At 47.3% G+C, this 72,089-nt stretch overlaps 2 protein-coding genes and 1 pseudogene across 2 annotated transcripts; 2 read left to right on the top strand and 1 right to left on the bottom strand.

Moving 5' to 3' along the window:
• The first annotated feature begins 18,362 nt into the window (after positions 1–18,362).
• Positions 18,363–21,064, top strand: LOC125947383 (THAP domain-containing protein 8-like). Its single transcript, XM_049672041.1, has 3 exons — positions 18,363–18,683; positions 19,461–19,554; positions 20,385–21,064. Exons 1-3 carry the CDS (start codon positions 18,531–18,533, stop codon positions 21,062–21,064), a joined length of 927 nt encoding a protein of 308 aa, XP_049527998.1. The 5' UTR covers positions 18,363–18,530.
• A 913-nt stretch (positions 21,065–21,977) lies between these two features.
• On the top strand, positions 21,978–23,220 carry LOC125940551 (uncharacterized; annotated as a pseudogene).
• A 6,989-nt stretch (positions 23,221–30,209) lies between these two features.
• LOC119436301 (uncharacterized) lies at positions 30,210–48,764 on the bottom strand. Its single transcript, XM_037703115.2, has 3 exons — positions 48,667–48,764; positions 45,613–46,367; positions 30,210–31,574 (listed from the first exon to the last, which is right to left on the bottom strand). Exons 1-3 carry the CDS (start codon positions 48,678–48,680, stop codon positions 30,997–30,999), a joined length of 1,347 nt encoding a protein of 448 aa, XP_037559043.1. The 5' UTR covers positions 48,681–48,764; the 3' UTR covers positions 30,210–30,996.
• Between the last annotated feature and the right edge of the window lie 23,325 nt (positions 48,765–72,089).

The following is a 72,089-nucleotide window of genomic DNA, read 5'->3' as shown; positions in this document are numbered from 1 at the left end:
ATGAGGTTTTTAACGACCTCAGTATAATTGCCAATGTCTTAAACAATTACTTTCACTCTGTTTATACACACCACGACGACATATTCACTACCTTTACTAACACAAATTCCGCATTCAGTGACGTTGCGATTAGTCTTGAAGGTATGCACAATCTAGTGTTGAATGTTGACACGAAAAAAAAAAAAGCTATGGGCCAGACGGCATTCCGAATTATTTCATTGTTCGTTACTTTTCTAGAAGCAACGAACTCAGGGGCACGTTTGTAACCCTGCAACTATTTCTTTTATTTTACATTCTTTATTAGCGTGACCTGCAGGGACGGGGCCTACTGTATGTTGTACTTTATTCTTTGAGATTTGTCATCTCGCTCTTTCTTTCCTCTTTCCTCCCCTCCTTCCTATCTTTCATTTCTATGTTTGTATCCTCCTTTCTGAAGAGCAGGCAGGCGTAGTGCCCTTCCTGGTGGCAGTTGCCAGCCTTGCTCCTCGCTTTCTCTTTCCGGTGTATATGTTTACAAATCAAATAAATAAATAAATATTCCCTGTGTATTGCTAGACATCTTGTCCATATATTACATAATATTTAACTCCTACTGTTCTTTCGGCTTGCAAATTTGCCAAATTGATTCCGCTTTACAAATCCGGCAGTAAGGAAGGAAAGAGTGGAGAAGGAAAGGCAGGGAGGTTAACCAGTTCAGCACAACCGGTTTTCTACCCTACACGTGGGAGTGGGATGGGGAATGAAAGATGGGGAGGAGAGAGAGTGAGCACAGCACAACACACTCATCGTCAGTCACAGTCCGTCACTCTTGCGTGGTACGTGACATCACTGTCACAGCCGCTAGTCCAAGCCCGTTTCTTTCAAAAACTTAAGTAGTCCCTTGGTCGCCTTCAGCTGCGATGTCTTCTGTCGACGACACGTGAGAATCGTTTAATTGACATTGGTTTATTGTCAAGGTGCGCTAGAACGGACTCCAGGGACTGTCTCGGAACATTATATTCAGGACAGTCGCATAGAATGTGTTCTAGCGTCTCCTCGCAATGACAGGCATTGCAAAAAGCGTCGTCGGCCATTCTAATTAGAAATGAATAAGATTTCGTGAATGCCACCCCTAGCCATAAGCGATAAAGCATAGTGGCCTCTCTTCGGCGGAGTCCAGTTGGCATACAGAGATGTATCAAAGAGGGCAGGTGGTAGTGACGATTGCTCCGGTTGGTCTGGCTGCTTGGTGTGCACCATAGAGAGAGCGTGATCTCCTGTGCAAGCACTCGAAGTCTGCTGGCTGCGTCGGACCGTGAGAGTGGTATGGCCTCTTCCTGTGTGTCGTCAAGGGCTGCCCGAACGGCATTATCGGCGTCTTCTTTCCCTATGACGCCGCAGTGACTTGGAAGCCAGTGAAATGTCACGTGGTGTCCTTTCTCATGTGGTGTATGGAGTAGGTATCTAATATCGAATACGAGCTGTTCGTATGGCCCGCGACGCAGAGCTGATAGCACAGATTGTAGGGCTGCCTTTGAGTCACTGAAGATTGACCATTGTCGAGGTGGCTCCCGATTGACGAAACAAAGTGCAGCGCGAAGAGCAGCTAGTTCCGCAGATGCCGATGTCCACCCAACGACCTCCCAACGACCACCCAACGACATCAACATCTGCGGAATCCGGCAGTAAGCAACTTTTATCTAAATACACGCCAATATCAATCTATACAATCCCGTATTCATGCAAAGTGATAGAAAATATAATTTATAAACATATCATGGAATTCTTACAGTCTAATAACTTATCTCATGCGCAACATGAATTCGGGCGTTGTTTTAGCACTATTACATAATTAACCAAATTCGTACATGACGTTGCTTTCAACATGGACACTGGTGACCAGGTCGATGCCATCTTTATTGACTTTTCTAAAGCTTTTGACACGGTCATTCATCCTAAACTTTTGCAAAAACTAAATACTATTCTGAATAACCCTCGCTTGGTGTCCTGGATTTCTAGCTTTCTTTGCTTGCCGCTCCCAGTTCGTTACTTGACTCCTTCGATTCCGCTGCTGTTAACGTACCGTCAGGCGTTTCGCACGGCTCAGTGCTTGGCCCGTTACTCTTTTTGCTTATACGTTATACATTAAGGATCTAACTTGTAACATCTCACCTAGCTCATATCAGTTTATATGCCCATGACTGTGCAATTAATGACGTAATGAAATCACCTCAAAGCCATCAACGTCTGTCTGACCCACTTGCCTTTTTTTTGTATATGGTGCATGACTTAGAAGATGAAGAGTACCTTTCGCAAAACTAGTATAATGTCCTTCACTCCATTTTCACCTCCATTTCTCTTAGATTATAGCTTTTTTTAGGTTCACAGTTAGGCCGCGTTGAAAAATATATTTACCTTGGCGTCATCCACACCAATCATTTGCCTTAGCCTAAGTATATAATTGCTGTTGTTACTAACAACTAAAGCTTTGCAAGAAATCGGGTATCTGCGTTGCACACTAAAAGCAGCTCCTAAGAATACTACGTTACTGCTCTATAAGTCACTCATTCACCCCATTCTTGAATATGCTGCTATTGTTTGGCGCCCTATATAAGACGTGTAATATTGAGAAAAAAAAATGGAGTCATTTCAAAAGAAAGCAGTACGATTTATTGCCGCCGCTGTGACCATCACCTTCCTCAACTTTGTTCTTGTTATATAGGCCTTTATCCAGAATGTGATACTCGATGCTGATCGCGTGCTTGTATTTAAACGCCCCATTTATTTAATAAACCTTCAGTTGGAAGTCAGCGTCCTGTCCTGTGTCATAAAAAATTAAATTCTGTGGTTTTATGTGCCAAATCCTGTGTCCTCGTCTTGTCCTCGATCTTTTGCGCTGCTGTTTTATTCATCTTTGGTATGAACCAACTCGCCCGAAATAATGTTTGATTAATCCATATTCCGTTGTAAACGCTCTCCATGCGAAAAATGCGCATATGAGCGCTTGGACAAGTTGCTTATAGTCCGTGTACAAGTTACCCACTGATCTGATTGTTCCAGACATCGTAAGCATCTCTATACTGGTCGACTATGCTGCACTTTTGCCTTACGATGTGTCAGTCGAGAGACGCGACTGGCTACGGAAGATTTTCGGGGTTCAAGTAAAAATTATACGCCAGTATAGGACGCAAAAAAAAAAAAAAACGCTACAAAGCCGCGCAGAAGGTATTGTAGCACAAAAAACTGGATGTTATAAGATAAGTCTAGTATGCAGGGGCTTACGCACCTTCGATCAGGTGACTCAATGACTCATATCGCATTGCTCAGCCCTCCCTCCGCCATTCTGAAACCCTCTGCGAAGTCCGCGCGGCACTTGTTCGTGAAAAATGGCTTCCCTTTGCCAAATTTTAATTTTGCACCGTATACTGCACGCATCTCGATCTACATTTAACCATACGTTTTCGCTGCTCCATTTCCTTTGCAACTCATCCCCGTTCATTGTTTCGTCTTGACTTTTGTTTCGCCTCTGTGTACGCTTCACATTTCCTTTGACATGCCTGCCCACAATCGCGCTCGTCTTCGTTGCGGAGTCGTCTGTACATCGAGGGCGCGATATGTCCGCGACGCAGCCCGTCGGCGCCGCCCAATGAGGTTCGCGCCGGCGCACGGGCCCGCGCCAAAGGCCAAAGTCCAGCCCCTGCGGTGTGGAGAGGGAAACTTGAAGGGGGGCAGCGACAAAGCCGCACGTCCGGGGTGCGCCGCTGAGACTCGTGCCCACTAGGCCCGACGTCGCAGATCGGAGTTCGCACATGCTTCAACCTCCCCTCCCCCCCCCCCCTTGCACTCTCGCCCCTCCATTCCCGCAGAATCCTCCTCGCACGCGCACAAGGAAACCCGAGATCGACACTGGGGAGCTTCGAGTCAGCAGAGATGGAAGAATGCGTGGCTGCAAGCACGCTCTCGCAGTGGAAAAGGGGGGCCGAGGTTCGCTTGGAGAACACGCCACTTAGAAGCCTGCCCGATCACTACTGTAGTCGCCGAGTCAATGGAACGTCACTGGAGCATCTATATAGCTCAGCTCTTTTAGAGACGCACGGCACACTCAGTCAGCAAACTGCTTTTCGGTCGGCACTGCACCGCGAGTGTTGCACGAAAACAGCGAGACGTACTGGCCAAGCTGAGTGCGAAACGCGAAATGCATTTGCGACTGCCTTCGTAGAAAAATGCGCAGTACGATAGTAGTTGTTGTTGTTAATGAAGATGATGATATATTTGCTGCTTGTAGCATACTTCCATCGCAACCGTGCTGCCATGCAACACGGCGTCTGTGAGCAGACGCAGTAAGCACGGCCGGTGCGACGGCATACATTCTTGGAGAGAGAGTGCCCTGTTTCAGAAACATGATAGTGGTTGTCTAAATGTGGCCAGCCAGTCAGCCACATCGCGGAGGGCCACACACACACACACACACACACACACACACACACACACACACACACAGAGAGAGAGAGAGAGAAAGAGAGAGAGGAAAAAACCTACTTACAGTGTTCCGATGAAAGTTTTGTAGCTGCAAACATTAAAAACACGATCCAAGTCCTTTGTAAAGCGTTGGTCAAATCGGCTTGTTCAACTCTCGAAATTTGCACAGCAATTGATCTGTGTAGCAGACATACAGTTCGGGTTACTAAACGTTTTCTGGGCAACGCGTAAGTCACTCCCAGGGTGACGGGAACTACACAACGTCAACCGGCTGAGAACCGGACACGCTCGGCTACCAAGGCATGAGATGCACTCATACACTAACTGAGAGCAGAAAAAATCTAGCGGAATCGTATCTGTCATGACAATTTCGTTTAATTAGGAAGTGTTCTTAGCCCCGAATGCCGAGTTGAAGTAATAGTGGTGTCGACCACGTGAAGGAGAGTCGATCGAGAAATTGGTAATGCAAAACTTTGCCCTTGCCGCAGAACGACAGAAGTAAAAAGCATTGTTGATTCAGGTCGCATGATTTGTTACAGATGAGTTAGGGCGTCGCGAAAGAATATGTACGGGGGGAGGGGGTAAGGGGGGAGGTTGCAAGAACCACTGGTGTCAACTTGCATGGAACCTGCGGTAGTGCGACCAAACGATAAGCTATACTGAAAGCCGTTGATCACTCAAACGTGCGGAATAGGCGGCGTGACGCACTAAAGTATACCAGCACTTTCTCGGCTCTCTCTCTCTGCGCGGTAATTTATTGTGCGTGAAGCGCTCGAATGCAAGGGTAATCATCTACTGATTCCTACCCATGAATGTGTGAGCGATGACATCGTCACCAAAGGTGGGGGGCGATGACTCCGCGCGCCCTTTTGTCAGATCTAAATACCTACGGCAAAGGACCCACGATGGCAAGAACTTTTCACACTCTCTATATGACCTGCACGGATACGGTGCCAAGAATTCATCAAAGGGAGAACAGCCAACGCGCCTCGAACAGCCCAGTCGTGGAAAGCTCATAGAGGCCAGTGTCGTGACAGCGTTGAATTCGACAAAAACTCTCCTTTGACGGAGCCCTTGTAAATTACCGGTGCGCGTGTCACTTCTGGTATTCTATGAGAGCGGGCCTGCGGACAAATTCTGCACAAACGGGACGACAGAAATTATAGGCACCCATGCAGCGAGGAATCGCTAAGAGCGTGGCAATGGGAGAGAGAGAGAAGCGAGAGATCCATGATGGGAAAGAGTGCCAGATGCTTGCCTAAAGTCTAACAACTGCTAAACAGATTAGGCACAACCTACAGTTGTAACCTCATTTGGCTAGGAGAATGTCGAGACGGGCCAGCGGTTGCCACCTACCCTTTTATTTGTTTACTTAAATGCATTTAGAGGCTGCATGGAACCCATTCTTTTCAATCTAGGCTACAATCACTAAACTGATAGATCAGTAAGACTCCGTACGATGCAACGCTAATCTGGGCCGTAAACACTTGGTGGTCGAACAGTGAGACGTTGGTTATATCTAGTAGGGACAGTTGTCCTAGGCTCTAACTTAGGAAAATTAGAAGAGTAAGGCTCTGTTTACTTCTGTGCTTATCATTAGTGTTCTTCTGCAAACTCTGCATTTGACTGTGTAAGTATTTTCGCTACAATATATCTCCAAGTTTGTTAACTCCAACCTGTCTCCTGATTCATCAATGCCGATTATCACATTGAAGAGACTTGATCAACTGCAAGGGGAAAAAAACAAACTTTATTCAAACCTTTAAGAGAAATTTCGCTTTCTCTATCTCAACGAACATGAATCGAAGAGCCTTACTTTTTTATTACTACATGGAACAAAAAGTTACTTCGTTTCTTTTAAGACGTTAGAAACTCGTTTGCTATAGCATACAGGGAAGTTTATGCGGGATGTTGTACGTACCTCTTCATTTAAAGTAAGCCATTTAGAAGATGCGCAGAAGTTGCGTCACAAGTGGAAAACAAAGCCACGAATAGGTATTGGTGGACACTTTTAAGCTTTCCATGTAGAGATGGCCGACAGCGCTGTCATATCTTGTATTCAGGAAGGGCTATAGTCCTTCCTCAAACGGCAACAGCTCAGAACATATATATGTTCCAAGTTTTTTTTTTTTTTTTTACTTTTCTCATAAGGTTTTTCTTCAAAGCGCTGGAAATGTTTCAAATTGTTTTACTTGTTTACTGCCTGAAGAGGATAACCTTCGCCTGTATAGGTGGTATAGATACCAGACGGAGTGATAATCCTTCTGGAAGCACAGCTATGTGCATCTTGGACGCAGTGGCCATGACGCGTATCCTCTGCACAGTGCCTCTCCCGAGCTTGTCTGCCCGCACGTAGAACCAGTTGGACTTGGAGTACCGCAAGGCTTTTTCTCGGTCTCCCACGGAGTTCACAAGTTCCAGCCGCTTTTGCTGAAGCCGGTGCTTGGCTTCTCTCAACAACTGGCACTGTACCTGGAGCAACTGCAACAAGCGCCGGATGGACAGTCCCTCCTAAGTTGGTTCGATAACCGTCTTCGCTCACAAATGTGGAAGGCCATAACCATTATCAGGGGCTTAATTCTGGATCCTCCGGCGCCCCCATCAGTACCCCCATACGCCAGTATATTGACACGTGTGCGTGTTTATCTTTCACCGGCGGCCGCTTTTCACCGGCTAACAAATGTTAAAAGTTATCGCTCGGCGCAGGACGCGCCTGCATGTATCGGAAGTTTATCATCGACCGCAACCTCTCGTGGACCCCTCACTGCGTCTATCTGAAGAAGTTAATTGCTATTGCTCAGGTCTTCAAATTTCTCTGCGGGAAAAACTGAGGTACACCAGTCCATTCTATACTGCAACTGTACAGGGACTCCTCCGTTACAGTCTGCCAGTTTTGTCACATACATGCAAGACGAACATTCGCGCTCTGGAGAGCATACAAGGTCAAGCCATACGCACGTGTTTAGGGCTGCCTCGGTGCACCTCAACAACAGCAACAATAGCCATCGTGAGAGACCATACGAATTTCCGAGAAATTTCTCTTTTCTATCAAATTTCTCACGGCCGGTATCGTCCCCCGTGTAAAGGCCTCACGAAGGGTTGACCTCCCTGCCTTTCCTCTCCTTGTTCTCTCTTCTCTCGAACGTTATTGGACGTTGTCTGTTGTCACCGACGCTTATGTAATATGATTGTATGAGCGACGTGAGTTGTCTAGTACTTTCTGGAAGACACGCGGGCACCAGGGATTACTCTGGAACCTTCGATGACACATGTATAAAAGCCGACGCGTTTCGCCGGTGATCAGATTTCGACGATGGCCGACTGTGTTCGCTGCTATCGTTGTGCTTCGAGTGCAACTAGCATTTGTGGGCACAGGTTCGCCCAATATTCGTCATTTACAGTTTTGCGACTGTTTTCTTCACCGTCACTACTACGTGACAATATGGACCCGTATCAACACACGCCTATCGGGCAAATCGAACAGACGCGGCATTCCAGACTGTGGACTGCTGCAAGAGGCAGGCATCCAGCCTTCTAGAGGACGACTTCGGCGACAGGACGCACTTGCACACGAACGGCTCGGTGCTACAGGACTCCGAATCTCGACATTGGTCGGTGTTGTTCCAACCCTAGGCGAGCGCTGGCAGGCACGGCTGCCATTTGCGGCCTCTTCCAACACGGTGGAGCTGGCAGCCACGCACCTCGCGCAGTGGACGTCCTGCTCGGCCAAAGCCACATATCAGTGTACTAACGAACTCCAGACCGGCGCATACGTCAGGCCACTCGTCACATATGTGTATCACACAAATAAGTTTCGACGCAGATAGTCGCTTAGCAGACGATGCGGCGCGGATGAACACATCTCGAGGGGCATTCGGTCTTCCTATTGGCTAAGGAGCCCTGAAGCTTCCACAATCCTGCAAACGAGTTGTGAGACGGAGTGCAGTAAAAATGTTTGCATCCCCAAGAATTCTAGTTTATTCCATAGACCGGACAGCGAGTTCAATCTAGACTAGCGATGAGAGAATTCGTACCTGAAAACCGTGTATTAATTCTCACCACGTGGTGCGCACCGAAATACCTGAGACGAGAGTTTGACAGTGGTGGCTATTAAAGTTGATTTCACGCAGTTTATTCGTGTCGTCTGTTACAGCTACTATCACGTTAACTTGAACCACTGAAAGCCGCCAAGAAAAAAAATGAAGAAACTTCATTTGTCTCCACCAACGATTATATCCTAGTCCTTAAGGGTATGGGTGTTACCCATGGGACAAAAAGTCATTTTATAGTGCGATCCATTATTATTAAAACACATACATATGCGCCGAATTCTGGGACACTTTAACATTGTTCCCTTAAAGCGTACTCACAATCTTCTTACAACGGGACTGAAACAGCAGCAAGCATATGTGAACCGCCACGATGTAAATCATACATTGAAAGAAAGCATGGTATACCCGCCGCGGTAGCTTAGAGGCTGCAGCGTTGCGCTGCATGCAGTGCTCGACGTCGAGGGGTCGATCCCGGCCGCGGCGGCCGCTTTTCGATGGGGGCGAAATGCAACAACGCCCGTGCACCTGGATTTAGGTTCACGTTATTAAAGAACCCCAGGTGGTAGAAATTAGTACGGCGTGCCTCATAATCAAATGCATACTATAGTGTTTTGTATTTTTCGAAATTATATTTTGTATTTTTATATGGAATATTTTATCGCATATTTTTGTGTGTAAACGTTCAATTACCTCCTCACTTTAATACCCACTGGGCGAATGTAGGTATACTAATAAATATATTTTAAAAAGTCGCAGTTTCGCCCGAATGACGAAGCATCGATCGATTGCGATAGAAAATTAGTAGAGAGCTGTACGAAGCAAGTATAGTAGTTTAATGGGTCGTATAAAGTTGCAACCATTCGCCTACTAACTAAATAGACAAGCACGGTGTCACGCGCGCACAGGTAAATATGAACACATCTCGCTCGATTACCCGGAAAAATCGCTATGAAAACGCCGCAATGAAAAAGCGCGCCAGTAGCAGCGGGCAAATTGACCTTCGCGCTGTCTCTGGTCTTGCTTCAACGCGAACAAAACGTCGAAAGCACAGCGCATACGAAGCTATATACCGGCACTCGGCGCATGCACTTTGTCCCCATAGCAGATCGCTTTGAAGAAGAGGCCCGCGCGGCCGCGCTGTGAGCAGCAGCCGACGGAGCAGAACGCACCCTCCCCCCTCCTCCCTCTCCGTCGCCTCGCCTCGCGCGCGAAAGAAGACTGTGCGCTTCCGGCCTGACTTCATCGCGTGCGCTACATTGAGCCGCGATTGCCGGCTCACCCTCGTACGCCTTCTCTCGCACACACAGCGCACAGCGCGCGACGACTATATTAGAGAGTTTTAGAGCGTTGGGGCCCCAAGCGCTAGGGGGCCCCAACACTTGCGTCCCCCTAATCTAAAACTCTCTATTAGAAAGTTTTAGAATAGGGGCCCCAAAAGTTTGGGGCCCCAAAGAGCTTTGCGGGTGTTAGCGGTGGGGCATGCAAGAGTGCCGAGTTTTAGAATAGGGCTTTGCATTTGCGAATACCGTCTTGCGCTTGCAGCGCCCATGAGAGTGGCTTGTTGGGCTAGTTGGTACATGGTTATACTTGGAATGCCAGCAAACTTGGAAGTAGAAAAAATCGAGAAGAAGACATAGACAAAGTGACAGGAAGGTGGCTGGACTAACAACTGAACTTCATACATGAAAACGACGTCCCCCAAGTCCGCACTGAACATGCGCAAGGCACAATATAACATAAATACGGTCATCATCTTATCTATACACGTCTACACTGACCAAAAAATAAAAACTCTTTCTTGGTAAGGAACACAGATGGCGCGCTTACACACTTCTCGGGCCCTAGTTTATAGATTTGATAGGCTTCAATCAGCTCTCTTTCCTGCTGAGTCTTAGCCTTCCCCAAGATTGATACTTCACTGAAGATGGGATTACAACCGCACTCCTTACAATGTAGTGGAAGATTACCTCCTGTGCCTGTAGGTATCAGATTCGCATGCTCACGCATCCGATCATTCACACAGCGACCGGTTTGTCCTATGTAATATCTACCACATTTCAAGGGAATACTGTACACTACACATGTGTCGCACGTGCGGTTTCTTTGACACGGTAGTGGCGCTTGCAGCGCCACTACCGTGTCAAAGAAAAGCTATTATAAATATTAAAATAAACTATACCATTTTCTGATAGGAAGAGTAATTTTGACTTTCGTGGTTTTGCGTTTAATTGCAATTAAGGTGTTATTCTATTAGCAGCAAGCGATTTATTGCGCCTAATTTTGAGTAACCGACTTGACGTGCCTTCACCAGCCAAGCTAATCCACGTTAGGCCTACGACCCTTGAAATCGACAATAGAATTCAGAATCAGCGGCGTCTAATGAGTCAATCTTCATTACACACGTTAGTTGAGAGAAAGCGATAACCGCAGTCACTTCTCCTAGCTTACTAACTTCACGCGTTACCACGAATCAAGCCGAGTTTGGTACTCGGAGAGCCGCCGCTTCGATGGGTGCCGCCATGTTTGTTGACGCAAAACTTTTGGGGCTGCTTTTGGGGCTCCCGCTAAATCGGCGAAATAGCGTGCCCAACGCAAAACCCAAACACAGTTAGCGTCTCGCGCATGCGCAGTGGTGTCGACGCTATTTCTTTGGGGCCCCTATTCTAAAACTCTCTATTATCGCCGTTGGACTTAATACAGAACCTCACGGCGACGGCAGAAATGCGCTTGGAGTGGCCATATAATTGCTATTGCAATAAAAAAACATTTGATAGCCTCGTCAGATAAGCACCAGACCATTCCAATCGGATTTCCCTAGGCGTCGCCACAGTTACCTGTGGACTGTTGTGAGTACATGCTCAAAGTATAGGACAGGCCACCCTCATTGGTCCCGCCAGCGCCACTACTTGTACTCTTCGTGACAAGTAGTTTTGACTAGCTCACAAAATAAACCTCAACATGTGCTGTGCTGATCGGTCATAAAACAAAGGAAGCAACGTAACACTATGAACGTCAGAATTAAAACTCAAATAAATTTGAGGCTTTACGTGCCATAACCAAGATATATGATTATGAGGCACTCCGTAGTGGAGTTCTTCGGGTTAATTTCGACCACCTGGGGTTTTCAACGTGCGCCAAAATTTAAGTACACGAGAGATTTTGCATTTCGTCGCCATCTAAATACGGCCGCCGCGGCCGGAATTTGTTTCCGGAATGTCATAGCCGCTAAGCCACTACGGCGGGTGAACATCAGAATACCCCGTAGCCACTGTTGCCAAAGGACACAATATTTGGACGATCACTCATGGCTCACGATACAGTGTTCCCCAGAACGTGCGACGTAACACAAAGCAACTTTGGGGGTTCAAATTCCGAACACTTTCCTTACGTGCAGTCCACTAATATAAATTTCAACATGGAACGGAAACGCGTCAAGCGCCACACACATATAACAAAGCGTACAGAAGAGAAAATGTGAATGTGCGTGAAGAAAGCTCCGGTACGTTCTCGTGGTTGATCCGTTTATTCGCCAACGTCATGCAACTCGGAATAAATCGCCGAAATCAGGGTATCGAACCGAAAGAAATACCGGTTCGGTTCGGGTTCAAGGCGTTCCGATAGCGTTCCGGTTCAGAAAAATAAAATGAGATAACGCTCGCGAACCGGTTTGGCGCCATCCACTTTATCCTCCCTGTTGGTGACACGTTTCACAGTGCTATCAACTTGTCCATATGCGCAATTTTTGTCAGGAAGAGGCAGAGCTCGACTCCCCAGCATATGCGTAGCATATCAATCATAGGTCGGCACACTCACTCGTGAGTACACTCACTCATTTTCACTCACGCTCATTTCACAAATGTGAGGGCGAGTGACGAACGGCGTGAGTGCAGGGACGTGAGTTGTGTCGAGAGCCGGTGAGTGTGAGTTGACGCGAGTACGAACGTGAGTCATTGCCGGTGAGCGCGAGACGACGTGTGAGCGTGGGTGCCCGTGAATGGAAGCAAATGAGCGAGACCGAACGTGAGTGAATGCGGGTGAACGTGACCGGACGTTTCAGCGGAAGTGCGCTCCGATGAGCGAGAGTGCGCATAAGCGCGATTCAGTGCCGATGTTTGAGACTGGTTGTGAATCTAACTGAAGTGAGCGCGTGTGCTACATGTCACGAGCTCATGAGTCGACTCAAATTCGGTGCTGACATACATATACAGCAGGAAGTTAACAAGATCACTTTTGGTCTTTCCCCTGCAGTTTGAGACCTATTCTCGCTTCAGAAAACTCCCGCTCTTAGCTTGTTTAACTAAAGATGAATATTAAGCCAGGCTGTATTATTTAATCATGCTTCTGCAGTAGCCAAACCACTACTCTTACCGTAAGGGGAAGGGTTTGTGATCCAGAAACGACAGAAAACCGAAAAAAAAGGGTGAGCACTTTCTTGAAGCTCCCACACTAGCTTGACGTGAGGTCATATACATTTTGGCACTGTCTACTTCGCTCTGGTTAACTGTTAACCTGTAACAGAGGAGTACTACATTGCATTCCAAAAGAAACACCGACTGGACCTAGACAGTTTCAAAAACTTTTCTGCCGGAAAGACTGCACACACACAAGATACTCTAAAATCTGTGATATCACAATGACCTCAGTCGCGACGCTTGCAGCTCCCAACTTGTCTATGCCAGCAGAACTCCTCGGCCGAAACGTTTCTCGAGATGCTCCGCGCAAATCGCCGTTGGTGCTGAACCTCACGGTTCTATCATTAATAAGTCATGTGAATTTAATTCACAATGAGAGAGAGAGAGAGAGAAACGATTGCGATAACTAGAAAATCCATAAAACCCACACGGCAGCAGACATGCAGAGCAGCGCGAAGGTGTGCTCGGGAAGGGCAAACAGGAAGCCATTGAAACAGCAGTGTCTTCTTATAACGATAGCACTGCTGCTGCGAATGCATGCCGTCACCTCCGCAGTACGGGGTATCCGCTGCAGTAAACGAATTTTTTAGGGCCACGGTTGAACGCACGATTGGCGCCTAGAAGCAGAGCCACACTCGATGCGGGGCATAATACTTACTCATTAGTATACACTCACTCACACTGATTTCACAGTCGTGAGTCTCTGACCCCCTCTGAATGCAGCAGTAAGAACGAAACAAAGAAAGAAGCATGAACGAAGCTGCAAGGAAACAGAGAAAAAAAAGTTACATGAGGGCGCATTATGCGTTTTCCACACAGGAAACAGGAGAGACGAAAATAAATAATGAAGTAGAGAGGGAGAGAGAGAGAGAGAAACAGCTAGTTGGTGGGGCTGCGGGGAAGGAAGTGAAAAGCGTGAGAACAATTCGCAATAAAAAATTAGACAGATATACAATTAGAGATATAAACAGATAAAGGTCAAATAGACAGATAAGTATAACTATAGGAAAGACAGGGAGAGCAACCAGGGGTTACCTCTGAATAGCTAGCCTGTGCTAGGGAAAGTCAAAGAGCTATTCACACAGTCTGCCAATGTGTACGACATGCTGGTAAACTGCATGTGTCACGCAGAGACATGCTACAACCTATGAGTGAGTGATGAAGGGCGTGAGTGGGCGTGAATAAGAACGAGAGAGAGAGAGAGAGAGGTTAAATGATAGGCAAGAAGGCTAACCAGAACTAAGGCCGGTTGACTAACCTCAACTGGGGGAAGGGGAAAAAAGATCACGGAGAAGTTCAGTGTTGATGTCGCCGCCGTGAAAATTCTCACTGCTGTGTCAGGAACGGTCGCTCTGTCCGGCTGCCTTCAGAAATCGCAGCAACGCTTTGGTGGTCTTCTGCAGCTGTGATATGGGAGATCATGGTCCTAAGGTATTGTCCAACGAGAAATGTTTTCCGCCTAGTTGGTTTACAGCGGTGCCAAGGTCAAGCCTTTCATTTTTTAAATGCGGGCAATAGCACAGCAGGTGTTCTACATTTTCTTCGCCAACACAGGCATTGCATTCGACGTTATCGGTCATTGCTATCAAGAATGAGTATGCATTGGTGAATGTAACGCCCAGACGTACGCGACGCAGCACTGTTTCTTCACTTCGGGGAAGACCAGGTAACAGACGCAGTTGAATTGCTGTTAGTGTGTTTGAATGTACGAACGTGAGCGAGTGCACATGAGTGTGATGTGAATAAAGTGAGTGCACATCCTGAAAAAATATTGGCGAGCGAGAGTGAGTGCTCGCTTATTCTGCAGATCTATGATACCAATTATCGAAATTTAATATGTTATACTGTTACAGCAGGCATAGACATACAGACAGCCATTTTTGGCAGCGGCGTCGCAGAGTGTGCGGCGCCTCGACTATGTACACCCCAGCACTTTCCCGCTTTAGCTTTTATTGTCATCCGCACTGAGTACGTGCAAACCGTACAAAATAAATGCCTTATGAGACGTGTAAGCGCGTGAAATTAGGTATTTGCAACCTTATATTTCAAGGCTATAGCCGAATTACAAGGTCGGCTTTTTTTTTTCCTTAAAAATAGACACATTGCATGCAGTTTAGCAATACAACATTGCAGACATTTACAAAAACTTTGCCGTGAATACATCCAGCAATTCAGACAATAATGTAAGCCCAACATATAACACACGCACAGGGATGACAAGCGAAAAATCTTGGAAAGAACAAGGAGGTAAACAATTTCCGAACATACGATATAACACCTTATTTCCTGTGCATCACAATGTCCAGAAACCAACTATAAAAGGTGACCACGCAGCGGGATCATTAAGCGCGCAGCCGGAAATATCTCGTAGAAGAATAAAATTTACCTTCCAAGGATTACAAAGGTAATGAAAAGGATCGCCGTAGAAATTGTTGCTGTTCACTCTATATACTAATTTTTCGCTGACGCTGTGCCGCATGTACGCCAAGATTGCCTCGAAGGTGACACAGCATGCCTCCGTAAATTCTACGTTGAAAGCCTCAAATAACATGATGACTAACCTAACTACGATAGACGACAGCACTGCTGATAGTCCGGCTCACCTCAGCGCTCGCGAAAACAGCGCTGAACAGTGAGCATTTGGAAGGTCCGGTCATTTCGCGGAAGGAGTACCACAAACGTAGAAGCGCCCTACCACCATCGAACGACCCGTGCCCGTAGAGCCCGTAGTAGTGTTGTACTTGTAGGGTCTGGCCATGCGTGGACCTTGGTCACAAGGTCGAAAGGCAAAGCTTACACAGGATACACTACTCGCTTGGCCCCGATGCTCCGCAGTGAGTGTTCCCAAACCTCTTCCAGTGTGCCGCGGAGGCGCGAAGACTTGTTCCCAAACCTCTTCCAGTGTGCCGCGGAGGCGCGAAGACTGGATGAGAAGCAAAGGAGAAACACGGAGGGGAATGGAAGCGTGTCGCGAGGCGGCGCCTTCAAGTTTAGGCTGATTCAAGTCTAGGCGGCTATTTGAGTGGAACGTTTTCGTTTTAGTATGCAGTTTACGAACGCGCAAATACGAGGCAATCTTCATGTATATTTACACAGTGCGCAACAAGAATCCCTGTGTCAGCATGGAATGTGCGTAGCTTCTACGCCTCGTTACCTTGACAGCAGCAAAGTTCATTTTCTCTGCTTCGGTGTTTCCTACTGCACAGGTGGCGAGCGAACTATGGCATATATACCTGGCGTCGTAGGCAGCGCGAATTGACATTGCGTTATATAAATTACGACACCATGCTTCAGGTCTGTAGCAGAGGAAGAAATCAGCACTTGGCTTTTTGCTCAGTTTGCTACTCTAAGTAATGAGCTATGAACAAAAAACGGTTTGTGCAAAAGCGGATATTTTTACGCACCTGCACGTGGCGGGTAGCCTTGCGCTGCATGGTTGAGGGCGGGCGAAAAATACAGCTCCACGAGCGCCGTACTCTGTTTTTGAGGCGCCAAACATGCGTTGAGCCATGACACGTAACAAAAGCAGGTCTCGCGTGTCGTTTACAGAGAAGTGGACGGCGTTCATTCGCGGCCGCAATGTCCGCGCTGCTGTATTCGCTTATTTGCTTTTCTTTCCTCCTCGAGCACGCCGTTTTTTTTTTTCTGCTGACCATGACACATGGCGTGCGTGTTTTACGGGTTAAAAAAATTTTACTAACCAGCTTCTCTTTCTTTTTAGGGCTAGGTTAAAGTCGTCCGCTCCGATATCGTCGCAGCCGCGTAGGTAAACCGGAAATGATGGATATTGACTGAGTCGTCCTCACGATTTGAAAGTATAGATATCGATTTAATAACTCTTCGAGAAATCAGCTTATATTACAAGAAAAGCAAGGGAAACTCTCCGCTCTAGTCCGTGCACGCAATCGTACGTTCACGCATTGCTCTCTCGTCCACTCTTGCCACCGGGCCGCCGCATCATCCAGTCTCGCCTCCCGTCATGTTTCCTTCGGCCCGAATGCCACGCCAGCGCCGTGCCTCGAAGCCCCTCAAGCAAGGTGCGGTGAAACGCTGGTCAAGCACACGTACAGTGCAGTTCCCTTTTCGTTAACACAACTAGCCACGGAGTTCTTTGAAAGGGGCCCTGAACCACCCCTCGGGCTTGGTGAAATAACATAGTATGCGGGTAGCACACGCTGCTTTGAACATCTCAGCCACGTTTTGCTGTCGTACGTGGTGCGTGGAGCTCGCAAGCGGAGCGCGAAGTCACCTTTCTCTCAAATGCTCTCGTTTCAACAGAAACCATGATCCTCACTCTCTTCTGTGTGCTTTATTGCGTAATAAAGCACATTCCAATACGCGGCTGCTATTGGTCGCTGCGGTCGGCTACACCGCGGCCGCCGCGGGGTGCCGCCACGAGTCCAGTGGCTAAGCGCAATGCGGCTCGCTGAGGACAACCGCCTTTGGCTCACGTTTAGCGCGTCGTAGGCACCAAAATCGGAAGTCGTGGCATCTACGTTAACATCCAAAATGAAATTTGAACTGCGCGCCACAGTGACATTTCGAAGGCGGAGCGTTGTGGCCCCGCCCCACTCCGCCGTAGCCTACGCAGTGGAAGGCATTGAAGAGGGACGGGGAGCACAGTGGAGGCCGTGTTTGATTGCCAATAACTCCGCTTCTGCTGAACGCATTTAGGTACTTTTTGCGGCAAAGTATTTCAGTAATAACCTATTTTCACTTCAAATGTATTTCTCCACTTCGATAAAAAAGTGGTTCAGGGCCCCTTGAAGCAACACAACAGCGTTGTGTTTCCTCTTGTGTCGTGTCCTATCGCGCCCGTTTAGTTATGTAGTATCAGCAACTACCACAACACCATAATGCCGACAACCCTGTGCGCACTTTGGGTACCCACTACCATCGTGCAGGATAAACAAGCGGCCGAGCGCACGATGCGCGTAGAAAGCTTGCGGGCCGCGCGCTCTTTGCTATAGGTCTTATTGATTTGCCGCGGTGTTACTACTGTACACACACAGCGTGTTCGCCGCATAACATGGCCCTGTGAAAGCAAGTTTGGTTGCTCGCAACGGGATAGGGGAATATATTGCATGCTCCCGCGTTTGCCCTACGAAGGCATCGTTGACTGCTCCAATGCTAAAGCGGCGACGCTGAGAGGCCTTGGCTGCAGGAGATATTTTTGACGAGTACGTCATTACGGAATCCCTCAGAGCAAACTACACTAAAAATAGGGGAACAAATCAAGCGCGGCATGCCATAGAGAAAGAAAGAAATTCAACAAGAGGGGACACTCGGTGAAGACTGGCAACAGGAAATACGTCACGCTAGTATTTACATCAGCCGATAGCTGCCGCGAGCATCGGATAAAAAGTAGAGAGCCTGCATACGGGACTTCCGTCTAGAGTGGTGTCAGCCTTTGACACACCACATGCCGCCGGCCGCCAAAACACATAGTTGCCCGAGAGAGACGCAGCGCCATCTTGGTCCCCACACCAGTTTGCTGTGTGCTTGCCGCCGTGAGCCGTGCAGCGGAATCGCGTTTAATCCTCGTCTAGGCAGCGTCGAAGGCTGTGGAAACGTGTTAAATGCGGTCAGCGAAGCCTGAGGAGCAAAAATGCCTGGTTGTTGCGTACCTCTGTGCACTAACCACTGCAGGAAGGGCGTGCGAATGTTTCGCTTCCCAACCAGCCCGAGCCGAAGAAAACGCTGGCTCGCGCAAGTGAAGCGAGACTGCTGGGAGCCCACCACCGCTTCACGTGTTTGCTATGTGAGTACTGTCTGTTTTCCTCGTTGTTTTTCTTTCGCTGTAGAACAAGCTTTATGAATTTGACCGTCTCAACGTATCCAGATAATCGAACGTGTCGTTTCTGGGATGTGTCGCGAGTAGGAAGATCAGCTGTAGTTTCAACTTTCAAGAGCTTTTTCACCTGGATGTGTTGTCCATGCTCGCGCCGGCTTTCCACGGGCGTGAAATTGAGCCGCGTGGTGCTGATCACAAATGTGTCTCGACTGAGAGGCTAGGCAACTAGTCGACGTGGTGCTTTATCCTGTTGTAACAGCGAGTAGCGAGGATCACTCGAGCACGCGGTTGTCGATAAGAGATGTGCAGCCCGCGCCCTTTTTAAGACGCGCAAATTGACGTGTCTTCTTTGACGTCGAGTCACCGCTTCCATCCCGACAAAATATTTACGCTACTGAACGGAACTTCTCGCCAAAAGCCCTGAGTTGGTAGTTCAATGATCGTTTGAAGCTGCATCGGCACTTTTACTATTGGTGTGCTGTTGCATCTATTTTGTGCACAGAACGATCAAGCTACGAATGCATAATGGGAGAACACGTTTGAGGACGGACTTCAGAGGCAAATGTGCACATATAGTTTTTATCAGTTGTGTGCTACATTACAATGAACAGTCGAGCGCCCGCTTCGCAAACTTGTACGGCTGAAAGATTTTCCTTCTAATGCGTCTTGCGTGCAGCCCCGTTCGGAACGTTCACGGGAATGCACTTAATTATGCTAACGACCGTGTGGTGACATTTATTGCAGGCTCATTTCGAAGATTCAAGCTTCGAACAGAAAAGGCAAGATGGCTTGAAGAAATTGAGGCCAGATGCCGTTCCAACAGTTTTTGCTTTTCGAGGTAAGTCCGAAGTGAAGATTACGCTACGTTTTGTATAAGACTCGTTGAATAATGCGACATTGGATAGGATGTATCTCCCTTGTCTATATTTGTTTTTATTGTTTTCAATTGTGCTGTTATTTGACACACGATGGCCTTAAACATGCGAGTTTGCTTCTGATGGAGTCATTTGCGCTGTACGTGAGTGCAGATAAGACTGTGTGGTCTTTCTTTTTTGTATTTTGCTATGTATGGTATACTACTGTTATTTGAATCATGAAGCCGTATTGTGAGTGATCATTTGCTTTTACTGCCTGTCGATGTTGCTTGTATATAGAGGCATGAAATTCACCCATAATTGGTCATATATATTGAGTGCATCCGTTTCAGTGAAGCCTTAACAGAACTTGTTGTTGGGCTACGGCTTTGCCACTACTGCCTAGAGAAATTTTAGAGGCGTACCAAATTAGAAAGAAAGGTAGCGCCTGTATAAGTGATTCGTCTGTTGTATTGCGCGGTAAAGAATTGCAGTGCTTAGATATGATGCATTAACCAGTATGATTGGTGATATGCATGGCTGCGATCGTGATGTGCAGTGCGCTTGCGCAAATTGACTTTGCTGTATACATTAAGGGAGGTGAATCAAGATAAATATTAGTTTAGAGTGGCGCTTGTCTTGTGTACTGTGTGTTCTTCTGTGTCTCGTCATTTTTGATTACAATAACCTGTTTTCATCGTCAGTGAACCATGGTTGAAGATATTTTTCGTAAATATGGGCTTGGCAGATTTGGTACTTATGTTACTTCATTCTAAATGCTAACAGCCTATGCACATATTACTCTTTATTCCAGCCGCCCCCAAACATCGGAAGCCACCAAAGAAGCGCAGCTGTCCTGTGCAGCCTTGCTGCGATGCCACCCCTGCAAATTCCCCGGAGCCACACCAGTCTTTAGATAGCGATTCGACTAAGATGGATGACAGTGCTCCAGTGCCAACCTTAGTTGTAGAAGAAGCATCTTGTCACGCCGGAAATGAAAACGCTCATGAATTGACATCTGCGGTGGCACCGTGCTTGTTCCCACAGCACCCCAATGGCATTCCTGTTCCAAACAGCACGAACAGTGTTGGTCAGTCACGCGATGTCATCGCCACACATCAACCATTTGGAGGCAATGCAGGCTCATCTTCGGTGACCATCGGGCAAGAAAATGCAGAGTTACGCAAGAAAACTAGTGATCTCACTCGCAAGTACATAAACTTGCAGAGGGTTCACGATAAAACAAGGTTGAAGCTACAGAGCCTGAGGAAAAAAGTGTCCTCACTTGAAAAAGAAGTGTGCGCACTGAAATCGGCATCATTTCTCAATGAAGACCAAGTGAAATCTTTGACGATGAAGACAACGAAGGGCCATAAGTGGTCTGAAAAGACCATACGAGTGGCACTTCAGATAAACCATACGAGTGGCACAACAGGCTACGAAATGCTGAGATCTTTGTCGTACCCGATTCCGAGCAACAGGACCTTGATCTGAAGGCTTCAAAACATTCGCTTCCTGCCTGGCATTCTCCATGAAGTGTTGAATGTTTTAAAGCACAAGCTAGAGGCAATGGAAGATATTGAAAAGGACTGTGTCCTTTTCATGGACGAGATGGAGATAAGTCAGGGCTTTGATCACGATCGGTCCCTTGATTGCCTTTTCGGTGGCACTACATTGCCTGAAGCGACTGCAGATGTTGCTAACCACGCCCTTGTATTCATGGTTGGTGGACTGAACACACGGCGGAAACAAGTAATTGCATATCATTTCACTGCACGCTCAGTTGATGGGAAAGCTCTGAAGAACCTCGTCTTCAATTTGATTGAACTTTGTTTCAACATCACACTAAGAGTGCTTGTTGTTACAAGTGATATGGGAGCTGCCAACCGTGCAGTCTGGCGCCTTCTTGGCTTCTCAAGCCATAGGCACTCTGAGAATGTGTGCTCTGTTTCACACCCACACCTTGAAGGTAGGCAGCTATATTTTATGGCTGATCCAGCCCACGTCCTGAAGAATATTCGTGCTCAACTGCTCCGTGTGAAGACATTCACTCTAGGAGAAGCAACTATACGTGAGCACAAGCTTACAGCAGGAACTGTGAACATAGACCATGTCGAAGCTGTTCTCACACATGACAGAGACAAGGAGCTCAAGATTGCCAGCAGGCTCTCCGACGTCCACATCAGCCTTGGACACTTCACGACAATGAAAGTGAACATTGCTGTTCAAATGTTCCGTGAGGCTCCACCGGCTATACGTTATCTGATTAAGCAAGGAATCTTACCTCCTGAACCGGAGGCGACGGCGTGGTTTTTTGAACTTGTCAGTAGGTGGTACACCTTGATGTCGTCACGGCATCCAGTTGTTGCTTTGAGCAATTTCAATCTTTCAAAACACAAGGAAGCAACTGAACTCCTTGGACTAGCTTGTGCCACCTTCTGTGGACTAAATATGGGACTTACTGCACACTGGAAGCCGTCACAAGCTGGCCTTTTGGTGTCAACTACTGTTGTCCTGCGTCTTTCTCATGAGCTTCTGAACAAGCTCAATTACAAGTACTTGCTAACTGGTAGATTGTCACAGGATTGTCTCGAAAACATCTTTTCTGTATTGAGGCTCAGAAAACCTCTGCCGAGCGCATATGATGTCAAGTGTGCCTTAAAGCTTATCTGCGTTGGCCAGTTTGTAAACACACCGACATCATCTAGCTATGGTGTTGATGACAGCACGCACCTGGCTGACCTTCTTGACCCCAGTTTCAAACAGGATCAAGTGGAAGGTCAGGAGCCCGAGGAGCTTGAGAACTTGTTTGTTTATGCACTTACCACAGAAGAGTGCGATATCCTTGCGTACTTGGGAGGCTTTTTGCTGAAGTCAGTCATCGGTTTTCTTGGAGAGTGCAAAGACTGTGAAAGAGCCCTGGTTGGCCGTGCAACAGGCCAGTAAAATGCTCTTATACAGCTGAAAGAGTATGTCAAGAATAGCGGAAAGCTCATCCAGCCAAGCCAAACAGTGATGCAAGTTTTAATAGAATGTGAGGAAAACTTTAAGACTTTCGCAAACATGAATGAGATCCTGACTCTCAAAGCTCCATTTACAGGTATCCTGAGTGCCTTGCGGAAGTCTGTGGCTATGAGATTAGGGTGTTGTGACGCGCATGAATCAAGGGCATGCAAAATGCTCCTTGAGAAGTATGTGAGGACAAGACTTAAGATTCATCTCCGACAGCAGCATGCGCAGAGGGTGAACGGACAGTCCAGCAGAACCTGTGCCGCTGCTAATCTTATCTGAGCCGTGTGTGGCGTCTCAGTGGTTAATTTAATGCTGCTGTGGTTGTGTGATGTGTTTGCAGAAGTGTTTGACGTGTGCCTCTGGATGTCTTTTTAACGCCTCGAGCAGGTGGGGCATTCACTAAAATGTTTCGCACCAAAGCTGTTTGTTCATTGCTTAGTGTACTGAAAAACAGCATGCTTCCATGCGTTCTAGCTGCTAATATTGACTTTACCTGAATGCAGCATCACTAGTATCAGATTAACTTTCTTTAATGCTTGTCTTTTTTGTATGGCTGTAACATATTTTGTTGACAGATATCATTGGCAGTCTTGATTTCAGTGATGTGTTGTATCCTGCGACTGCACAGTTGTGCTGAGAAAATAGGTGAGAATACTTCGAAGGCGTATTCCTATTGCATAATCAGAAAGTGACTATGTGCACCAGAATTTAATGGCGCAAGAATGTAGGTTTGTATTGAAGCTATGTGGTATTGTGTGCTCCGCCTGGTACAGTGGCAGTGAAAGTTTGCATAACCGTGGTCTCCTGTGACGGCTTTACTTGAATTTATATTCTTTGAACTGGCATGAACTTTTTGGCTTTATTACTGTTTGACTCATGTTTTGGTGCTTGCTATGCGACATTTATTATGCACACATGTTGTTTATTCAAAGCAACTAATCTTTTCGTATTCATTTTCGCCAAAGAAAGATGGTTTAAAGCACATAGTTTTTGTTGATTAAATGAATGCTGTGTAGCTCCTTCAAAGAAATCCTCTGCAACACGCACCCCTTTCGTGTAATTTTGTTGCATCGCAAGTGTATGGGAAGACGCTGAAGTTGGAATTAATCAATGGAACATTCGTGGTGCCTCCATGCAACATGTAAAAAATATTGCGGCTTTATTAAGACAGTCTACACTCGGGTGGCCATGATGGCTTATGGGCGACTCATTGCAAGATTCAGAAACATTTCACTTCGAAGAACATGAAAGCTGTTGCGGAGGATTATGTGAGGACCTGTCACAATTTTCATGCTATTCGTGCCAAGTTCCACCCAAAATGAAACCAGATGGTCATTCCTTGATGTTCAGATGTGCCCTTCGAAGTTGTCAATCTCGATTTTCTCTCAACTCAAGAAGAATCGAGAGGGTGTGCACCGGACTCGGTCTTTTATGGTGGCTTTTTACCAGTGAACATGTATGGCGGTGGCAAAGCCCGGATAATGTGAACAGTGTCATCATATTAATGGAAAGAGAGACATTTAGACACACCAGGTGATTGTTTCTGATAATGTACCTGCATTCCGCAGTGAGAGCATCCGACGGCATGCAGAAAAGCATACCACCCTGAAAAGCATGCCTTAGCGGAGCTCCTCATCCGCGACTTCAATACCTTCATTTATGTGTACCCCGAATTTCGTGGAGGATGCAAGTGCACCCTTGAACCAGCGGTTAGACATCACATTCAATCTCACACAGCTGGACTTGGCCATAGTCCTACGTTTGCTGCCCTTCAAAAGACGCCATGACTGCCAGTAGATTACGGAGGTACATGGAGCACTGGTTTGGTTAAGGTGGCTTCTCTGTGAGAACTGGTAGGGATTGTGTGCTTGCCTGTAACGCTATAAATGCTACAAGTTCCTTTAGAATGTTTAATGTTTGTTTCACTGTAGGTTTTTGAAACATTCTTATAGGATGCAGCCCGTCTCCTGTTTTAGTATCACTTTAGTTGAGATGCAGACTATTTGCAAAGTGTTTTCCGAGGCTGATCATGTAACCCAATAAATATGCTTGTTCAGTTGTGCACGTATTTGTTTCCATTGCTGAACTCACCCAGAGGAAACTCACTTGGTGCTATGTCTCTGAATGACTGTTTAATGTACTGGGCTTGGCAATAGTTTCATTTGCCGAGAAATCTAGTTACCAAGGTCAAAAAAAAAAACTGTTGCGGCTGGTGGTGGATGCAGGATGAAACTTTTTTTTTTGTGCAGCATTGCAACGTATAGCTTGCACAGCTTTAAAGCACAACCAACTACTGCAGGAGTTTCACAAAAACAAATAATCTCATTATTCACTAACGCATTCACAATACAGTATTAGAATCAACAAAAAGGCTTTAGCTTTCGCATCATACGGAACGTATAATTCAAAATTATGGCTCCGTGATTTTTAATTCATATTTTAATAAACATTTCTACAAGCAGATGGACTGAAATTCTTGCACTAGGCTCTCGCATGTTTTTCTGTGGAGTACGCCGTATCACGCGTTACATAGCGCACCCTTCCGTTAATTAACCTAAAAATGCTCGCTCAGTAACAATTATTTACATTCGACACGAAATAGTGCTCGTGGGACAACCCTCAAAAGACGAAAAGGTGCTCGCAACCTTCGCAGTCGGCGCTTCACGATGCTCGGGGCTGACATTGGGGACCAACATGGCGGCCCGTCAAATTTGGGGGCTGTTTTAGGCAACACTGGTTCGAGATGTCACCACCCTAAAGCGGGCCGCGTATGTAGGCTCCCTAATAAAAAGAAGAATGTGAGATTCCTTCCCGCTAAAACTAAAATTTAAGCTTTGCGTATAAATGAACTTATACTTTGCGACTTATTTTTCTTGCGTTACCTAGCGACAGGCCAATTACGCGCCAGATGCATGCGTCATGCGCCAGACACTCCACCGAAGCATGCGAGGATGGCTGCGCGCTCGCCTGTTCGGCGACCCGTATGTCTCCTTTTTTTTTAAATGTAGCCTGGTTTCTTGGGCTCCCGGCGTCTTAACGCGATAGCGTTAAGGGCCCCATGTCGCAGAAAATCCGGCGTCAGTGTCGGCGTCCGTGGCGGAGAAAATCATCCCGAACCACCCACACCGCGCAGGCCCTCCGGGTGGCGCAAGGTGTTAGTGAACAAAAATTGAATTTCTCACAGTGAAATCCGTCAGAAAATGGTAAAGTACGACTTAACCACAACCCACAGACATGGTGGCGTCGGATTGTAATTTGAATGTACGAGAAAACAATTCTCTTACGAGGAAACTCAAACACAAACGCCTTTTCCAGCATTTCTACCATACCAAGAGCGGCGCGCTCGGGTAGATTACTTGCGAAAATCATATCTAGATGGCGCTCGCATCCTCGGCAGGTCAAATTGGGACTTGGCCTGCCAACTGCGTTTTGGACACGCGCGCGCGTCGGGGCAATAGCAAACAATCAATAAAATAATAAAAAAAAACGTCCTAGGGCCTTCACATTGTAATATATAAGACGACTTATAGTGCCCCTGGAAAAACATCTTCCTGGCAATGTATTTCTGTTTAAATGCGAAGCCGACTTTAAGTGGATCCGTTTAAGCTTGGTCTTTGTAAGCTGGCTTTCCTCGTTCTGTGTTGCAGTGAAGCCTACTCAAAGAAAAATGCGATGCGAACGGGGCCCGATAACGCTATCGCGTTCCACTCTTAAAGCCGAAGCTTATACGTCCTCCAATTTTTTCTTGCGTTCCTTCTGCACTGGAACATGGTACCACTGCACTATTGGACTCCGGCAAGGTTAAAAATTGTGTTTCGCAGTCTACGACACAATTGGGCTTTTCGGCACGGCTCGCGACCGGCCGATCGCGGTGATAAAACGGTGATATGCAAACGATGATAGAAGCGTATCGCCGGGTATGCCCCAGCTGCTTCTAATCGCGAGAAGTGTCACAACGTATTGTGATAAAAAATATCGCAATAAAAAAGTAAAACCGGAATAGACACTGTTTAGTATGGATTGCGGTTTGACGTTATCACAGTACCCTTCCACCCGTGCAATGGCTAGGCCGCGTGCGGTGAGGACTGCGGAACAACAGCGCGCCTACGAAGAACAGCGTCGTGAACAGAAGCGGGAATGTGCGCGGCGACGGCGTGCGGCACGTAATCCGGACGGAGATCGTGCCGCAAACGCCAAGCGTATGTACTACCGTTGGTTGGATCACCCCTACCGACTTCACTCCCATCGTAATTGTGGGCGATTTCAACATAGACGTGTCTCGGCCAGACGGGAAGTGGTTCGTGGCGTTTCTCTCGGAAAGGTTCGGCATTCGACGTTACACAAACATCAGTGTGCCCACGACGCGTCATTGGTCGTGTATTGACCCTTTTCGCGGCGATCCCGTGGGCGAGGCCATGTTTGATCACGTGGTGAAGCGTCCATTGCTTGCCTCAACCGCCTCCGTGTTTACAGTGGATGTGTATGACACCGGTGCGGCTTAGCAAACCTCTGTTTCGGGAGATATTGTAGACGGTGACTGGGTGGACGACACGAAGCTTTGGCCACAGCTTCAGAGAACATGTAAAAGCGCTTTCGGAACAGATTAAGCTACGTCCAATACGGTACTTGCTCTGAAAGCGGGGCTAAATATGAATTCCAAACTTTCCGCTCATGAAATGAATCAGGATTAGTGTGTCTTGCTCTTCGATCTTTCTTTGGCAAATATTTTGAAGCAGCGGCTTGTCATATTTCTGACTCAGTAAAGTTTCTCGGTGCGGTCACTATCTGATTATTTTCTGCCTAATCGCTCGGGGTTGTTCTCAGTTTCGTTAGGTTTGTTCTTGTTGCGCACAAGGCTTGAAACGTAGCTGTTCTGAACATTGTAATACCTTGTAGCAAATGCGCATTATCGCTAGTAACTCGCTTACTCTTGTGGACCGTCACGAAACATTCAGCTTCAACCATTCGTGCGCTATCGGTGTAGTACCGTCACTTATTGCGCGTATGTAGTGCGCATATACTCAAGTGTGCGCCCATTCACTTATTCTTGACACTCCCTTTATCAATTGTTTAACGAGCGGTACTCACTCTTGCCGACGTACCGCGGCTGAAGCCCTTTCTTTGAAGGTTAGCGATACAACGCTGGAGGACGAGCAAATTTGTGCATCCTCGAGGAAAGCAAGCCGTACTTCTCGAAGTGCCGGAAACACGTACGGACAGTTGCAGCAGCGGTCCGCGAACTTGGCCCCATATATTCATTACATTCCTTGACATGCCAGTCATTATTTTTGCAGCCAACTACTGCGCGCGTCTTCAATCCACATGATTCAAACCAGCATGAATGGAGCACAGTGCGTCAGCGAAAACTCAGTTGCATTTCCGACAGCTGATCACACAGAAAAAAAAATGAAATTATGGGGCTTTGCGTGCCAAAACCACGATCTGATTATGAGGCACGCCGTAGTGGGGGACTCCGGAAATTTGGACCACCTGGGGTCCTTTAACGTCCACCTAAATCTAAGTACACGGGTGTTTTCGCATTTCGCCCCCACCGAAATGCGGCCGCCGTGGCCGGGATTCGATCCCGCGACCTCGTGCTCAGTAGCCCAACACCATAGCCACTGAGCAACCACGGCAGGAGGCTGATCACACAGAAGCAAGGTAGAAGCGGTAATGGTTTCGTATTCGAGCGCTGTCGCTGAGGCAACGTATGATAAGTGCCATCTCGTTTCTCTAGAACAAACTGCTCCGCGAAAAGGGTCAATAGACCTCACACACAGCTCCGCTGGTCATCCACCTTCACAGAGTGGAATGGCTCTGAATTTTTCTCCACAAGGATCTTAGCACTTAAGTTTCATACAACGATGTACCGTGTGGATCTTAAGCGAAACAAACCAGTTCGTTTACAAAAGCTGCTCTTGGAGCCTCGAGCGGCTCATTCCGCCTTAGAACTCGAACGTGGCGGTTCAGAAAACTTACTGCAGCCGTACTCTTCTAGATATCCAGCCAACAAAACTGTTACGTTGGAGGCTTTAGAGGCAATGGCTTCACAGTCACGGTAACCTTCTCACTCATTAAAGAAAACCGGAGAGAAGGTATAAACCTTGTTTATATTTTTGTCCATGTGTCTAGAAACCGTCACAGGGCTACTTCCGTGTGTACTTAGCGAACCATGAGCCAATTCAAGTACAGAGGAGGGGATACAGCGTTTTCAACTGCATTTTACCAGCTCGACCAAGCCTCCATCCACCCTAGCAGGCCTTATATCCGTGGTTTCCAGCGTATGCTCAATGTACAGTGGTGCTGGAGAGTTCTCGGCCCGACCCATTTCGAAAATATTCGGTATTATTTTATTGATTTCATCGAAAGAACATTCTTTTTTGTAACGGTGTGCAGATTTTCACGTCTGAATATTAATTTCATCTTTTTCGTCCCTATATCCGCTTTTCCCAGTGCAGGGTAGCAAACCGACGTGCGTCTGCGAAACGTGGCTGTTTCGCTATAATTCTGAAGCTGCACAGCAGTCCCTGCAGTGGCAGCACTATATTTATCTGCGGTAAAAGAAAGTCGGAGCTCAGAAATCAGCCGGGAATGTTATGGGTACAGTTTGGGGGGATACAGGATATTACTGACAGACTATTTCTAGCAAGCTCGTTCGTACAGTGAACGCAGAATACTAACGGAACTTACTGTTTCTATTAACGGATGTTTTAAAGAGCGAGCGAAGCGGGAAGTTGCAAAAATTATTCTCTTTTGGCAGGACAAACGCCCAGCACACCGAGCTGCAAAAACAATGGTTCGTTTGAGCAAACTATAGGCTTCAAATGCATCGACCGCCCACCTTACTCACCCGATCTTGCTCCACGTATTCAACGTGAAGAGCTTCAAAAAAATTTTTTTTTCGAGTGATTTTGAGGTTATAGCTGCGGCGGAACCAGCAATAACGTTGCTGGTTCCGCCGCATTGTACTGAAGCACTGTGCGAATTGCGTCACGCTTTTGGGAGATAGTGTGAAATATGAAATGGACAAGGTTTTGTGGAGGATTCTGCATGGTCAGGCCGAACACTTCTGAGCAACCCGGTACTCATGCATAATAATCTTTAAAAAAAGAATTCTTACAGCGCGATTGGAAGGCAATGAGGCCACCAAGCCTATCCATTACTTCCACTTCAATAATCTGATAAGCCGGTTACACCTTTTCCCGACAGTGATGGTCTTACAAACATCTGGCTGACAAGCGCAGAGCCAGAAATCGAGATTAAGGAAGCCACAATTATTCTTGTCGACAGCGTTGCGATGCTTCATCAGCGGATCGTTCACACATCTACCTACACGCAATCATGCATTAGCAACTTGCCCAAATCACTACGCTTGCGTCACGGGGCACATACCGAGTAACTTACCTTTCCGCTGGTGACCCTTGCTTCGACCTATAAAGACTAGGGGAAATGAAGTCACAGGCAACCAACTTATAAAACATACCGCCCATCCGACGGGGATACTTACTTCAGCCAGGGAGGCACCGGAGACCAGGATTTCTCAGCAGCTGCCATAGTGAGCAAATGCCCCGGATAGCCAGCAGCGGTGGCGTCACGCGCGGCCATCTTAAGAACAGTGCACGCACGCTGACTTGCAAAATATGTCTTTATAACACAAATAAACACACACTTCAATGGAGTAGAGCAATGGACGGAATGCCTCTTCTTCATTTTATGCCGACATATAGAAAGCGCGACATCGCGGCGACAAATTAGTTGAGAACGTTACTAAAGTGAGAAAGCACTTTACAACATGTGACATCCATGGTGGCGTGACTCATGGTAAAGCAGACACTGCACTTTTGATGTGGCAGATGAGTTCAGTAGCCGGTGAGAAACGCAAAGGGGGCGAGAAGTGACTTCGCTCCGTTAGCAGAACGTCAGTGACCACGTCTGCTTCAGAGAATTTCAAGTAAGCTACAGCTAAACAGTCGTTGCTCTTCGACACGAGTCCTTTGCGTCTGCCGTGACATTCTTCGCACGGCCGCTGGGCCTTTTCTTGACAAAGGGCCGGTCAAAACAGACGAACACAAATAAAATAAACTCAAAACACGGAGACAGGTGAAGGTAGCCTGCAACGTCCATGGCTCCCACTAACACACGTTGTCTGTCCATGTGCGCTGGTCCCCCGTTGGCTAGCATGAACCGTGTGAATGGTATAAACAGAATCTCTGCTGCCTAAAGGGCCCTGAAAAAACGCGGCGCCCGGACTCCGAGGCCGCCATAATGCAACGATCTCGTCTTGTGCAGCGTGCAGGGCCCTCGCGGGATGCACGGGTGAGGTTAAAACAAAGAAGAAAGGCGCCCACAGTCTTTACGGGCATCACAAAAGAGCGGATGGAATGTTGTGCGGAGAGTCAAGAGTACAGCCCGCGTCACGAGCCCGCCGGCGGCTCGCTGCTGCTGCTGTTGAGGTTCACGCTCGACGTGGAGTTGTTGTTGTTGAAGAGAGACGCGAGCACGCTCATGAGACGCAACTCGTGGTCCATCTCCTCGCGACGCATGCGCTCGAGCCGCTCGAGCTCCTCATGACGCAGCCGCTCGAGCAGGTCCAGCTCGAGCCGCATGCGCTTGTGCTCCAACTCGACGAACTTGTCGATGCCGCGCGTGATGAGGTCGGTAAGCGTCGAGGCGGCCAACGTGGGCGGCGAGGGCGCGTCGGGCAGCTTGCGCTTGAGCGCCGCCCGCGGGCCACCCGCGCCGGCGGCCGGGAACCGCGCCCCGTCCCCGGGCTCGGCGGTCGTCGTCGTGATGGTGGGGAAATTGTCGGCTGGGAAGCGCAGCGCCGTGGCGCACTCGACGGGCGGCGAGCCGGGCGAGCGGCTGTAGTCGAGGCCCTGGGCCCCGCCGCCGCCCGTGCTACCAGCCGCACTGCCACCTCCGCCACGGAAGAACCCCTGGGCGCGCTCGTCGTTGCCGTTGCCCTCAGCCGGTGGCGCCGAGCAGCCCGGTCCTGCGAGAGAGCCATTGTTGAGCTGCAGGGCCAACAACCTCCGCTGCCCTCGCGGGAGCGCCCGAGCGCGTCGCCCGGGCCCGCTCCGCTCGGCAGCCGCCCCCCCGCGCGGAAGGCCCTAATGGACGCCGCTCGGACGCGCGCCCCGGAGGGCCCCCCCGAGGGGAAGCCCCCAAACTCGTCGCGGCCGCTGACTCAGGGACAGACCGCACGACAGGCCCAAGGCCCGGCACGCCGGTCGCCCCAATAAAACCTGTTTCCAGGCTGCAGCCACCGAGCCAAACTGCGGCGCTCGAACATTCTCGAAGCGCCGGCATTTTTTTTTCCTCCCCGGGACACTCACGATGACGCTACTTGGCGACCCACAAGGCTCGGTAACGCCACTGGGCAGAGAGGAGGGGGAAACGAGCGCGCGAGGGGGGGGCGCCAGACCAACGGCGACGCCTGCCAAACTGCACCGGGGCCCTGGACGCCACGCGAGAAGCGCTTCGAAGGGCAGCCGCCGGCGCTTCCTCCTCCGCACAGCCCTCATCGCGACAGCCACGTCGAAAGCCTTTATAACGACGACCACTGATGCGGGGCAAGAGTTAGAGGTGCTCCAATTGCCAAAATTTCCTATCGAATACGAATATTCTAACATTTTTCGAATAATATGCCGAGCTTTCCTTCATTATTTTTAATTTTTTCATTTTGCAAATAAGGTTAGACTAGCAAAAGACAATAAAAAAGGATGACACATATTTTGTAGGAATCCGTTTTCGATTCTTGTCTATTAAATGAATGGTTACAAAATAATGCTCCAGGCAAATGAGGTAAATCAATGTATTTGCGCGCAACCACGCTAAAGGTGAACAAGCGACAGGCAACTTGTTAGCGAGCACAACTAAAACAATGAAACACATTACTTACCAGCTACCTGCATCTCTCACAAACTGGCGTTGGTTACAATAAAGTACACAAAATACCGTTATTTTCACTTAAAAAAAAAAAAAAAAAACTTAGCGCAACCAGGCATCGCGTTAGTGATGCAAACGTGACGCCGGGTTACCGCTAAGGCACCGCTTTTTTTTTTCTTCTTTCTTTTTTTCGGGGGGGGGGGGGGGGGCAGTCAAAGTTTGCTTACGGGAAACTATGAACAGGAGCTGCACGATAAGCCTTTCCTACTGAGCTGTATAGCAGCAAACAGCAGGCGCTTGAAGTTGTCACTAAGCAGTCACCATTTGTACGGACTTTGCCTCATTCACGCTCTAGTCTATAATCTAATATTCGAAAACATATAGTCATGCTCCAAATCGAAGTTTAAATAAATATTATATTCGTATCGGAAATTTCATATATTCGCAGACCTCTAAGAAAAGCACCGACCTACTGAAAAAGAATCAACATCGCATCTGAATAATTAATGCAGTGAGCAAAGCGCGGTGTCTGGTCGGGTTGATAAGCTTTAATCTTGAGGCTATTTCGTTATTTCCAAGCGTGAACAGACTTCCGCCTCTACACTAAAGACACAGCTAAGAGCTTAGCAAAGTAATGTGATCTGAAAAGGAAGAAACATTTAAATGAGCCTTGCCAACTCCACATTTGAAATCCACCATATGTAGACAAATGAAGAGTTCCGAACAACTCACTAGAGCGTAAATCGTGCAGACCTGAGGTGCACAAATACCGGATTGTTTCGTTATTGAACAATAAAATACGGAGAGGGAAGAAGCGCTAGAGACAATGATCTGACGGCCACACTAAGAACAAAACAAAGACAACGGCCACAACGCACGCCAGCGCTAAAGGCAGTTAGAGCGCTAGCGATATATGCTGCCACAGCAATGCTTATCACGTTTTATTTTTGGCTGCGATTTACATTCATGCACTCATTTCTCGCTCTCGCCCCCTCCCTCCGTCCCTCCTTTAACTAGATCATTTTCCCCCTTTATTTTTGTCTTTACCCAAGAACATGGTAGCAAACCGGACGCCTTGCTGGTTAACCTACCTGCCTTTCCACTTTCTATTCCCTTGTTGAGCATAAATACCGAAGTGTACGTAGAAATAATGCTCGTCGACACTTCGACTCAAGGTTTCATGGCCATGAAGCAGCTACGCACCTAACAAACTGCGCCAAATAAAGAAAAAGGGAGGTAGGGGTGATACTGCTTTCAGAACGGTACTCTAGCATGTTATCAACAGATGGCATGATTATATAATTACTCTTCTTCCTTTCGCAATCAATGATTTATTCCTTCCAAGTCCATCACTGCCCAGAATTGCTAAGAGGAAAAGTCCCCAGCTTTTGCTTCCGCAGTCGCGCATTCATGCCTATATAAAGCTATCAAATTTTGAAATACCCAATTGCTGTCGTCGTTTCCACAGAGCAGCATGACCAAAGTTCTAGAAAAATTTTGAAAACGTAGGAAGAGAAATTTTTTGAACTTTTGCCTCGAGTATGCCATACATTTTGAAAGCCAGTGACATAGTACTACAAGTTTCATGCTTATCTAAACTAAGGCCTTTTGATATTTTATTTCTAGTCGCATTGCCCACCTACTCCGAAACTGCAGAGAACCTACAGTATCCTACTCGGCATATAAGCTGCGTTAGATTTAAGAGCGCAGAACGTCTGTTTCGTGATGGCACTTTGCCATGGCAGAAGAGACACCTTGGCTGCCTGGTGCAGAGACAGTGGGAAGATATACCTCCAGGAAGATGCATCACCAAACGAGAGTAAAAGACATGCGATACAAGCAACGAGTACACGTATGTTCGTCATAGAAAAAAAATAATAAGCCAGAAAGCCTAAATCGACACATTCTGGTAATCGAGCCACCCCCGTAGCTTTACAACAGAACTCCAAGCTCGTTAGTGAGTCGCAGGCTATACAAGATGCTACTGAAACCGTCGTCAACTAGCCAACGTCAACAAGGCCCACGGTGACTCACTCAACGCAGTTAAGCCTTTTAAACAAGCTACCAATGCGCTCCGCGCTTGTGAACAGAATCATAGACATAACAAGTCGTCAAGTGTTACCACCACATTCCACTGGCTGTAGGATGATTGTCAGAACCAGCCCAATATTGCCCTTGCAAGGACGAAATACCCGCGCCATCCGAAATCCCGCCTATTCCGTTTCTTTCTGATCCCCACTTCGTTCTCATTACCTAAAATATATCCTCTGCTCTAAACTAGCTAGACAGAAGATCTTTCTCGTTAGTCAATATCTTGGGACCATACATATCACAGCGGCAGAAGACCACAAAATCACTGCTGCATTTTCTGAAGGCAACCGGATTGATCGACCGTCTGTGATGCAGCGCCGAGAATGTCACAACGTCGGCGACATCGACACTGGACTATCTCTGTTTTATTTTTTAGTTTATTTGAGACGCACAGTACATCTTTCCCACCCCTTTCCCCAGGGTGGGGTAGCCAATCGGGCCCAGTCCTTGTTAACCTCCCGGCCTTTCATTTGCTGTCCTCTCTCTCCCTCTCTAGGGTTACACATGTGCCCTAATCACCCGTGCATCTGCACCATTATCTGCAATCATTCTATAACTCCTCTCTTTGGATACTTCGGGCCGAGGCGGCCCTTAGACCGGCCACTACTTGTACCTTAAGCCCACAGTGCGATGACGATGTCACATGTCCGAAGTGTTACTGCGTGTGCAACTGATGCGCATCATCTGCTTCGGTAATGCCATGGGACAAACAGTATACGCGGAAAAGCACAAGGCTCCTCTATGAAAGCTGCAACGTCTTCCTTATTTGTTTTTCCTGTTTGTGGTCAGCTTATATTAGACTAGGTACTTAAGGCTATAGGGTTAGAAAAATTATTAACCTAACGACTAAAACCCAACTCTAGCGATGATTTGTAGTCGACACGTTTTATAAGTCACTCGCGCAGAACCTGCACGATTATTTTCTCTATCTGCTCAATTTGGGAGCCAAGAGAAGGACAAGTATAGCAGCTGTTATTTCCATGGGGATGAATTAAATTGGGTGTTTCAACGCCCTGAGACGGCAGAACAGGTGTTGAGAGACAATATAGTTGGAGGGAGGAGCTCCGAATTAATTTTCTCTACCTGAGGTCTCTTTTTAACGTGTCCTCAAAGCACGGTACGCCCCCATCGAAACGCAGCAGCCGTGGCCGGGAACGAACCCAAGACCTCGTGCTCAGCAGCGCGGCAGTTCCCATCGGGATCATCCAGTCGTACCATACTACACTCCGACGGCAGATACGAGTCGAGTAAGACAACAACCGACATGTAATTTTTTTACGCGTTTTCCCTCGAATATGAAGCTTGAAGAGACACGCCTCGATCGGCCGAGACATTATGAACACATCGGCCGCAACGGTGGCTGCGACATTCTGCTCCGAGGTAGCAAGCGGTAGCATTCCAAATTGGAATCGCGGACAGTGCCAAATGCTGCACATGTGGTGTTGAGGAAACCACCAGACATCTATGTGCCTGCCCCAGATACGAAGGTGACAGGAGTGCCCTTCGGACGGCTTTGGGGCACTTAGACGACATGCCTTTTACGGAGATCTTGGGCCCGTGGCCTCGGGCGTCTGCTATGTACAGGGCTACAAAGGCGCTGCTGCGTTTTTTTAGGTGCACCGGCCTGTATGGCAGCCTGTGACTAACTCAGCGATGAACGCTTGACTGTGTAACTGTGCAGGGTGTGAACTTCTCTCTTCGTTCTACTTTTTCAATCCCCTTTCCCAGTGCGGGGTAGCCTACCTGGCTCAGCCTGGTTAACCTCCCTGCCTTTCCCTTATGACTTATTTCTCTCACACACACACACACACACACACTCCACGTGTAGTTTTGGAAGTAAAATTCCTACCATTAAAGATATTACCACGTCATCGGACGCTCGTTGTGCAGCGTGCGCGCGTAAACGAGTGCTGGTAAAGCTACAATGGCACAGAGGGCTTGCGGGGCAAACGTTCTCGACGAATTGAGAAATATGACACAGGACACCGGTCAATGCGCTAAACGTCGTGGCGTACACTCCTTAGCGTAAATTTCCTGGGGACGCAGGAGTGCCCGGGGCTCCCCGTGCCGCTCCCTGTACGGCCTTTGGAACAACGCGTAGAGGCTTTATTATTTGCGCATAGGACAACGCTTACACGCCCCTTTCTGCGCCTTCCTAGAGTTCTAAGACCGGATCTCTATACGGGTGTTTTAAACATTTTCCATTGCTCGTGATTAGTAAATGTTTCTGTGTTATTCAAAAAAAAAAAAAATCCACGGTGCGCCGTTCCACGGTATATGGACGCAGTGCAACTAAAGGGAAACTACTATGGACCTGCGGAAGGGGCGTGTGGCCGGAAACAAGAACCGACGAAACGCACAGTTTCCCAGTGCTTGCAAAATGCCGAGGAAAATGCACCAGACTATAATACCAGCGTTCATACCCACCGCGATGACGGTTTAACTAAAGGGCCCGCTAAGACACAGACCGCAAGCGTCATTAAAGACTTTTAATCTATAATTTATAGCTCCACTAGCTGATTCGTGATGCTAAACTCGGCGCACCCACAGTGGTGTTAGCTCCATGGACTAAGAAAACACGCGCCTACATGTCAAAGAAAGCAGACCGACCTGTGCCTTTCCTGAAATTATTTTTATCTCTCCCTCTTCTCTTTAACATATACTGCAACTGCGAATAGGTCATGAAGCCTCACGTAGCGCATATTAATACAATGAATGAATGAATGAATGAATGAATGAATGAATGAATGAATGAAAATAACACGCCCTTGGAAAGCCTGACTGCCATTCACGAGGGTGCCGATTCTCAGAAAGGGACTTACGACTACATGAACAGCGTGTGATAACACTGAGGACAGTTCTCGTGCACTCGACTTTATCCTTTTTTTTTTCCCCTGGGGTGCCAGACCAGAATCGATACATGCCGATGTTTCGTTCACTTTCTTTCCTACCGCACGTACATTTACGCAGCAGTCAGAGAACTGCATACTTCTACCACCTACACATATATTTTGTTGTGCAAGAGGTCTCCCACGAGAGACGGCCACCCTTTTGCACAGTCTCGCCCACTGTTTCTACACATCAGCTCGACGGCGAAACCAAAGGCTGGGCATTGTCATTGTGCTCTTGCTGAAACGTCATGAGAGATGTGGCACACTTTTTGTATGTGTCATTCAAGGATGAGCGTAAAATTTCGGTGCGCAACCCGAGAAAGTGGACAGCTTTGAAACGGCAGCGTCCCCGATGGTTCAAGAATGGTGAGGCGCATCGTTGCACGTGTATCGTTAAAATCATTTTACTTGTGCGATAATGCCCTTTTTTGATCGACTGCAGCACGAATTTCGGGCGGAGAAAAGGCCGGAAAAGGGCTATTTTCTGCAACAAACAAACCAACTTGCACTGCGAAACGAAAATCGTTTCACCCTTTCGCACATTACATACAGTGAAAATGTTGACGGTGACTGCTGCCGATAAAGCTCATTGGCGTGGGCTAAGATTTTAATTCGATGCGCAATGTGAACGAATGGTCCAGGGGCGGAAACACGAAACCGAAGCCAAGAGTTTCCAGGTCCTGCTTACGGCCAATAGGGCAACGAAAAGCAATACCCGATTTCTACATTTGTACAGTCACACGCAAGCCAGCACATGTGAAGCGAGCTTCATTTCAGAGGAGAGTACCACATAAAATTAGAATGGACCTCGTTTCTGAACTCTCTCCATAAATTGAACTAGAAAATCTCGTGAACAATAAACGGAGCTACCTTCATGACACAATATGTGAATAGTTCCCTTGATCCTACTTTATCCTCTACGGTGCACGTTAAGAAATCCCGGGTTGTCAAATTTTAATGCGGAGAGCTCCACTACCATGTCCCTCATAGCGCACTGAGCATTTCTCGGGACGCTACTTGAACGAAAGAACTCCTTCGTCGCCGTTCGGCGTGTGGACCGTATGAGCCAGTATTTCAAGATCGTCTCCTCATATGAAGCGACCGGTCGTCGAGGAGTGCCAGCGCTGTCGCGAGCGACCGTCTCTGGTTGCTGTAGCAATGGCAATGACGAAGGAAATGTTAGATGGTTTTCTCGACGCTGAAATTGTCAGGCAGCACTGTCGACTATTTCGACGCGGCACACTCCCGTACCCGTGTATTTTTTTCCCCCTCTCCTCTGTGCCGTGTGCTTTTACTTTTTACCCGTATGTCTCCCCCCTACCCCAGTGCAGGGTAGCAAACTGGATTCTTCTCTTCCGCTTAGCCTCCCTGCTTTTCGAATCTCATTGCCGTCTCTGTTTCGGAAATTTAAATCCCATAATTCGATTTTGAACGTGCAAGAGTCTGCTAATTTAGTGTATACACTGCACAGGCCCCGAGTCCACGCCGCTGACATAACACAAACCTGGTGCACTTTCGTACGAACAACGCTGTACAGACACGTTATTAACGAACAGTCCGATAACTTTGATATGCAACGTTTAATGGCGTCATATCGAAGACTGCAGAAGACCCGCGCACACAAGACCTAAGGGAGCACGCATAAACGTATGGATAAAGATCACAGATTTAGTTTTCGGCTGTAGAAGCCAAGGCCAGAGCACTGTCAGATCCATGCGGGCGCGGTAGCAATGCTAGGCTGCTCATCGCCGGTCTTCTTGCGTTGACGTTACAACTGGCGTCGGTCAGCAGCTGTCGTAGTGGTATTGGTTTAACGCTTTTGTGCTTCGGGCGTGGAGACGGGCGCCCGCGCCCCTACTCGCTAATAGGTTTGCTGACAAATTGAAATATCTGCCTAATTTGGTTAATCTAAAAGCACAGCTTAATCCTTCGCCACGTCTCCGTGAATATTGAATCATGCTACAGATGGCGCCTTGTTACTGCAACAGCCTACATCTATCCTCGACATTACAAAGCATCACAACAAGATGTTTTCTTCAGCTGTACGCAGCATGGCGCATCCGTCATAATTGGCAGTAAAGGGGCTCGAATTATCAATCCGTTCATTACTGCCCGACTAGATATGGTCAGTGTCGTTAAAATTGGTGCGGTGATCGATTATCGACTGGACTTAACGTACCAAAGGGACACCTAGACTACAAAAGACGTCGCAATTGATGGCCCCAGAATAATTTCGCCCACAAAGGGAAGGGTACTTTAATGTATAAGTAATATCAATACGCAGGTGTTTCTGTATTCTGCCCAAACAGTTAAATGTTTGCGCTGCTACCACGTCAAGTGGTGAAGCGCAAACGGCTGCGCAAAGCGGCTGCTACCACGGCAAGTGGCGCAGATTACCGTGGTTCAGATTACCACACATGTAACTGAGATCAGCGTTTTCACTGGTCACAATATGCCTCACAAGCTACCGCATTTGTTCGTAGTTCGTGTCCATGCGGAAATGTGTCATACTGCTCTTCGTGTGTGTGGACTGTCAAAGAGTTGCTCTAAGTGACAAACGTTGCGACAACGCCAGCTTGCAATACGGCTGCATTTATAGCACTCTTAATTGTTCTTGTCAAGCGATTTGGTTTAACGGCACCTGCAGCGATGTTTTTCATATACTCAAAGTATAGCGCCCGTTTAACCTTAACAATACAAAGTGTTGATAACGTGGCTTATTTCCCAAATTTCAAGTGGTCACATAATTAGTTTCACTTTGCCTTACTTAGCTTACTCAGACAAACTGGTGGTTCTATGTTTGAGCCACCGATATTATTCTGGGCTATGACAGAAATCAACGTCCCAAAGCAACACACGAAGTGCGAGAGTCGCCGTAGAAGGGGGCTCCCGTATAAATTTCGACCAGCTGGAGTTGTTTAACGTGCGCCCGAAGTGCGGTACACGTGCGTTCTTGCAATCTGCTCCCATCGAAGTTTGGTTGCCGCGGTCGGGAATCAAACCCACGAGCTCAGCAGCAGAACGCCATAACCACTGAGCCACCGCTGAGTGTCCATTTACACGTGTTTCAGCGCACTGTACGCACATAAAGTATGGACGAGTGTAATTCCTTGGCTAGCCTTCGGCAAAATGTAGGATGATAGCCTAAACATTTGACAACTATCTGCAAACGTGGGACTTACGTTCAGTCCTGCCGCGGCCGGTCGTTTCAAATGCAAGCACTCGAAACGCACTTGGGATACATTTTTTTTTTTTTTTATGGAATGAATGATACATTAGGAAAATGCGTTATAGAACAATGACACGGACGTATATCACTGCTTTCGTCGAGTGCATTTTCCCTCACAGCTCACTGCAACAGTAATTACACACGCGCGCGCGCGCACACACACACACACACACACACACAAAGATGGGATTAGTGAACGGACCATTTGCGCAGTTCAATAAAGGCGGCTGCTTTCCAACAAGACACTATTATCCATACACCCACTTCTCCATTTATTTCAAACAAGACCCACCCCTCCCCCCCCCCCCCTCCCGAGAGGGGAATATCATCTGGTCTCCATAAGTAGATTCACCTGCTATACACGCCTAGCTATACTCCCCCCCCCCCCCCCCACCCCAACTTTTTTTTGTTGTTGTTATTGTTAACTTCCCTGCCTATTTAAGAGGTTACACGGTGGGAGAGGGGTCTCTTGAATGGGAACCCTACACCTTTTCACAGAGCGTTGAGTAGACGCCGTCATATTCGAGACTGGAATGTGTGCATGCTGCTTCTGACTGTACTGAGGAGAGGAAGAGAGGGAAAGAGAGAGTGAGATAGCCATTATATAGACCCGCTGTCTACCCTGTACTAAAATAAACAGCAGGAAACAGGTAGACCGGGGTCTCGAACGCGTTTCCCACAGTCCAACAAGCACGTGCGTGGTCAACAGGTGCGAAATAGTTAAAGCTCGAACATAAAATTTCAGGGTTCATTCTTGAAAATGCAGTCCGTGGACGAGTGTTTTCGGCTGGAAAACAGCTTTTCACGGCAATCGATTACCAGTTTTCCCAATTGCGACAGCAGAAACAAATTGTTTACATTGAAATTTAATTTCATTCGATACATAACACAGGTCGGGCGGCGTTGCGACGGCTCTCGTACCAACGCAGCCGACGCCGGTCGCGTGGGTGGATTAAGCTCTAACTTCGCGGGGAATGAGGCAAACAGCTTTGACCAAGCTTTGTTATCGTACAGAAAAGCTGCTGGCCGTACGGACGGTGAATATTATCGACTGGTAAAATTCAGCAGGCGTACTACTTGTCCATGTGGCCTACCCGCATCATCCGCACAGCTAATTTGGAAATGTGACAGGCTGTACTGGTGATATCCCTAAATATTCGCCTGGACCACAGTCGGTTTGGAATGCGTGAACAGCCGTGCTCCTGATTTGCCAGCGCGACTGCGCCCACCCGCCACAAGCAGCTGTACTTTCCGCAGGACACGGCCACATTTTCCCCTAGAACGGCAGTTGGCGTCGAGATTAATGCGCAGCGTGTCCTATCAAAGACGCATGGTGGCTTTAGCTAGTTGGTTACACCTACTGATTTTGAGAAACAGCGCGAACAACGACACGGGCTGGAGGGTTTACGAACACACATTGCTGTGTGTGTAGCAAACCCTCCAGTTTGTGCATGTCATTGTCGCGCTCTTTAGGTCCTTAAAATCGGCATTCATCTGCTCGATTGATTGTGTTGTGGCATTGTCACCAACACAAAAATGCTAGTGACAACATTGCTGTTGTCAACACAGCAGCGCAATCGTATGTGCACGAAATAACTGCTTCTGACGAAGAGTCGCACACAAAAACGATGCGCAGCAGTTTTTGGAACAAGTGGGAAGGGAAGAGTTGTGTTACTATTGCCATGGCTCGGATCACCTTTTTTTCTCTTTCATATAAAATCGGCATTCGTGTCTTCAGTTAAATACACAATAAAATGCATTTCAATAGAACACTTAACGCGCACAATATGGTTGGCAAACTAAATCGCAAGAGCCGGTAGGATAGAAAAAAGGCAGCAGGCAACATACTTTCCCTATGTTTTACTTCCTTTACGTGTACTTTAATCTGGCAAACGAACTTCAAGATAACCAAGACGAGTAGTGGCGCGATTCTGGTTACAGACAGCTGGCAAAAACCACCTGCAGCATTAATGCAACACAACCACCAACACAACGCGTTCTGCGAGAAAACGGCAGGCAAGGGACATTAAGCTAACCTGAGATATATCTCACACTCTTAATTTTTGCATATTATTCCAGTCCCAAGAGACCTGATGCATTGGCAAGAGGCCTTTGGTTTTCGTTTTGCTTAATAAACGTTTCAACAACAAAAACCAACCTGGGGTAGTGTTGCCAGCGACATTCCATTCAAAACTAAGTCTAGTGATGTATTCTGTCGAGAATCAATGTCCTAAGGCTCAAACGACGAAAAGTAACACGCGACCAATTCTGAACATTCGTGGTACTTTATTAAACTACCACTGCTAGAAACATTTACCTTATAAGCAAATAAATCCCGCTCGTACATATTCACACATAGAGATAAAAAGAAAGTGAAAACTGGATCCAGGACGCAATGGACAAAATTATTAGCGCGGAAGACGATCATTAGCGCGAATAGCAAACAGCAGCGACATCTTTGAGGGAAGAGCTTACCATCTCAACTCGTGCTATCGCTCGGTCACGCATGATCACGTCTTTCTCGCAACGATTAATCTGCGGCACCACCTGTTACAAGGTAACGAGCGCGCTCAGCCTGACAGTCACTCATGCCAAGTCAGACGATGGCGATATGAAAGATTCAAAAGTACGGGGAAGGAATCAAATGGACTACTGGAAAGAAATTTGCTAGGGTCGTATGCACGTGATAGCCTAAGGCGCAAGACTGCAAGGTAACTGCAGCTTTTTTTTTTTTTTTTTTCGCCCAGGTTTAGTGGTGAAACTAAACTCGTCCGCATTCAAGTCTCGCCTGTACCAGGCGAGACTTGAATGCGGACGATTCGACAGTGGTACCTTATGCAACAGCCCCTAGACTGGCTAGTCTATAGGTGGTGCTGCCGCAACACCCCCTAGACTGGCTAGTCTATAGGGGGTGCTGCCTAATGGGAATCATACGTTCCTTCTCGGTGAGGGAAGAACGCACCCATGTGGGGGACCTACAAGATGAAATTTTTTGAAATAGTGCTCGGAAAGCCTTCGTACTTGTGCTTCTTCCCTGGGAGAACGGCACTTACAGGGCGGGACATAGTATGTAAGCACCAGTTTTGTTTGCAAAAAAGCCTTTATGGGCAGCCGACTTTTAGAATTATACACATACTACAGTTATCACTGCACGGCCCGTTTGAAAACATGACACAATACCTTCAAGATCAGAACACGCGCCAAGTTTTCGATCGCTATCAAGCCATACAAGCCGCGTGAAGGCGACCATCTACGTGAAGCAGAGGATTTAACGTCAAGCAAACGTCCGTTCGTTCACCTCAAGCCATGTAGTCTGCCGACGCTGTTTTTACGGAGCCGGTGTTAATTTTCACAAGCGGTTAAATTCAAAATTCTGCCACATTTATTATGTATTACTGGTGATGAAGGCTGCTTTGTCCGTACGTTAATGTAGCAGCGCAAAGATTGTAGGGGTAGTTTTGGAACCTGGTATGCAGCCCTGTGTTTCAACCTTGCGTTTGCAACTCACCCCAATGATGCCATAAAATCAGTTACACATCCAGTCGCACCCAAGGTTCCCGATTTTCATAACAAAACGTTGTATTCTTGATTCTGCGGCGGCATGAATCAACAGCCATTCGTTAATGTTATCAATTACCTCATGCGTTAGGAATTTCACGAAAACAGCCACCTTCATCAATGTTCTCGCGAAACGCGCCGATACCGCATCGCTGTAGTCTTAAGAGACAACGGCAAGCAGTTTCACGCTCGTCTTCGCCATCGAATCATGTGCACTGCAGGCAGAAGCGATGGACAGAAACAGTACGACGACTGGCGCTGCGTACAAACAGCATCACGCGGCACACATCGCTGGCAAAGGCAGCCGAAGAAAAAAGAACGCACGACCAGTTTGCGGTAAACCCAGAAAGGCTCCCGATGATAACAAGCGACCCAGAACCCTGGGGCGAGGAGCCAAGGCGGCCGCTCGGCGCGCACCCTGGGATGCTGATGCTATCGGCTGCGCGAGAGAAGGCGGACCCCTCACCACAAAAGCAGTCTTTCCCTGCACTTCGAGCTGTTTCGACTACGAGCGAGCCATCTCGAAGCACAATCGTGGTAGCAAACAAATCGCAATAATACATACAGTCGTTAACGTGTCGGATAACTACTCGGCTCTAAACGCATACACACGATGACAGCACTGGGCGGAGTATCAAGGTCTACACGGAGTAATGAGAAAACACGCTTCAAAACGAAATATTACACGCTGGCTGCTGCCAGTTTAGCGCCGCGGATAGTAGCGTCACTCGTTCCCCACGCTACACAGCTGAGATAACACCAGTATACATAAACATTGCAACGTGCGAAGCTGCCATCGCGCGGCGTCGGAAGTGACGCAGGCCACACAAAACAAAACGGCGTGATCGCTCTCAAAGGCGGCATGTTTCGGAATCGACAAACAAAACGGCGTGATCGCTCTCACGGTGGGCATGTTTCGGAATCGACGACGGGGCCGGGGAAAGCGTCCCGGGCCAGGCGGCGCTTTCGCCAGCCCCGAGCCCCGCGGCGGGGAGCGGCCACGTGCGGATCCGAAACCTGTGCCGGAATGTGTGCGGGGGGGGAGGGCGGTCGCGGGCTCTGCGAGGAGGGGCTCTCTTCTACGAACGCGGGTCGGCGGCGGCAGGTGCCCGGGCCTGCGGGCACCTGTCGGCGGCGGCGCGCGCAGCGTGGGCCCGCGACCTGGCAGGTCGTCGCCACTCGCCGGAACCGGTTCTCGGGGCCGCGGCCCAGTTGCGGCCGCCCGAGGGGCCGCTCGGCCGGGGGGCCCGGACCCGCAACATGGCGCCTGGGAGCGAGTCCAAGGCCGCGCCCGGCAACCGGTTCCGTCGCGCCGCGGCCCGGGCGCGCCGCCCGTTTCCTGGTCGCGCCCCAAGGCCGCATTCCGTACTCACCGTCCTCCATGTAGTTTGTCTCGGAGTCCGTGCCGGCGAATTCCTCGGAACCCATGCTTTCGTCCACCTCGCTCTTGATGAAGAGCGAGCCGCCTTTAGAGCCCTGCGCAAGCACGGTGGCCAGCGCGTCGTGGTAGGTGGCGATCTTCTTGCTGCGCTTGCCGTACTTGTACTCCTTGCGTAGTCGCTTCATCTTCTCCTTGACCTGGAGCGCGGTACGCAGGTAGCCCAGGCTGCGCATCTGCGCCGCCATGCTCTCGTACACCTTGTTGTTTCGTGACGTCCCATCGAGCAGGTCTCGATCCGCAGCCCAGATGCGGATCAGCTCGTACGTCTCCTGGTCGCTCCACGTGAGTCCCGCCATGCCTTCGACAGCCGCCAGCTCGCGGCTCGGCCCCGCCAACCTTGAGCGGGCAGGGTTCAAGGAACTCGGGCCGCCGCCGCCTCCGCTGATAGCTGGGCCCGGACTGCTCGCTCCGACGCTGGGACTCCGCGCCGCTGCGCCATACGCAGCCCAACCCGAGCCAACGGGGACACTGACGGCGGCGACCACGCGTCCGCCGGCCGCGAGCTCCGCGCTCGCCACCGCGAGAGAGGAGGTCTCCAGCCCGCCGCCGGAAGACGCACGTGACGACCACCGCCGGCTCCTTGCGCGGACTCGGCCCCGCCGACCACTTGCCAGGCGGCGCTCGGGTGCCGCCGACAACCTGTTGCTGCGGCGCGCCTTTTGAACGGGGCTGCTGCTGCTCGGCCACCTGCACGCGCGCTCATCACGGGTTGATTTTTTTTACGTTAAAGAACGCTGGCTACCTACGTTTTCTTTTATTTATTTAATGTGAGACAACCTCAGGTTCGCTTCTGTATCACTATCAAATCTTTTGTCAAACAAAAAATTGAACGTAGCTAAAATGGCGAAATATGTCTCCTGGTGAAAAATACAGTCACCGTACTGTGCATGGGGGATAGTTTATTGCTAGTAACTTCCCCTCTTTATTGATCGGTCTACGTCCCTCAGGACTCGCTACAGAAATCAGCATATTTGCAGGCACTCATGGAAAATCAGAGGTAATTTAAAAAAATGCAGGATTGTTCACGGGACAGTGGAGAGTAAACAAATCAAGTGCCTACGGTCCCTGGTGGATGCTGAGTGTGCGCCTCGGCCCACATGGCGTTACTTCAGCTGTCACCATTAATGGAGCGCACCGCCTCACCTGATGAGTTCTAATGGTGGGCATGAAAGTGGGCTTATTATGCTGCACATGACATTGTCAGGTAAACTCATTCGAGCAGGAGAAATGTCCCCCGTGGAGGCGCTTGAAAAATTAGTAAAATAAACGCATGGAAGGCTTAAGGCGTTAATCTTTTGAAAGTGAGGTTCGTGAAGTGGAACCGCAACCAATTAATTACGGCTACTCACGCATTCAAATACCACCTTAACCTGTTCTCAAGAAACAAGGGGCTCAAGTGTGCCGAGTTGGAGTGAGATGCTCGAGTATCGAGCATTTCCGTGCCATACAAGCATTGTCACACGGAACATCGTTGAGGTTAGCATTCGGCTAAGGATTCGTTGGTAACGGAGCTGCATAGTTTCAATCACGTTTCTTTCTGGGCTCTTGCGCCGACACAAAGGTACTCGACTATACTGAAAAATTATAGATTCATACATCACCGCATGGTTAGGCATTCACGTACGTAGCACATTCCCGTACAATTAAACCATTCGAACAGCTCTGTAACGGGCTCATAATCGTCAAGAGAAAGTAAACTGTTTCTTACATTCGTTGCACTGACAGCTCAGTTCACTTGAATGTGTGCCGAAAAAATAGCATGATATGCCAAATTTCACTGCCCTCTACAGCTATCAGAAGTAGCTTGCCCCCGTACAAATTTCACTGCCCCCTACAGTTATCAAAATATTGATAAACATCCGTTTTCAGTTTTACGTCCGCCCCGTTAGACAGATTGCTTAATGTTCAAACTAAGTATTGAAGTTAAACAAGAAAAACTCACCAAATAACGACGTCACAACTCGAGTTTGAACGATGCACCCACGTAATGCTTAGAAGAACAACGAACCGCGGAAAAGAGGAGCCGCATTCGCAGTTTAAAGAAACTGGCACCGCGCAGTGCACAGTGAAAGCAAAGACGCATCCCGGCACTTTGGCATTTGCTTTGTCCTCAAATACTGGCCACGTTCTTTGTGCTACCTGTCGGCATGCTCCGCAGGGGTGAACGACGGGCCCCTCCTCTCGAAAGTGTTGCCCCGATACCCTCGCCCTTCTCCCGAACTGCTGTCGCTTTGTGGTGTAAAGCGCCTAGGGGCTGCCACAGACGAACGAAGGGAGTTGGCTTTCTCGGAAGGATCGTGCACTTGACACTGAAAAGTTCTGCACGCGGCCTGGCTAGGGTGCCTCGATGTGCGCTCTACCGCTTGGCAGGAGGGCCCTGCCGCGAGACGCAGCAAGTGTGCTTTCAAACACGACGACCGTGATTAGGCAAAAACTTGCATCAGGCCACGCAGACAACTTACGCAAGGCGCTAGCAGGACGTGCCGGCTTCCGTTCTCAAAAAGCATGAGTCGTGATAGACTGCAACTGATTGAAGTTACTCTTTTGGAGTGTTTCGCTGCTTCAACAGAGCGTTGCTGCTGCTAAATTGTTCTACATTTAAGGCTCGCAGCTTTGCGTTGCCGCCGAAATCCATTCTCTCATCGGACTCTGTTCCTCCCTGCCGGTCCCCGCTGAGGCGCTTAAGAACGCAATCGGTGTCATTACATAACTGTGGCGCAACTGTGCCTCGAACTCATTTCTACAGAATCGACACGTTTTATTTATTTTAAACGCAACAAAGCGAGGCAACAAGTTGGATAAACGCCTTGAGCGCCGCGATGTCGCGCGAGCAACGACCGAAGGACTGTCGATGCCTCCACGTGATGAGTCACATAAGCAACCCGCCCAACAACCGAACGGCGTCACGGGGCCTTGGCCGCTCGCGTATCAGCGCAGGCTCCAGCTTCCGCGACAACTGCACGTTCAAGTGAAATGCTGTACTGACCTTATACTAGCCATGCGCGACAGTCAATGGTCGCTGTCGGTGCTACAGCGCAGTCGCGGCCAGATGAGAGCGGCCGCCTACGCAGCCGCGAATGCCGTCCACACGACATGCACGCGTGGTTTCCGCCTCGTGCATGCGAGGGCGGTGGTGGTATCGGCCGCACGCTATCTCCAAGCTCCCTCAAGAGATAGCGCGGATATAGTCTGTGGTAAGCTGTGCTGATTACGCGCGCTAGGCTATTTACGCTTGATGCGCAATTTTCGCAGCATGTTTCCGAGGTCTTTCCGCGCACACGACTGTGCGAAGCATTTTGCCGGTGGGTAAATTTATTCACGAGCAGAAAGCTTCGTTACCGCACGGTAAGTTGTCGAGATACAAAAGGCGAAAAGCTTCACGCACGTGTCTCTCCTGCTTGAGAGACACGTGCGTCGCGGTTTGCCCGTAAAAATTTTCACGTGGGTAAAATGCTTCTGGTATCGATCATAAATACTGTTTACCTGTGTCGTACACCGCATAAGATACGCTGAACACACATCACAAGATACGCTGAATGGTTGGCATGGACACCATGTTTGCATAAAGGGGGCTGTATGGCGTTGTATCAGTAGTTGATACCTAAACAAGCGAAAAATGTGAAGCAGAGCACAAGTAGCCTAGTGTCCCGTATTTTGCTCCACATGTAATCGCTGGGGAACAGCACCTAGGTGAACACTGCTCCGTAAGCATTGTTGCGGTTCGTGCCATTGCTGCTTTGTTCAAATTGATCGGGGAGGATGATCGTTTGTTTGTGATTGCAAAGTAGCATTAAACTCACTCTCGAACGCGACCAAGTGAACATTTATGTAGCCAGGTACAAGTCGGCTCACAGATGTCCTCAGCATGCAACAATTATAAAAGCAGACCTTTCAGAATATTACAGAATGCATAATAACCAAAGTGCACCATATCAAGGCGCTTGCTAATAGCCATCCGGGTGCGGAGATCCCGACTGGCACTGTTCGTGCCATAAATAAATAAGAGGGACAAGGCTCCTAACATTCTACGTACGGATTTCTTGACTCGCCAGTCCGCTGTATGCGAAAACTAAGCCTTCCACTGTGTGCCTTCTCACCCTAACACACACCCGGACACATAAATGTTCGTTCTGTCCATTCAGCGACAAGAAATAAATTTTAACCGGCGCAAGTGCTTTTGACGTACAGTTCCTGACGTACATTTCTGTTGAAAATATTTTAAATCTGTCAATATTCGAAAGCAAAATGACATGCGGAGTCAACCAGTGTCAACGCCTATCTGGCGAGTTTTCATTTCCACCCTCATCCACCCAATGCTACGAGCCCCAGTGAAGCATTGTTCGCGACTTTGTCAGCGTGTTTAATTTCTGCGATTAATTTTACAGCTTTTTAAATAATTTGTCATCCCCGACATACTGCAGTAGGCAAGTCAGCGCAAAGCCGCGTGGCCGTGTACCACTACAGCAATTCACTGAAACGTTCGCCTACCGAAGCGCATTAAACGTATCGAACCACGGACGGGCTCTCCCGAAAACACCGTGGCCGAAACAAGCATGTCGTCGAGACTCCTACGCTCTTTTGTGTGCAAAGTCAAACCGCCACGCACGAGGCTTCTCGTCCGTGGCAGGTGACAGGCACAAAGGCAGATGACACGTTGACTCCACCGTATCACCACTGTCCAGCTGCCACTGCGTTCGCCAGGAACAGGGTGCTGTCAAGCAGCATGTGCACGCATTGACCGAAGGCACGAATTTCACCGAAAAAGAGAGACGTTTGGGGGCAGCGCCCACGTGCTGATCTAAGAGAGAGAGAGAGGCCCCGAGCAGAGCCACATACAACGGCCAGCGCCGGTGGCACGTAGGCCAGTCCCGCGGCCGAGCCCTGGCCCTCGCGAGAGAAACAGGTCCCGGGAACAAAAGGACGCTCCGGGGGCCGCCGAGTTCCACCCCCTTCCCCCATTTTACTGTCGTCTTGTTGTAGCGCGGCCTCGAGGCAAATTACCGTGCCGCCGGCCGGCTAGGACTTCGGCCACGGGAGCGGAGCGCGACACTGGCGGCGCGCGCGCACCTTCCAAGAACGCGGGGGCGAGAAGGGAGGTGGTGGTGGGCAGGCTGCGGCACATGGTGCGCCTTCCGCCCATTAGCTCACAGCGAGCTTCTCCGTGCCGATAAAAAGAAAAACATATGGTGTCGTTGGATTGTTCATTAATAAAATGCATTGAACACTCATGTGCACGTTAGATAAAATGGAAGCCAACTGTACTGAAGGTTCCGACGAAATATACACTTGTGAAATTATTATTACGGCTGTTTCAATGACGGAAGTTTTGTTTCGCACACTTTTTGCTACATATGATCTCAGCGGTGTGCATTGTGAAACTGAGACAGGACACCGTTTCACGTTCACTCATTGATGCTACCCTCCGAGAATCGGAAGGCGCGTGGATGGAGGGGCTTCAGTTTCTACGATCTCCGCGACCTTGCCCACTCGAAGGTAGCGTAGCTGCTGCCAGACATGTGGCTGCAGGCTGATCGGTCCATAGCGTGAACACGAGGAGTAGTCAGAGCTTTATCCCTACCACATGGCTCGGCGCGAAGGCAGAACTGCCCAAAGGCACGTGAATTTTTCTCCCAGCCTTGAACGCTTAAGCATGCTTTCGGTCTCCCAAAACGTAAGGGCACCACTCGGGGCCGCGCGTACATACACTCGAAGATAATCTTTATTTTCACGCGAAGTCGTGGAAAGACAGCACAAAGCATACGGGTGGGCTCTTTGACGAGAAATCATGGCAACCGCCTTGGTTCTCATTGTTCAAAATGGGGGTGTGGATCGTTAATCCGAGAAATAGAGACCACAAATCTCACCAAGTTTATGAAGCTTGAACCGAAACCGAACGTTAACGGAACACACGAATGAATTGTGGATTTTAACGCTCCGAAACTGCACAGTGGGCTATGAGTAGCGAAGGGCTCCAAATCAGTCTTGACCAGCTGGGGTTCTCTAACGTGCGCGTAAACTTGCACGAGCGTTTTGGCATTCCGCCCCCATCGAAATACAGCCGCCACTGTCGGGATGCGAACCCGTGTCATTGTGCTCAGCAGCAAACCGCCATGGCCACTGAAAAAGGGGGCTGCTGAATTAACACCAAATAACGTTTACCACTTCGAAATAAAACGGTTATACATAGTCAAGACATATCGCTCTTGTCAAAAGTCTCTCTGTATTGCTTCACATTAAAAAATTGCAGCGCTCTACTGAGAAACAAGACGAAGGATGCAGACGACTTACTTGTTGCGACTCGCAGATGGTTCAAAATTTTTTTTTCTCACCTTGTTGCAGAAGGGGTGGGGTGTATGTTCTTACGAGACTTTCAGGCGCTGCCCTGCGGGCGCATGCGATGACCAGAATTAGCTAGTGCTAATCCCATAACATTCTATCGCATTTATCATTAAACAGGCGGCTAGCTCCGAACGTACGACATTATTTTATACGACTTGAAAAAGTTTCGTTCTTTTTTTTTTTCTTGAGTCGTTAGTGCTGTACGTTGAAGACGGTAGGGCAGTATAGCTTTGTCGCTTCCTACGACGCTAAATAAATGTTGTATTTATGGTGCCTAGCATCCAAAAACAACACAAGGGGTTTGAGAGACGCCGTATTGAAGAGTTCCGGTTTAGTATTGAACACCGGGGCTTCTTTACCGTGCAACCAAAGCTCGGTACACGACCGCTTATGCATTTCGATTCCGCTACCTCGTGGTCAGCAGCAGAACGTCGTATGTACAGTCGCGAGACAAAGTTTGGAGACCACGGCATCAGCAAAAGATTTAAATATACTCAAGCGCAGCTCCGGGGCCTCGAACTGGCTTAATACGTTGTTTTGGTCCAGCCCGTGCACGAAGGCGTGCGCTCTTGATTTCAGCCGGAATGCCCAGGCTGCGAAGAAAAAAAATAAAAAAATAAAACCATGGCACGTTTGGTCCACAAACTTTTGCTCGCGACTGTACCCGTCATCTGCTCAGCGGTGATACACCAAGTTTTGACAACAAAATAACGTAAGGTAACCACGGAACCATTCAGAAGCCGACACTTCGTTAAAGACTGTGATGCTGCAATGTGGTAACGTTAATTTGCACCGCGTTTTGGTTATGTATACTCTGTAATGCGCAGTACTGCTGAAACAGCTAACGAAGCTGCTTCATCACGTTTCATACATCTTCATCTGTGAAACGCACGTCTGCGGGATTACCAAGACACCCGTCAGAATGTTTCCCCCCTAGCAGATACTAATCCGGTGGGTTCTCTCGGCAGCGGCCACATGTATAATGTATCCTTCCTTTCCCTCCATTACTGGCTTACCATCAACATTTGTTACGAATAGTTGAATCCATGGTATAAAAGCTCGCTGGACAGAACCAACTCTTTTTTTTTTTTTTACATATTCCCTCTTAGGGGAGCCCGGACAAAAGTTCGCCACTTTTATTTCGGACAAGCGTTTATTCGTTCAAAGTAGGTTAGTTCAGTCTTCCCAAGACTAACAAGTTCAGTGAAAATGAGTGTAACTATTGTCCATTTGACTCCCAGCGCGCACAGCCCCGTAGTCGCGATTAGAACAAGCAACTCTTCTCGCGCAGCTCTCCTAAACAGGCAGATTTTTGGGGGCATGTTTATGCACAATTTCAATTTTTGAAATAAAGTGTGGCACGGTTAGCCCGAATAGAATTTCGCTGTAATTTGCTGCTCTACAAAGCCCCCTTCCCTCTCATACACGCTATTCGCAACTTGCATGGCGCAAGCTGAGTCCTTTGTGTGTTGCAGTTCCTCCCAGATAGGTTTTGCAGCCTGGAAAGTGAAAAGTCCTAGCTCGAGAAAAATCTTGAGTGAGAATGCACCGGTTCATATTAAATACTTATAGCATGGAATATTAAATGCTACAAGCAATGCCTGCCGCTTCGCCTGCATGAGAGCGCTCTGTTGAGAGCATGTCGTACGCACAAAAAAAAATAATAATAATAAGGCCACGCATGCGACATTGTAAAGTGCGAAAAGTAATTGGAGGCGTGCTTAGTAGAAGAGTAGCAAAACCTGCAGGGTAGCTTTCTTGCTCTGTGAAAATTCATGCACTATGGCGGCGCAACGCGTCCTCTGTGCAAATGTTAGGTGTAATGTAGTGTCTGTTGGCGCGTGCTCGACTTCTGGAGACGCTTGCCATACTAGTCCCTCCAGTAACTGTTTCGCGCCCTTTGAATTCCGTTATTTCCTCTGGAATGGCACTGTCGCCACCTGCTTCTGGCGCGCAGCACAAACGTTTGCAGAAGCCGGACACGAGTGAAGCTAGGATGCGCAGCGCCGCCATCGTGCGTGAACGTTCGCAGTGCAGGAAAGCTGCCTTGCAGGTTTTACACTGTGAGCCGTCAGACTGGGCCCGTTGTGCAGCAGCGCTTCTACTGCGGCGCCCTACTGCAAAAGCGGCTCAGGAAGCATCTGTGAAATAGAGGACTCAAACAAGATTTTGGAAATGAACCCCCCCCAAAAAAAAAAATAAATAAAAGAAGAAAACGCGTTTCTTAAAAAATACTATCTTTGGTCTACAATTTTATAATTGACACTTTTCATGTAATGATATTATTTGAGAGGTTGATTAATTATTTAAGACTAAATATGTAATTAGGCTGAATGCAAAAAAAAGAACAACCTGAGTATCTCCAAGCGACGACAAACAGCATTACCTTGGTTCTGTGCAGCTACGTGCTATTTGCATACTTTTAAATCTTGGTGCATGATAGTTGGGACACCCTGTACATGTATCATGCTTGTTTATCCACAGCAGTGATCGCTGTGTTGAGCAATGCCATCGGCGTCATACAGGAGGAGAGCGTGGACAAAGCATAGTGATTTAAAGTCTACTAGACTTGAAATGCGTGAAAACAATGCCGGTGGCTGACACAAATATTTCATAACGACTGGCGGTTAGATATTTCGGGGTTGCATTCAGTTTGACCGTACACAAGCATGCACTCTTATGTTCTAATTCCCACTCCAAGTCATCAGATAGTGAGAATATGTTCCATTTCACGCTGTCAATTCACAGACGCCGGTTCTCTCCGTCTAGTACAAACCACTACAGCCAAAAAATTGGAGGACGCTTAAGCTTCGCCTTTAAAAGTGGAACGCGATAGCATTCAAAGATCCCTGACTGCTTCCCGGCAACTGCAGCTTATGTAACTGTAATGTCTACCGGGAAACGCTATGCACGAAAGCGAGCTTTCTGGTAGAAACGCGGCCACTTGCGTGTACCGATCCCGTACGTACGCACAGCCGCGCCAAAAAAAAAAAAAAAAAAAAGAGACATCATTTTCAAGTTTCTGTTATTGTTTCGCACTTTTCATGATGAATTCTGAGAAGATTTGACATAAAGGCATGCGCTGTCGGTGTTTTGTTTTATGACATTTGTTTCCGGGCTGTCATTCTCAAAATTCCAAGGAATAACTTTGTCAAGACTGTAAGACAAGGTATGAGCAACTTTACTGAAATAATTGTGTGGCAATATATAACCCGCATATACCGCATGTCATATGGTAAAATATATATAGAGATTTTCGCTCGTCCGCCGACACCGGATTTTCTGCGACACGGGGAACGTTATCGCGTTAAAATAGTTCCCAATTGATAAAAAGCCGCGGCTGGTGATGCATGTCGCATGTTTGCGCCTCCAAGAGAACTTTCTCCGCACTGTAGTTACCACTGCACCGAAAGGGTACACCGTGCACGTAAATTTCACGGATAACGAGCTGAAACATCTCCAAATCGTTCCGCAGCACGCGACGGTAAAGGTACGTCCACACTAGCGACAAAAACGCGCGCGACACGCCGCGCGCGGCGAGCGATGCTGTCGCGCGCGGCAAGATTCACGAAAAGCGGCAGCAACGCGCGGCAAACGCTCGAATGGGTGCGAGACCCATTTTTTGCGGCAGCCGCAAAACAAGCACCAATCAGAAGCGAGCTGCGCAGTTGTGGCGCCACCTGTCGCACAAGCAAAGAATCATAATGCATGGGCTCTGAGATCGAACAGTGACGCGCACGCCGTAAAATCTCAGAGGCCATGTCCAGTCAAGGGGGCTGTTTTTGTTAAGCCTTCCCACACCGCCACCGAGACGTCGACGAAGAATTCGTCTCGCAATGGAGGCGTTTTTGGAAACCGTTCGCGGATATGCGTGCCTCTATGACAAATCGAACGTCGATTTTAAGGACAAGGAGCTGTGTGCCAACCGCTGGCACATGCGGGAAAGCAGAGTGTGCACCCTGGCTCTCAGTGTCCCTGTACCGCCATATAGGGCGCACCCAAAACTTTCTCGTCCGCTTTCTGGCACGTCGACGTTGCACAAGTAAAGAACAAATAAGTATTATAGTGTTCACAGTCACCATTAGCTCCGCGTCCGTATCCGACATGGCTGAGCGTGGCCGCAGTGGCGCAAAGAAACACAGACACTTCCAATGGAACACGAAACCGGCAGAACGGAGAGCGCGTTGTCGCGAGAAGTATCGAATGGAACGAGACAACGCGGCACTCCACGCGCCGTTGCCGCGTGCCGCAAAACGCGAGTGTGGACTTGCCCGCGCGAGTCTGCCGCGCGGGCGCTTGCCGCGTGCGGCGTGTCGAGCGCGTTTTTGTCGCTAGTGTGGACGTACCTTAACACATTCAAGCAGCGCCGCGCCGGCTCGCAGTAGCCAGAGAGGAGGAAAGGCTCGCTGCGCGCCCTTTCCTCCTTGCCCGATGACTATCTGCTTGAAAACGCAGCAGTCACGAATTCCACAAAGGTCGATCCTGTCATGGGAAAGAGGCGCCTCCGTCATGTGACATTTGCTAATCGTCCACAAAATGCATTCCTGGCTGCCTCAGCTTATGGGAAAGAGCATTGTCGATGTCAATATGCTTACTTCGCTCTCTCTCTCTCTCTCTCTCTCTCTCTCTCTGTGCGTGCGAGGAATACGTTGGCTTCATTAGCCTGGCTAAGCTTCCTTTGTTCACCCACTGGTCGTCACTTTGTACATACATACGTGTGTTTGCTGTGGGCGTGCCGCGCCCCCAGAGAAACGCAGCCAGCGCGCGCCTATGTATTGTTCCAACATAACTACAATTTCTGCTGCGCTTTGCGGGAAGAGACGCACGAGCGGCGTCCAGATCGATTGTACCTGCCAGATATCGGTGTGCACGTATTGGAGGCAGGTGGAGGCGAAGGGAAGTTGCGTGTTCACTTCAAAAATGCCTCCGAACTGGCCGGTGAACTAAAGTGGGGACCTTGCAATTTTTTAGAATCCACAATGGCATGTAGACACATCGGTAGATTGGTACAATTTTTCGCGCTGTTGCACGAGTTGCAATGAACCAACTAGCCCAGCAAGCCACCATTCTGGTAGAACGAACCTGCACGGGAGGTGAAATGTCCCAAGTGAAGTGCGCTAATAGTGTGAATACTGCAAGTGTGCCAAAGAGTAGCTCTTTTCTTCTCCCGGCAATTTACTTTCGCGGAGTCTCTTCCTTTTGTGTTGCACCCCCCTTCTGGTTGTTGTCAGTCGGCGAGGGTGCGACCAGCAGAATTCTCCCCCTCCTTTGTTTCCAACGGCCACAAATAATCGTCACTTTTTTCCATAATCAGGCGCGTGCTGACGTCGACGCGCACGCACACGTGGTTCCTGATAGCAGGTCGGGTTGAGGGAGCGTCGAGGCGAGTTCAGTCAACCCGCCCTCGAGGGGTGACTTGACTCGCCCAACCTGCTTGGCAAGATGTATGTAAACGCGGTCGGGTGAGCTCGACCTCTGACCCGCTCGCGTCGGGTTCATGCAAACGAAACCTGAGAAGCCATGCTATGCAACGGGGAGCCGTCGGAATTCTTTTGCAAAACTCTTCTTTCGTCAGGCGATAACTAAAGAAAGCGTCGAGAGAAAACCGTGGCTTTGACTCACCTCCTTTATTTGCCTTAGTCCTTCGGGGTCATTGGGGTCCTATTTTTTTCGGGAATTCTGAATGTCAGATATATTATCTGCTCATAGGTAGAATACAATTAATTCTTTGTATGACATATTCGTTTTATGATTTTTTCAGATTTGATGTAGTTTAAACGGATACTCTTGTTATCGTAGTTACTTACACGACGCCGTCTGACACTTTATTTTCTCTCTTTGAATTTGAATTTGCCTTTATTTCCATAAATGTACAATTTATGGGGGATTTAAGGAAAAAGTTGTGCACAGCAACTTGACGGGCCTTAAAACCCAGTCTGAGGGCAGCAGCGGCAGGCACAGGCGCTAATTCAGGACTGACAACAAAATTACATTTGAATACAATGCAACGTTGGCTTAAACTTATGCCATGAAAAAATCAATATAAAAAAACACTACAAACAGAAAAAAGCAGTTTTATACATGAGCAAACAAAAACGGTGAAAAAAAATTGATCATGATCAAATATCACTGAAAAACTCATACAAACGCGAAACAGGACAAGAAATGACATCAATGTTATTGCGCATGAGTGTGTTTAACAAGCGTGGTAAGCGATGATGTAACATTTGAAAAGAAATATTAGTGCGAGGACGTGGTACATGCCAGCGTTCAGGTGGCCGTGTGCTGTATTCTGTTCTATTTCTAATTAACTGCGTTAAAGACGTAATGTATGACTGATTTTGTTTCACGTCTTTTCGATAGGCTAAGGACCGTCTCAAGTCTAACAGAGAGTGCAGCGTGAGTAATTTAAGTTGTTTGAAGAGAGGTGCAGTATGAGAATCTGCTGGAACATTGAAAATAGTACGACTTACCTTTTTTTGCAGCAGGAACAATCGGTCGGTATTTCGGTCGGTATTTTCAGTGTCGGTATTTGCCGAAGTGCATCCACCACGTCAAGCAGCAGCTTTTTTCGTGACTTCCCGGACTCTTTGCGTTTTAAGTACAAATTAACTTGATATCATTCAATGAAGCGCACAACGAGGTTCTTGCGGTTTAATAAAGTGCGCTGATATCTTAAGACTCGCTAGCACAAGAGGATAGCCGCGTACCAAGTGACGCGTGAGAATTATGCTTGGTTAGCACTCTTTTTCTCGAGCTAGTCGGTGCATAGCGAAGGACAATGTATCCGTAGCGCTCTTCCGGTGCGCTGCGGTTTTGTCTTTGCCTTTGCGAGCTACGATTTCTCATTGTTCGCTAGGCACTCTCGTTACATTCTCACGCTCATAAAACAAAAAGAAAAGTGTTCCGGACCCCCCCCCCCCCCCCCCCCCCCCTGTCGTGTGCTGTCGTTTCCTCTAATTTGTCCTTTTATAGAAAGTATGGAGAGAGAAGGAATTTGAAGGAAAATTTATCTTAACGATGAAAACCTCAGTTTTGCTGCGCTTCCATTAGTTTCGGTCACTGTTAGTCCGTTAGCGGACAAAAAGGCGGACGAACTAGGATCAGGTGCCTCAAAAGCCTGGTCGACTTCGCGATATGCGGAACTATCTTCATCAAGGATAGCCTGGCCACCACTGAAGTTTTAGTTTTATGCGGTTATTCTATTGTCGTCAAGTAACGTCACTTGTGGCAGCGTCAATTTACTTGGTACACAAACTCTTTTCGCTGAGCCTGTATTTTCTTCTGTCCGGCTTTCGAAAAAAATGCAAATACAATGCACATGTTGAAATCTACTATGGGAAGCAACGTTCAGCGAAGTTATTAATGAAATTGCACGCAACTAAATGCGACGCGCAGAACTGTGTTTATTTTCATCCTATGCAACGTGTTACGTCATCCGATGTTTATATTTATGAACTGCGTGCACAGGTCACAGCTTTAACCTCAAGCAATGTTTGCGTTTATGCGTTAAATGTGCCATTCACAAGCTATGTCAAAATTAAAATAGAACTTCATGCAGATGGGCACCGTGAAACCGATGCAGCCATGTCACAAGGACGATGTTTGGCGAGGGAAGAATGGTGATACAAAGTGCTACACATTTATGAATACATTTAAGGATTATACACCCTTTGTATCACAGTGGCACATAGCCATTCTGGATGACTGGCTAAGTATGGGCACATGTCCAGTGAGTACATCATGCCCAATGGCCCACTGAATATCAGAAAATCAAAGAAAACCGTTGAATATGAGGTTTCTTCTTTATTTCCTCGAGAGCGCCACATATATTATTGCGATAGCAGCTATATGGACACTCCGAGCGGATTTCTGCCGTCGCCGTGAGGTTCCATTTAAAGTGCAGGGGCGATAAAATCGTCGCCGCGCGCCGTGTGCTGTATGCGCGAGTGAAATGGCGCGAGGGACGCGCGCTTTCATGGAGAGCGAACGCGCGGCGGAGAGCAAACGCGATGTCTCCGTCACGCGGAACTCCGTGGGAGGATTGAAGCGAGGGAGTGGGGGCGCCGTTGTGCTCCGGAAGCAACTGCGCATTTAGCGACCCGGCGCAAGGGGATCTGGCGATTCAATCTCGCGCGCGAAAGGACGAAAGTGGGAAGGCAGCGCCGGAGGTATGGGGTGCGGCTTCTACTCTGCCCGCAACTGCGTACTTTTACTTTGCGCGGCTGCGAGCGTTCGCGCGCACCGTATCTTGAAAGCGATCTACATACGGTTCCTACCTTTGTATGCGCTGTGCTTTCGCCGCTCAGTTCCTGTTGAAGAGATAGACCGCACGAACCTTCGCTCGCTGCTGCCACCACGCTTGCTCACGCCAGCATTTTGACAGTGGTTGTCTGCGGTCATCGAGTGTGATCTACTCATGTTTGCTTGTGCGCGCTGACACCATGCATTGTTAATTCAGTTAGTAAGCGAATGTGTCCAACTTTATACAGCCGATAAAACTACTATCCTTACTCCGTATAGCTCTCTAGTAATTTGCTATCGCAATTGATGCGTCGCCTTTCGGGCGAAACTACGTGCTACATAAAAGTGTTTTTCCGAGTGTGAAAGATGCCCGCGAATACACGCAAACTGCCTCGAGCGGCCAGTAGCACGGCAGTTTTGCGTGCATTCGCGGGCATCTTTCACGCTCGGAAAAACACTTTTACGTAGCACGTATTGAGCAACAGAAAGCTGTATCGGGAGTTTCTCATGTTGCTCTACGATCTTCTCATTTACACTTTTCATCTAACTATAATAACTGAGAAGTTGAATAATTAATTAGGACTAATTATCTAATTAGGCAGAATGCAAAAAATAATCTGAGTATCTCCAAGCGACGGCAAACAACATTACCATGGTTCTGTCCAGCTACGTGGCATTTGCACATTTTTAAAGTTTGGCTAAAGTTAAGTGAAACAACCTGTATATATCCTATACACACATATACATGTATGTGTGTTTGTTCCTGAGAATGGGTGGTGTTCTGGACATTGTCCAATTCTGCAATTCGGCAATGACGGCATTGTGAGCCAAGCCAATCAGAGCTGTCAAGACGGCGAATTCGACAATATGGTGGAATTGGTCAATGTCCATAACACCCCAATTCAAATATTTCAGTGGGACCTCAATCAAACTGCCCAGGAACTGAGCGTTTGTACCATAGTGCTCAAACTTTGCAAAAATTATCCCAAATAGCTTTTTTTTAGATATCAATTAAAGCCTCATTGATAACTTAGTGTTCTCGTAAGATTCGATGTTTAAAATGCGGTGCGCGCAGCACCGAGCGGACGCCCACCGAGAATAAGAATCGGTATCGTTTTTTTATTATTATGCACATGATAAGTTACATGTACAGCGTCCCGAATTTTTAACTATATCGCGCGAGAACACTATAATATGGTCGTGCGTCGTCCTGAAGGGAGCATCGCATTAGACGACGCTTGCACAGGAGAGTGATTAGTGCGCTTGAGAGTACATCTGCCGGTCTCGCTGATTATCGCCGCTTAAAGGCGCTAAAACGACGCGTGATGGACGCTCACGCGATATAGTTAAAGAAGTGGGAGGCAGTACATGCATATATACAGGAAGACGTCCCATAGTCAAAAACTTACCTCCTATAACATCTAATCTAATTATTTATTTAGTGCAGCATCGGTGGTCAAAGTTGAAAAGAAGCGAGAAGGTGATGTTTAAACATGTTAATAGTGCAGGGTTCTTTATGTTTAGGCCGTAACGAATTGGAAAAGTAAGAAGCAGAAAACTTAGCGGAAAACTTGCCGTAGTTAGTCTTGCGCATAGGAAGCAAATAGTTCTTATTGGAAGCAAATCGCGTGGGCCTAGAATGGGGAAGTTGGTTTTCCTCAATTAGTTTAGGATGAAGTTTTCTATTGAAGAATTTGTGCATCAGAATAGTATGCCTTCATTGCTTTTATGGCAGTTAGTGTCGAGTCTACAGTTAACCTAGTAAAGTTAAACGGCACATAAAACGCACAAATTCTCTTTCCGTAATTAGTATATATTTTGGGAATAACACATTTTTCAACTTGACGTATAGTTCATTGTTTTATGTTTGGAATTTTAAAGACATCGGGAAAATAATGCTTGTATAATACATCTAATGTGAACTGTTTAGCTACAGGAAGCATTTGAAAATGTCTCATGCATAACAAAGCATCAGCGTGATAAGGGATCCCATAGGCGCTAGCAGCGGCGATTCTTCTTTAGATGCAGTCAATTATTTTGAGTGTATACGGAGATGCTAAACCGTAAACAGACACGCCATATTTAACAACTGACTCACCTAAGCTTTTATGCACCAGTTTACGTATGGACAAGCTTGAAGTGAGTTGCAATGAATACAAAAATACACTGACCACCCTTAAACGATTTGCTACACGTTCTAAATGAGCCATTCCAAGACAGCGTATCGTCAACAATCATCCCTAAATACTGAACAGGTTTTAGATTTCTAAAAAGTGACGTTTTTCTGAAGCGCAGACACTTGATATCCCCGGTACGAAGTTTTGTTTTTCCATCATACAAGTAGCGGCGGCGTAATTGAGAATTAAAATCGCAGCTATGCTCCGCCCACCGCGGCTCGCGGAGTCAGCCTGCGGCGGCGGCGGAAGGGGAAAGCTAGCGGAAATGACGTCAATATAGGGATCCCAGGCACCCGCGCGGAAAGCGTGTGCAGGTTTTGCGCGTCAGTCGGGTTGTATCGGTGGCCTTTATCGCAAATGATCAAGATCTCCACCCTGCGTTTCCGGCTAACGCTTCAAAGGACTGTTACCGCAAGGAGAACTCCGTCTAAGAAGCATACAGTGTCACCATGCCGTCCTTTTGCGCTGCTTACGGCTGTACGACCAACGGCGGCCGAGACGACGTCGTCTTTCACAATTTCCCATGGCAGAAAAAAACAAGCTGCTCATTGAATCGCAGTGGTGAAACGAATTAATTTCAAACTTTCAAGAACCACTCTTCTCTGTTAAAAACATTTTTGGGACAGTGATTACCATCAGAGTTTATCGCTGATGCGTGCAATCGGTATTCCGGTGAAATCTGCTCGACTAAGGCCAGGCGTGGTGCCATCGATCTTCGCTCATAAACGAAATGAATCGCCGCCACCGAGAGCAGCCTTCTGTGATACACTTTTTTTTTTAGGAGCGAAGCTCCTTATAGCGGCACCCGTTCCGTCCCCGTCGTAGTAGTAGTAGTGTGTAACCAGTCTGAGAAAAATGAGGAAAAAAACTCCGAAGTTGTGTCCGTAGCGCGGAATCGAACCAGGGACCCCTCGCTTCCGAGCGCGCGGCGTTAGCCCACTACGCCACGAAGCGCACATAGACACACGCACCACGATGGCAATAAATACCCAACATTAACGAAAGGCCGCGTTTCTAGCGCGTTTCTAACGCGTTTGTGCTAGCGCGTTACGGCCCGTGTAAGAAGCTGGTGTAAGACGCTGTGGCCTCTCCGCCTTACCTTCAACGCGTTTCGAACGCGCTGCCCGAGGCGGTGGCAAGTCAAGTTCAAGTCGAGGAGCGTTTATGAATACGGGGGGTATACTCTCTCAGCAGTCATGTGATGGCGTCGGCAAACGCGGTGCACGTTCCGGCATGTGTAAATGGCTGCGTAAGACGCTGTGGCCGCTCCCCCTTACTAGAGAGTACTGCACGTTTCTAACGCGTTTGTGATTCCCTCCGGAGCTTCGCCCACTCATCATCATTCACCCCGTGGATATGCTGTGATTTTTTTTCTCTTGCAGGAATTTCGTTTACTTCCTGGAAGCACAAACATTCTTCTTCTATTTCCATTGCACTGCAGTGCATGCAGGAACACCTGTCGCAACAGAAATATGCGTCACGTAGAAAAGACACCTAAAATAAAGTTTCAATCGGATACCTAAGTGCCCATACGCCTGAGTGCTTACATCACTTGCTTTAAGGAAAGCGGCGGATTGTTAAAAAGCGTGAAACGTCAGGAGTGGGCTTTTACCTCTGATCGTTTCAACACAACCGGGAATCGAGGGCCAAAAAGCACAAAATAGAACTACAGTAAACCGCAGAGATATGCATAACAACGTGCAGTGGCACGCGTTTTTGTTTTTCGTCAAATTCCCGCACGACATTGCAAGCAGCCCAAGCACGCCGTCGCGGCGTCGAACGCTGCTTCTAGTACCGTGAGTCACAAAACAGCACAGCTATACTGAAAAAATAAGAAACATTCACTTCCGTGCGGCGTATATTTGTCTGGCACGTCTGCACCTTGTATTGTTATCTTAGTAACTTGGTAATTGCAAAATGCACTGTGCTGACACTGCGTCTCCGCATTCACTGCAAGATAGAATACAGCAATGATTTCACGCATTGTTTGTTGCGGTCACAGCACAGCAGAATGCATCTGTGGAAGTAATATATACACTGAATTAAATTATATTGCAAATACAATAATTTCCATGCGATGTGTACCTTCAGGGCAATTCGGCAGTCGCACTTTATTACTTGCAAACCAGCAACAGTAGAATGCACTGTGTACAAAACGAGTCTCTCTACTGTGTACAAAACGAGTATTTCTTTCCGTATTCTGTTATAAGGACGCCCGGTATGAAATAATACAATCGCAGTCTGACTGCTAAGGCAATGTCGAACGCTGCTTCTAGCACCGTGGGTCACAAAACAGCACAGCTATACTGCAAAAAAAAAAAAAAAAAAAAAAAAAGTCCCTTCCGTGCGGCGTATAGTTGTCTGGCACAAATGCCGCAATGGCAAATGTCGCAATTCGGTCCTCGGATCCGGCGGGCTCCGGCCATTCCAACTTCCGCGCTGGCGATCGCGCTCGCGCTTGGCGTAGGTGTTTCTCGTTGTCGGGCGACTGGTTCAAACGCGTATGGTGTCACGCCAATCACCCCTAAGTGATCAAAGTTATCCATAACAGCAACTGAACCGTGCGAAATCGTCCGGAAGGTAGTCGTAGCACCTGGTGAGAAGCTGTCACGTTGCGGCGGGCTCTCGTGGACCCATGGATTGACGTCACGGTGCGCTCCACCAATCATCGATGCGAGCCGGATGCGCCGCGCGCCGCCCAGTCGCAGCACGGAGTTTTTTTGCTAATAACGCGTTTTTGGCTGCGCCATGTCAAATTTCTTGTCGATTTTTGTGTTCAGGGTGTTCAAAAGTATCAAATGGTGCTTATAACTCGATTTTTTGGGAAACCTGTTCAGTTTCCCTTTAACAGTCTGTGACAGAGCGATCGGAGAACAGCGACAGTTGTGAAAAGTAGTCTGGTGTAGAAAAATTGGGTGGGACGGCTCTGCGGTCTTATGAGGGCTATGAAAACACACGAGAGTAGTTCTTGGCGCATTTATGCAGATCTTGTTTGCTGCACACCATATGGTGTATATATGACTGGATTTTTCAAGCAGCCTCATTAAAGGCTGAATCAGATAGTGCGAGTGTCATGTCATCTGCGCATAATATCAGTTTATATTTTATCAGCAGGTTGAAAGATCGTTCACGTAAATACTGAATAAAACAGGACCCAATATTGGTCCCTGCAACGCTTCAGAGTTCATCATCCGTGGACTAAACGTTTGATCTATACGTACGCAGTGAGATCTCTCGTGCAAATAGTTCTGAAAAAAATGAAAGATAAGGACCAAACCCATGTCGAATAATTTGAGGAGTAATAATTGGTGATCAATTGTCTCAAACGCTTTTTTAAAATAAAAGACAAGGCAATGATGACATTGCTGTTATAACTTTCGTGACAGATGAAGTCATTGAATTCTTCTAAAAGATGAGTTGTGCTTAACCGTTTCCGAAAACTAAATTGTGCTGTAGGTATTAAGCCAGACTTGTCACAAAATGAGATCATGTTTGAATAGACTATCTTGGAGCATAGAATCGCGATAGGTCTATAGTTGTCAGAATCTCTTTTTGATCCATTCTTTGTAGTAGTCTTAGTACACTATGTTTTTCGTGTATTTGGCCTGGTGTTAAGGTTTCATTTATGATATATAGCAAAATGTTTTTGAGCTTAGGAAAGATAAGTACCAGTTCTCTTAATCTGATACCATCAAAACCTGGCGACATTGTAATCTTTTGAAACCTCATAGCATCCCATTGTTCTATCTCACATACCACTGGGGGAAAAGTAGAATTGCCTTGTATACATGCGGATCTAACGTGAGAGCAGACAGGTACACTTTGGATCAAATTTCTGAGTGCAGACTCAGAGAAATGTTTACTAAAATTGTTGGCAAGCTTCGATACAGATCGAGTGAATTGGGAAAGCTTCACGAAGTGTATTATCTATGTCTCTCTTGGGCGGTTTTCCTACTATATTACTTACAAGCTCCCACGTTTTCCTCATGTCGCCACGACAAGAGCAGAATTTATTTGTTAGTGTCTTTTAGATAGTCTAATTTTAGCTGTATTGTACTCCTAATTTGTCTAAATTCTTCACGCAGTAATACATCAGCTGGGTTGGCCTAATAACTTTTTAATAATTTACCTTTAATATAGGATAACTCCATAATCTCCTTATTAATGCGCGAATTTGAATGATTCCGGCGGTATAGTCTGACCTCTTGCTTTGGTTCACGATATATGTCGTTAAACTTAGCGACAAGCAATTCGTAAGCTACTAAATGATTGTGATTTACTAAAGAATCCCAGTTAAATAATTCAATAAGTTTGTCAACATTAAAGTTGTTTAATATCATCCTGTACTCTGTCTCGCACTGAAATAAATTATTGGTCTGTCCTAGGACAGCCAATGCAGCAGTGTAATGGTCGGCGAAATTTAATTACGTATCCCAGCGTATTTAGTTTCGGTATCCTAGTGCAGATGTGGTCTATGCACGTCCTTGTTGCCTTATCACCAAGTATTTCTACATGTGTAAAGTCTTGAACTAGGTTCTCAAACCCATCACTTAGTAATAGAGTCAGGTAATCAGTTACACGTACCTTGTTTGGATGGAGAAGAATATCAATAGTGAAATCACCGCATAAGACAACGTTATTATTGTTACCATGGTGTTTTAGGAATTTCGAGGGTTCCTCTAAAAAATCCAAAACATTTTTTCCAGGTGACCTATAAACGGACACAATAATAAATTCCTCCTTAGTCTTCACTTCACAATAGAAAATGACAGAACTTCCGCTTCATTAAAGCATACATGTTAACGATTAGAAGCCTATCCTTTTTTTACAAGTGCTAATATCCCACCACCTTCATGCCCGTCTCTATATACATAAAGAAAATGTATTAAATCCTTCCAATGAAAACAGAGAGCATTGCACATCGGATATGTTGGTCTCAGCCAGAATTAAAACGTCCAAGAATGGTAAGGATGGTTTGAACTGAACTTGTAGCATGTCCCAATGTTTTTGCGGACTGCTTACATTTGACAGGCATTAGTTGAAACCTTATAACTCTAGGGCGTTCCGATGCTCACTCTTGCTTTTTTTTTATCCAATCCGTATTAGTTTCTAGACTCAGTGTGGTGTTTATGATAGTTTCAGCAGATCGTCCTCCGTTTCAATCCGTAGAAGAGAACCATTTTCTTGCTTCCTTACAGATTTTGGTCATTTTGTGCCCATATAAAGCGGTATTATTTTTCTTTAGCATCAAGTCAGCGAGAACGTACAGGTTGGGTCGTTAGCTACGGTTCGCTATGCTTTTCTTAGCTGTCTTGGTCAGGAGTCAGTTTTAGAGTGTATAGATTGGGTGGTTGCGGTTCGCCATGCTTTCCTTGGCTATCTCCGTACTGGATGCCGCTTCAGTGCAGCCGAGCATCATCAGGAATGCACACGGGGCTGTCATGGAAATTACGTTGAAAGCCGTGACAGTGTCCCCTGAGCCAGTGGGCAGAGAAATGACAAAGCACGCATGGAAAGTCTGTTTCGTGGAATTGAGCCGTGACGGCGGCTCCTTAATTTACGGTGGAAGGGAATTTCGCCGGATGCGGCTTTTTCAACCCATGTTACTGCAGAGGGCCACCAACCGGTTGCTGTTTGCTTAAGCGGGCATGAAGATGGCAATTAACCGGTAGCGAGTGACTGGAAGACGCTTGAGGGTTTTGACGAACTGAGTGTTGCTCCCGTAGGGGCGGGTGAAAGTAAGACAGTCAAAGAATGCACGCGTTTTTGTTGGGTTGTTTGACCGAGCGCGACCGAGCCTTTAAGAACGGGCGCTCGGCATGAGAGGAGAGAGTTGTCTGGGCGCAGCCCTGCCGGACAGTTCGCTGGGGAATAAACGTTGTCCTCCACCAGACGCTGGTTCTTCCTTCGCGTTGCCACCGTGCACTCGGGCCATCGAGGGGCACCATCTCGGACCACCACCACCCACGAACTTCCATCCCTAACTTCCATCCCTAACTCATCACCTTTTGCCAACCACAGTAGCTTTTTCAGACGGGCGGTCAGGTTTCATTCAATAAAATCTTTTCTGCCTTCAAATAACTCTTCCTTTTAATCCAGTTATCTCTGGTATCACGTTTGCCAAAACGCACAAGTATCGGGGCATGCAGGTAAATTTGGCCTTCCTTTCAGCTATGAACTGCTTCAATGTCGTCTTGACCAGGCTCAGGAAGTTTACGTTTTCTAGCAATCACCTTTATAACTTGATATGTATATTCTCCTTCATTGTCCTTCTCTCCTTGGATTTCAAGATTATTCTTTCTGGCATAAAATTAAAGTCTGTCAGTGCGCAGCTCTACTTGAGCAATCCTATAGTGGTATCGGTTTCCAGTTAATTCGCCTTTGATATCGACTACTTTCTTCCTCAAATATTCAATTTCTTGGTTGTTTTCCTGGGCTAGGGATGGTCGATTAATTTTTTTGTATTCGGTTAGATATTAATCATTCATCATTTTAGCTTTTAATCAATTAATCGTTTTCGATGCAGGGATTTTCATCGATCACCTGGGCCATGTCAAGCCGTTTTCACGGCTTTTAGCCCAGTGGACCTTCCAGCGTATTGTCTGGTAAATAAATTTGAATTTGATTGATGTCTGTGTAAATTAATGTTTAAGCCATCGGTGATGAGCGCAGTTGCTATGGTAAATGCATCTTCCTTTTCACGCTCGATAAGTTTTGAAGATTCCATGCTGAGGATTAATCATCTGTGAGGCTAAACCTTCTTCTACAACTAATGCCACGAGCGAAATGACGCAGTGCCACTTACGCAATTTGGGCGAATGATGTTTTATGTATGTTTTTACAGTGCTACTCTGCTGTATCGGGTACCTGGCAGCTGTGAATCCTGTGAGGTACCATGTAAAAAAAAATGTGTGGCGTTGTCGTTGCGACGTCGTTTTTTTTTTTTTTTTTTTTTTTGCAGAGACGCCATCGATGCTTTCGGCGTTGCTTTCCATCAACCGCCTTATTTTAGGCGCATCCTGAATATATATGCCATGCTTGAGGCGGATCATCATCACTATCATATACGCTTTTTTTGTGCCGTTGACGCTGTTTTCACGAGCATGAAAACGAAGAATTACACACCAGCATCTTGTCAAAAGAACAATTTCCATGCGATGCTCATAATGTAATTTTTCTCCGCTATACAGTAATGCATGTTTCTGGTCTGCGAAATACATGCACCGACACTACTACTCTCAGAGTATAGTAATTGCCCAGCGCTGTCGCTGCGCGATAGCGCGCCCGACTCAAATGAACATTGCTACAGTGACATGGATTCGAATGCCAGTGGTGGAGATTGTGGAGAGTTTTCTTCGCCCTGTAGCGATGGTGAAGCTGGGCATTACGAGGTACCCTGATGGCGACAAAGGAAAAAAATCTCACCGATTGCGACCACGGTGGCCGTTATCTAACGGAATGGACGGAGGGACAAGGCAAACCCAGTTTTGAGCAGCACTTACTGTCAATTGCAGTAAAATAAATGATGGGATTTAATGTCCCGAAACTGCAAAATGTGTTATGAGAGTAAAGTTCTGTATTTTCAGAATTTATGGTGGGGGAAAAACGGAGGGTGTTTCTCGCAGAAATCGGAGTTTGTCGGAGCCTTCTAGTACGGTGCAAAGAAATTCAGTTTTCCGGTCTATTCGCGTTATCTACCTTTTTGTTTTGGCAGGAAAAGAAAAACACCCTATATAGTTGATACAAAAAAAGAAGAAAAATGTACAGCCGTCTAAACATTTATTTTAACGTTTGCAATAGCACTAAAATAAGGCTTATCGCCCTTACAACTTATTGCGATATACGTATATACATGCATATTTACTAATGTTTGACTCTACGACTATAGGTCACTGCAGGACGCTCTTTTCGATTTACGGAAGGAAACATCGACAAAGCCCTTTCAATGTTTTCACTGGATACAGAAAAAAAAACAGTAGATATACAGTGTTGTACGGTAAAGGACGGGCCAGTCTCACGCATGCATCCTCTAGAGAAAAACTAGGAACTGAACTCTTTAAAAAAAGGTGGTCTTGTACACTTAACTAAATACCAACAGGTTACTTGTCACAAAAAGCATTACCTTCTTAGTAAGTGAAGGTAGTAAAGTGATAGTTAGTCTTATTCACTATTTGCTGAAGCTGTAGTAAAATAGCACTAATTCAAAGATTCACACTCTTAGTGAAAAGGGCGTTGTAAGTACTAACTATACGTTCGTAACCGTTTTTCGCGATATTCACCACGTGATAGTGCAGTTACTAACGCAACTTAATTATAATTACCAACAATACAGTGGGCTTATAAGTACCACTTGCATTGTCATACGAATTCGATGCTATTGAAAAAGCTTAACAAGGCAAAATAAAACAAGAGAAAAAGAGAAAGTGCGCACCATTTTTTTACATTTGTTAAGCATCACTTATTGGTATACGTAAAGCTTACCAGGGACATTATGGCACAATGACTTGGCGCAATAATGAACACAAAGCCATGAAAGAATGATAAACGACAACACATACAAAACAACAACAAAGGTGTTACGCGACAAGTACTCCAAGCGCAATTTGAAGAGTATTTAGAGACCTACTTCGGGGGAGCACATGTAACGGTGAGCACCTATGTATTTGGACAAATGTTCAACGTTTTGGACCCAAGTTTCTATAGCTTACTGTCAGCATATATGTGTGCTACAACGTAGCACATAACTGTTAATCCAACACAATATAATGCTGGCGTCGAAAACTGGGTCGATGATATGAAGGAAAATCCTTCGTTAGTGAAGAAATATTGAGTAGAAAGGTCGCACCACTGTCGTGCTAAAACGCTAAGGTCGGGACGGCCATCCCCATGTTCGAAAGTAAATTTAAAAATACTTTTAGATGTAAAGCGCTCAACAAGGAATACTACATTTCTTCGTTTCCGCGAAGGTATGAGAAAACGTCAGTGTGTGTCTATTGGCAAAAAATTTCAGAATATGATATATACACTCTTATAAGAGCTTGGCCGCTCCTATCTATAAATACACAAAAACGGATAAATAATTTTTTTCGGCAACCACTGCACTGCCCCGATTTTGATGAGATGTGATGCAAGTAAATGGAGTTAAAATGTAGTGATTCCAGGAAATTGATTTTTTATTTAGGCTATGAATTTATTTAGAAATAATTCAGAAACTTGCAATATTTCAGAACACACAATTGAGTATCAAGTTTACAACTCTGAAGCTCATTAATAAGAAGTGGCATCACAATTGTGTAGACTGCATATGATAATATCTCTAAAGCAGACAAAATTGATGCATTAGTGTACACCGCAAACGGATCGAATTATACCACTAATTTGTGGGTGGGGCTTCTGCAAAACCCTGGTAAAATTGTAACGTTTTAACGTAAACTGCAAATTCATATGTGAAATTTGCCCGCTGTAGTGCTAAACAGACGTAGTTTACAGAACTGCGATATCTGTTTTTGTTGCAGATCTGTTAAGAATTTGTAAACATCGTAATTAATTTTTTTATACTTATAAATTTTAGCCATAAATCGCAATCGGCCATAAATCGAAATTTTGCTTTACAGAGTCGCTACAACTTTATCTGGATGCAACGAATATC

This window comes from Dermacentor silvarum, chromosome 1 (assembly GCF_013339745.2).
Source record: "Dermacentor silvarum isolate Dsil-2018 chromosome 1, BIME_Dsil_1.4, whole genome shotgun sequence".
NCBI classification, from domain to species: domain Eukaryota; kingdom Metazoa; phylum Arthropoda; class Arachnida; order Ixodida; family Ixodidae; genus Dermacentor; species Dermacentor silvarum.
Note: the sequence above shows the minus strand (reverse complement) of the source record. Positions and strands in the feature narration are given on the sequence as shown.

Coding starts and splice junctions, on each gene's coding strand:
- LOC125947383 (XM_049672041.1), top strand. CDS start 18,531: ATGCCTGGTTGTTGCGTACCTCTGTGCACTAACCACTGCAGGAAGGGC. Junction 18,684..19,460: donor CCGCTTCACGTGTTTGCTAT/GTGAGTACTGTC, acceptor CATTTATTGCAG/GCTCATTTCGAAGATTCAAG. Junction 19,555..20,384: donor AACAGTTTTTGCTTTTCGAG/GTAAGTCCGAAG, acceptor TCTTTATTCCAG/CCGCCCCCAAACATCGGAAG.
- LOC119436301 (XM_037703115.2), bottom strand. Junction 31,575..45,612: donor GACAAACTACATGGAGGACG/GTGAGTACGGAA, acceptor GCTCTCTCGCAG/GACCGGGCTGCTCGGCGCCA.